The sequence below is a fragment of the Apis laboriosa genome, unplaced genomic scaffold (genome assembly GCF_014066325.1).
Source record: "Apis laboriosa isolate Shangri-la unplaced genomic scaffold, ASM1406632v1 scaffold71_cov137, whole genome shotgun sequence".
Taxonomy (NCBI): domain Eukaryota; kingdom Metazoa; phylum Arthropoda; class Insecta; order Hymenoptera; family Apidae; genus Apis; species Apis laboriosa.
In genome coordinates, this window is record NW_025224229.1 from 1 (window position 1) to 63315 (window position 63315).

A 63315-nucleotide genomic window follows, 5' to 3' on the forward strand; every position below is an offset into this window, starting at 1 on the left:
AAGAACACTGGAGGAACTCAAAACTTCCTTCGTCACTTCACCACAAGAAAACACACGATGCAGGATTCTAACGAAACGAGTGTTGTCATTTCATTACAAATTGTTAGAAGAAAAAGAGAGAATTAATTGCAAAGGAAATAGAGTGTATTCGGACGAAGATGGAAGAAGATTTTCTATTTCTATTCCTATTTCATCTGATGCATAAATTAAATCTAGAACACGTGTCATTTTTACCTCCTTAAACGCAATTGTTTTTTTATGCAAATAATCAACATACTAATATTTATGATTTTTTGCAATTCCACGATCAAACATTCGAATCTCGCGGTCGTGAACCAAAGCAAAAGCGCACAAAATATGCTTATGCATAAATGTCCAGCGCATTGAAAAATAAGTAAAGATTGTTGCAAATATATGATAATCTTTCTTATCATGGAATTAATATGAAACGGATATTCAGTATCTACTGGAAAAGGTGCTGGCAGGACTATAGATCCCATTATGTAAATAATTACAACACATATGTGATTGTTAACTTCCGTAAAATATGTTGCAATTCTCGATATATTTGCAGAATTTTCATATTGCTGTGCTTCTTTGATACAGGTTATCATTTCCTCGATTATACGCTATAATCAAAATTAAATTTAAAATTTCAAAAATTCTATGTTATATTGAATTCTACTAGTTGTTAGTTTTATATTCATTTCAAGAGATATTAAAATTAAAATTACTATACAAAAGTTATAAATTACAGGAGCTCGATTAATTTTATATTATCAACATGTTTTTACTTTATCGAATTTATATATTAAAATATATTTCTATTAGAAATTGTATTATATTTGAATCATAAGAAGATAGTCAAAATTAATAATGAAAAGATTATAAATTAAAAAAAAATTTGTCGCCGAAACGAAGTCTATTATATGTAAATTATACACTGTACATACACAAAATCTTTTACTAAAATTATAATTTTTAATAAAATTAAGATTAAGAAAATTTCTTTGTAAGATAATGTATGAAAGAAAAAAAAAACTCTATCTTAAATTATAAATAGATTATTAATTCAGCTACTCATAAAAGAAGGGTCTAAATGATTTCAAAATTCATATAATTTCACGATTTCAAATAATTTCATATAATTTTGAATGTCGTTATAAAATTGATTTTAAGAATTTTATTTTAATGTTTTAAATATAATAATAATTAATTTGTATTATATAAAAACTATTATATAAAAATTATATAAAAATTAAATATTTAATATTTTTTTCAATTTTTTTTTTAAACTAATAAATATAATTGAAATTTATTAACTTTATAATTATATATTATCGATTTCTTTGATAAATGCTTAAATATTAAATATCAGTTAATTTCTCCGCTATTCTATAAATGATTTTTTGAAACTAAAATTTCACAAATTTTATAAAATATTCAATGAATAGAATATTAGATTAGAAAAAAAAAATTATTATTAATCATGAAAATAATTTATCTTAAATATCAAATATATAAATGAAATTTTTTTTATGTATTTTATGTATTCTTCTTATATGTATAGAATTTATAATGAATAGATACAATTAAGAAATTAATTATTATTATAATAATAATTATATAATTATTAATAAATATTATAATATATTAAATAATATAATAATAATAATTATATAATTATATAATAAATTATTATAATAATAATTCAAAATATAAAAAACTTATTAATATCAATATTTTAGATTAAATATTAAATATTAAATATTAAATATTAAATTTTGTTTTATAAGATTGATAATATTAAAATAACGAAGAAAAAAAAGTAAAAATAATTATAAAGTAATCTATGTAAAAATATTTATTTTTTTATGTGAAATGCGGAAAAATAAATACAAACTTACTTGCAGAGAGTTGTATTTAACAAAGCATAATGTAACAATTTGAATAATCATTTGAGACAAACCTACTAATATAGCAAGAGATTGAAAGACAATGGCAATATCATCATAATGCAAATAGATAGAATATGACAACGGCAGAATCAGCATAAAAGCATTAATAATACTAATTATTTGTAAAATTCTGAAAACAAATACTTAAATTTTGGTACTATTGGCAGAAAGTGACCAACAAAAAGTTAAAGTAGTACACTGAACCAAATAATGTTTATAACTTTCTCAAATGTCACTTGTTTTAACATAATATATTATGGTAATGTATCAAAAAACTTTTTAATTTTTTGAATCGAATAATATTTGATAATATAGAATATACTAGAATGATATGTGAAAGCTTTCGATCACTTGGATTGTTGCATTGATTCAACTGAATATTTTCAAACGTTATCCGTATAAAATTGCCTTTTAAATGAGAGGAATTATATATAGCATTAACAACAATGTATCGGTTAGTGATTTCCTAGTAGTTTTCCTAAAAAATAGTTTTCTTGTTACTAGATAACTAAGTATAATATGTAATTATTAGTTGCATTATATATATATATATATATATTGATAGGTTGCAGTGTTAGAAGAATGAATAAGGTAGCTATTAAGCAACAAGAGTATATATTCACAAATATATAATCTTGTAAAACGTTCTCTAGTTAGATACCTACATATTTAGTCATTAGAAGAACTTCCATGATATTTATAAGGTGAAGTATATAAGATATTGATATGGAGAAAATTTTTTTTAAAAATATATATAAAATATATATAATATATATCATAAATATATTATAAAGTGATATTATAATAATATATGATATTATATGATATTACATGATATTATAAAATATCACCATGAGTGTTCACATCTGTAATATAAAAAATGTGCAATAAAAAAGAATAATTATAAAATTATAACATACAAAATATTTTATCAAAAATTATCATATTTCATTATTTGATGTGATCAATAAAAGATTTTTGAAATTGATTTTGATTGAAATTACGAATAAATAATTATTTATGTAATATTTATGATACCAAATTGATTTTAACCAGAAATTTGTATTTAAAATATATATCTATGTTATAAAATACAATGTTATAAAATATATCTACTATATACATATATAGTAGAGCAAACAAAGCACAGGAATAAAATTCTTTCTTACCATTCGTGTTTTCTAATAAAAAAAAGAAGTTGCTTCTAATGTAATATATGTAATATAATAATGTAATATAATAATAATATTTAACTTGTAGAAATTGTATGTATCTAATGTATCGCAAACGATTTAAAAATAATTATTTTCATTATGATATAATAACTTTCTATTAATAATTTATTTAATTTAATCTAACTTAATTTTTGTATTATAACAAATAATATTTCTTATTAGATAAAACTAATTTTAAGAGAAGAAAAAGAAAAAAAATTCAGATCAGATTTAAAATAAATTAAAAAAAATATTTCTTTAAGTATTTTTAATTTTCATATATAATTATTTTATAATTTTAATAAAAATAACTAATGAAATATAATAATTTATCTAATCTGATTATTATTAATAGATTACCTTTTGGATCCGATAATGGTGATTCTGATGATTTGTTGACAATTTAAATGTAAATACTTTAAATATATATTAAGTGATATAAAAATAAAAATAAAAAAAAAAGAATTTTTGAAATAGTTCGATAATAGGAAATGGAAACGGAATAAGTAAATAATTTTATAATTTCAAAAGATAGTGATTAAAAGATAGTGATTAAATCTTTCAATTTTTTTTAAATAATTTTGAAAATCGTTTTGCATAAACTTTAGAAAAGATTAATCGTATAGAAACAATCTAACATTTAAAAAGAAATAATATAATATAAACTCCTTTTTTAATGATCATAAATATTGATTATATAAAATTTATATAAAAAACATAATACTTTTTTATTTCATAATTATAAATCATTATAATTTCATGATTAACACTTCATGATTAGTATTTAAAAGAAATGAAATCAAACGAAAATCATATTCAATTTTTAGTTTCTAATTAAATTTAATATAATTAACTTTTCTTATTAACTCAAGGGGAAGAAAGACAAAAGGAGAAAAAAAAGGAAAACTGCAAAATGGATATTTGCAATGTAAAATATATTTTATCTAGAGTCTAAACAAAATGTGACTCTTGCCGCAATGACAGTGAATTGACACTATACAATTGCATCTATGATCAATTATTAGTGTCATCACTCGTGACTCCTGCCAAATCTCATATGACCATAATCTTCAAATTGTTCTCGTTTCCCAAATCTCAGATGACCATAATCGTCAAACTGCTGTCGTTTATTTAAATCTGTAAAATCATCTTCTTCGAGAAGGAGATTTTCCACGTTATATCTGAACAGAAAAATAATAATAATTAATCATATAGCCTTAAAATAAAGAAAAAAAGAAAAAAGAATATTATTGAAAAAAATATAATTTTAAAAATAATGGATGTGATCATTTTTATTACATGTTGAAATTTCAATTCAAACTACTGTTTTCAAGTAAAACAAATGATAATATTTACAATATTATGAATAACATGTATAATTTGAATAAAAATTATTAAATTAAATTATAACACATAAAAACAGCATAGTATTAATTATACTTGCTAAATATCTAATAATTTTTAACTTAAAAATTATATTATAAATTATAAATTATATTATAAATTATATATATAATATTTATCATTATCAAAAAAAATAAAGAAATATTTATAAATATATAAAATGAAAGTTTAACTTAAAACTATTTAACTATTCAAGACATTTTAATATTTCTAAATATAATTTTAATATTTCGATACAATGAATCGATCATGCATTATACTTACTCTCTTAATAAAGGGCGGTTACGGAATCTTCGACGTAAATTGGTAACGATTTCTGTTTCACATTTTGCAAAAAATAACCAAATGACTGCCATTACGCAAGTTAGGGCAAAAGTTAAATTCATATCTATAAAATAGACAAATATCTTTCTATTAATTGATTAAAATATTCGATGAAAATTATCATTAAGTAGTTGTCCATAATTAATTATTTGAATGATTAAATTTTTCAGAAAAGAAAGCTTACGAATAATTTTAAGAAACAATATGAAATACAAAAGACGCGGAAGTAACGTTTCATGTTATCATAAAAAAAAATATGTGGAAGAAGCTTATTCACCTGTATGATGAAGGATTGGAAATCGGCGGAAGAATGCACGGTCCACCGTCTCCACGTGGCTTTTTATACAGCAACTCCATCATCCCCGGGTATCCCAGGGGAAACGTTGAGCTCTTTGAATTTTAATTCACGTAGCTAAGGTCTGATAAACAATTTTCTTAACTGCGTAGACACCTTCTCTGTCGAACATTCAATATTCAAAGATGGTATCTGATGATTGGCATCTCGAATAACCGAATTACCATTTTACCATCTTGGCTTCTCTCACTGTAAGATAATGGAAGCCACTTTGTCTACGTACGAACCGTCTTAATTCAACAAATTCTGAATAACGTTGTAAGTTCCTCTTGCCAACTTGAATGAGTTTTCTTATAAACAGTTTTCTATTGAATTTTATCATCGTTCGATTAATCTATAGTATGAAATTGAAATATAAAATGATTGATATGAAAATATAATCTAAAATATAATATAATATAATTAATATCAAGTTTATATATGTATATGTAATATATATATATATATATATATATATAAATGAATACTATATTATATATACTATATATTATTGTATATTAATTTTTATGTTTTAATTTATGTTTTAATTTTACTTTAAAGAATTTTATTATAAAGAAAATCCATTTAATTTCGTTTATTCAGATAATTTTCATTTAAAAGATAATTAATATTTTATATGTGATGTATACATTATTTAATTAAATTGAAATTGAAGAAATAAATTGCAATTTTTCTATAGCAATCAATATATGATATTGATAATGTTATGTTATATCTAGATTTTATATATAAATAAAATATATATATATTTTTATTTTATTTATTATATTTATTATATTTTATATAAATATGATATTATTGAATTAATCGGCATTTTTTATCCATTTATCCAATAAGGGCCTGGTTAAAAAGAAATTTATCATAATTAATTTCGAATGAAAAAGAAAATATATTTTGTGACAAGTTGAATTATTTAAATTTACAGATTTTCAATGAAGTATATAATTGGAATATTCAAAACGAAAAAAATTAGAAAATTTCTTGTTATTTTTATAAAATTTTTTGATTAATAGAATAAATAGAATAAATAATAAATAGAAATAATAAATAGAATAGAATAAATAAATAGAAATAATAAATAGAAATAATAAATAGAATAAATAATAAATAAGAAAAAAGAAATTTTAAGATCTTTTGTTATAATTATATATTATTAAATATTATATTATATTATATAATATTTAATAGAATAAAATAATAAATAAAGAAAAGAAAATTTTAAAATCTTTTATTATTATTATATATTATTAGATATTATATTATATTATATAATATTTTGAATTCAGAAAAAGTTCAGAAGAATTCAGAGAAAGTTCAATTTCATTTGCACAATTAATGTATGTATTCATATTCTTATTTTTATTTTGTTGATTATTTTTTAAATAATCACATAATATACTATATTTAATAATATTATAAATATATTGCAAGTATAGGGAGAATAAAGAAATATCGATTAAGAGATAATATCAGTTTATTAAATATAAAATATATTTTTTTGTTCCTACTTATCGATGTTCACAAAATGAATAAGTGTTTATATTGATCTTAATAATTTTATGTTCAATTAAGTATAAACAATTCTTTTATACATTTAATATTTAATAAATTATTTTAAAATTATGTACGAATATAAATAAATTTCAGATTAAAATTCTTAATAATAATCGAATAATAATCATCTATTTATTTAAAAAAAAAATTATAGATTAATAATTATCATAAGCCATAAATTAGTTACAATAAAGAAAGTTTCATCAATTATAAATTATTATAATTTAATATTTGGTATATTAATATATTAATTCAATATATTATCATAATTCATGTAATATTGATATATTTATGGGACACGTTTTTATTTAAAAAAAAGTTGATTCAATAGATTAAAATAAACACAACTTTTAATGTCGATTAAAGTTTGAATTAAATGAAGTAAAATGGAAATAGAATAAGATAACTCCATCTTTGTCTTATTCCATTCAATACAAATTAAAATTATTAACTTAAATAATAATTAAATAAATAAATTTCAACTAATATTTTTATATATCAATTTTTACATTTCGAGAATCGATTATCTCAAACTGTTTTACTTATATATTAATATCTTGTACATTTTTCAATGTACAAGATGCAAATGCATATCTTATTTTTTTAAATGATTTATTTTTAAAAATCAAAACATTTTCATTCTTTTTAAAAATAAAAATATGCAATTAAAATTTTTGGACGAAAATATAGATACAGATAATATAGATACATCATACATATGTATACAAACATATTTATAGCTCATTTTATATAATGATAAAAATGATAAAAATGATAAAAATAAATACAATAATAATGTTGTAAGATTTTGATCTCCAGATAATATTATTAAAAATTATTAATTTAGGACTTCTGTGGTTTTTCATATTTTATTTTACATATTTGCTTTAGCAATATATGTTAGCATAATAAATTACTTAATAAGAAAAATTACATAATAAAATGATTGGTTGAAATATATGGATGAAATATTCATTACAATAATGAGCAATATAAAGTTATTCTTATATTTATATATGTTATATATTAATTACTATTTGATTTTTCATTTCATATATAATATAATTGAAGAAGAATGAAAATTAAAATCAAAATTTTTATATTCTTATTCTCTATCTTTTATATTTATTGTATTATATATATATACATATAATTACATACAATACATATAATTAATTAATTTTAATTCAATTTTCTTTACTCAATATTTATGTCATTAAAAATCTTATTTTTCATTCATTTTTATTATTGTATGTTTTGTTATTCACTTTTAAATAATATAATTTTATTTAGAAAATAAAATTTAAAATAATGTTAAGTTTACTGATATTTTTTAAATCAACGTAAATACTTTAAATATAAATATTATATACATATAACCTTAAACCTATTCAAAATTTTGTTATTACTTTATGCAATATTTTTATAGTTTTTGAATATATTATTTATATATATATATATATATTATTTATATTTACAACAATGCATAATATTTATTATCTATAAAACTATCTAACTAACTAAAATATTTATTATCTATAAACTATCAAAAATAATTTATATATTTACATCATTTTTTTAGAAAACTTTTAGAAAATGTTAATAATATATATGTAGTTTTATTAAAAAAGATTGTTTAAGAAATAACATATTTCATGTTAAAATTTATTTAAATCAATATAGATAATTAAATGTAAATATTATAATCTCAAAATTTATATTTTTATTATTCTAAATATTATTTATATATCAATTTTATTTATTACAATTATGATATTTTGCTAAACATATGTATATATAGCTATTAAAAATTATATATATTTAGATTTTTTTAGAATCGATATATCGAAATAAATACAATTCTTAATATTTATTATAATGTTAAAATAAGATTCGCTATACATATATATGGACTATCAATGTTACCAAGTTTAATATGCCATAATTTGTATCTAAAGTTGTCTGTAATGTATAACATTAATATATTCGTTGCATATCCATGTATCATCAAATCACTATTATGTGTCTTCCAATATGATTTAATATAATTATATGCATCATTATAAAAGTAGATATTAATTTGTTATGTATCTATGTATCATATCAATTTTACATATCAATGAGGATAAACATACATATCAGAATTTGATACGAAGATACGTAACGAGACGAATCGGCCATTTCATTGTTCCGTTGCTCATTTATTTCTGTTGTAAATACCGCATTGAAGTGTTTAGATTGTTAATATCTTTGTGATAAAGAAATTATTTCTATCGAATATTTTTTTTAATTTATAATAAAAATTTTAAATAATAATAAGAATGAATAAAGAAGAAACCCTTGTGTTCATAAAATTATATCGTAAAAAGAATATTCTTTGGGATCCAAAACATCCAAATCATTATAACAAGAAAGAAAAAGAAAATGCATGGAAAGAAATTTCAAAAGAAAGTAAAAAATCTGTAGATGAATGCAAGAAAAAGATAGAATATCTTTTGGCAGCTCTTAGAAGGGAGAAAATGAAAATAAATAAATCTATTGGATATCAAAGTTCTTGGTTTGCTTTTGATAGTATGAAATTTATATTGGAAAAAAGTAAATATATTCAACCATCTAATTTGGTAAGTAAAAATTAAATTTTATAATTTAAATAAATAATAATAATTTGTTTAATTTATATATTTTATTTTGAATAAAATTTATTTTAAATAAACTTACAATATAACATAATTAATAAATTTTTTAGCTATATTATAATAATTTTAATTAAATTTGAAAAAAAAATTAAATTAATATTTTAAATTTAACATCGAAAATTAATCATCGTTCGTGAGATTCGATTTTTTATTCTTAAAAACATGACTAACGCCATTTTGTTGTAAAAAATGAAATAAATAATTTTTTCATATTAACATGAAAAACAACAAATAACACAATAAAAACTTCATTTAATTGTCATTCTTATTTTTTGTTCAAAGAATTATAAAAATGATTTAATTTTGAGTGGTTTAGATTAGAAATTTAAAAAAAAAATTATAATTTTTTTTTTCTTTCATTTAAATAAATAGAAAGATATAAATAATTTTCATCCATAATTATAAATATTGTATTTACAGAAGAAATTTTTGTAATACTGAAAAAAACGTTTATAATTTATTATATTTTTTATTATCTTTTATGACATTGCAAAGTAAATATTTAAAAAATTCTATATAGTTTCAAAATCTTTAACTAATAATATTTTTTTTATATTTTTATATAAAACATATGTATTTTTTTATATAAAAAAATATTTATTAATTTATATTTTATCTGAATTAAAAATAAATTTCAAATTTTTTTTTATCTTAATTTTATAAGTTATAATAAGATTATTACATAATAACAATAATATTCTTTTTGAAGTAGGCCCAAGGTGATCAAGAATTTAATAAGTCAGGAACACTGAAACGTGAAGAATTCTCATCTTCAAAATTACAGAACAAGGATACCAATTCCAACCATTGCTCTCAACAAATCGCAATAAAAAGAAGAAAGTTACAATCATGCGTTCAGCAACAATGTTGCGTCAGAGATTGTGAATTATCAACAACCACAAAGAACGTGGTTGATGATGAATGTTTCCATTTTGGAAATTTGGTGGCTTCGAAATTGCGTATTTACAATAATCATGTACGTTGTTTCATTCAAAATGATATTTTGAATATATTTCTCAAAGCCAACAAAGGCTATTATAATAATCTTAACTTTTCACCTAATCATATACTAGAAGAGACAGTTACTGTCAATCCAAGTTATCCATCTACTTATACTCACTCTCCTGCAGCTTCCATATCATCTCATAATTCTTAATTTATCTCAACATAAATATAGTTACTTAAGTTATCTAAACAATTGGTAATAATTTTTGATAAAATAAAATTAAAAATGTAAATAATATTTTGATAAAATAAAAATATGTTAAATTCATAACTATGAGGTTTTATTCTTTGATAAAACATAAGCTCCAAATACTTGAATGCAATTTTTGATCATTTATTTAAAAATATTGAAATATAAATTTTCAATGGCTAGAAAATGCCATAAATGTTATATAAATGTTTTATTGCTTTTATTTCTTAAATAGAATTTTTTTTTAAAAAAATATTTTTTTCTTAAGTTTTCAAACTATTCATTTGTTTAATAATAGAATAATATAAAATTGTATTAATGACTTATTTCTATGATATTGAAACAATGACTATTTCTAAAATATTTGAATATGCTTGATAAATTAATTCATAATAATAAGTCAAAAATAAACGAGATTAAACAAATTACAATTATAGTTCATAATTGTATAGTTAATAACATAATTTATATTAATTATAAATTATTATATTCTTTTTTTAAAATTAAATTTATTAATTTATTATGTAACTTTTATTATATTATAGTAATAAAACTACAAAAGAAAAATATTAAATATAATTTTATTTACATATATATCATAATCAGTCTTAAAACAACTTCATTATCTACAAAATATATGCAATATATTTTGCAATATATTAAAATTTATGTGAATCATTGTCATGTCTTTTTTTGTTAAATGTTTTTAAATTATTTCATTTTACTTTTGTTAAAATTACTTAAATAGTTTCCTTATTAAAATTTCTTCTACGCCAAAGTAAAGTTAAAGTTAAATATGATGATGTAGATAAAAATTTGATAACTTATAATTAAAATCAAATATGTCAAGGCAATACTGTCAAACGCAAATGTAATTACTAAAAGATTACTAATCGATTTTCCATTAGTATCAATAGAAAATTTTATTTATTATAATTATATAAATTAAATTTGAATTAAAAATATTAAAAATATTGTTTTTTATTTCATTATTATTTTATTAATTAAATTATATTTTTAAATTTTTTAAAAAAATTTTTTAGAGAAAATTGCAAAGGAATATAATTAACGATGAAAATGTTTTAGATAAAATTATATAAAATTATTTATTGTAATCTATAAAATAATATTTTTTATTTCATCTTTTTTTTTCCTATTTCAAAATAAAAATAATACTAACAATAAGCAAACAATATAAAAAAAATTTAATTTAATTTAAAATTTCGTTTAAATTTTATTAACTTTAATTCTATTATTTATATGTATTTTGTAAAAATATCTTGTTTTTATTTCAATATTAAATAAATACAGAATATAATAAAATGTTGCATCATAATTCTTCAAGTAATTCTACGCCTTCGGATTAATGAAAATTAGTAAACAAAAGCTGTTAAAAAATTAACCTTGACTGAAAAATTCAAGGTCAAAATCACAATTAAAAGTCTTATTAAAAATATGCAACAATTGAAATTGCGAATTGAAAATTTTTATTGTTGTTAAAATTATTATAAAAAATATATATATAAAAAAATATTTTTACATCGTCCATTTCTCTTGCTTAAAATATAAACAAATGTGATTAAAAAAAAACTGGATTTGCTTCTCAAGTACTTGTTAATCCACCAACACTTATTATCTAACGTAAGTCGGTTTACGCGATAAGTTATATATTTTAGTTACAGTTTATATTTTTTCGCTTACGACAGAGATACCATGATCTAACAACACACCACGCAATCATCGAACCGATAAATCAAATTCAACGTAACTTCATGTAAATTTCATGGTCAAGGATTACGACAGTTCTCAAATGGCTTCGGTATTTGCGGTGCTTCCAAGTTATCCTATATAAATCACCGATGGTCTCTCTGAAAATTCAATTGTTCTCTATCATCCGACCTAAATTCATCATTTATATTATCATCGTAGTATACACGGTGTGTACATGAACCTATAGTTTTAATCATTCGTATGAAGAACAAAAAGCGTTTCACCAATCTTCCTATTATTCGACCCGTAATTATGACCGAGGATGTAACTGTAATGATCCAGAAAGGCCTATCCGAGTGGTGGAGTGAGGAAACCGAATATATCTTCCAACGAATCGAACGATGGGCCGCATACGCGAGAGGTTACAACCGTTTGAGGTCTCAGAGACTGTCGAGAGGTCGCATGACGATGCAAGGAGGACAGGAGCCGCGATGGAGCATTTCGTCGAATAAGCTAGTCATCGATGAATCCACGTGGAATCCTCGTTTCCATACCTTGAAAAAATCTCGACGAAAGTCACGACCCGAGGAGACCAAGATCAATTGTTGCGGAACCTTCAATTACCAATCAAACAGTAATCTCGACAGTTCCTGCTTGGAAACGTATAGGTATGATCATAGTATTTACTTCAAGACTATTGGCGACATAAAAAATGGAAAGAAGGAGATGAACGATGATACGAAGAACGAGGATGAAGATAGGATTTCTATTAGCAGTGAGGAGTTGGTTGAATGGGACGTTAGCACAGTATCGGATTTTATCGCCAATCAATTACTGGAAAGCAGGATCGATGATGATGATGATAATGAAAATGTCTTCAACCCGATGGCTAATTCTGATCAAAACGAGAATAGATTTGCCTCTGTTTGGTTTAACGTGGATTTATCTAAACTCGATCTAAATGAAGACGATGTTAGCATTGACAATGGACAAGATAACGAGAATAATTTGACCATTACCGAGATTGAGGAAGAATCGAATAATAATTATATACAGAGTGAAAAATCTCTGATGAATACGAATGCGAGGAATAAAAATAAATTAAACTGTCTGAACGAAGATAAAATTACGTATAACGGGGAAGAAAGGAAGGAAAAAAACGAGGAAGGAATGAAGAGATTCCACGAGATTCGAAGAACTAAAAGATTGTTAAGGACAGTTAAGCAAGTTCCGGTTGTAGGTGACAACAATGTGATTTGGCCGAGTGTTTTATTGAATTATACTAAAAACATCGACTCTTCCAATTCGCCGCATCATTACAAGAAATCACAGAAATAAATACAAATTTTAACAATATTATCATTACTTGATGCATTATATTAATTTTACAATTATATAAATGTTTCAATAATAGATTCATATAAAATTATGTTATATTTAATATCGTTTCAGCGAATGTATGTATTTCTTTTGTATTGAATACACAACATGTTTTTTTGTTAACCATAATTCCTACAAAAAATACATTATGGAAAATAGATTAAATTTATACATAATTTATATTGTCATATTTGTTTGAAATTATCAATGTATGCATTAGTATTTATTATATATGCATTTTTTTTTTATTAAATATTTTCTTTTAAGTATCATCAAGTATCATTTTATCGATTTTAAATGAATTAATCCAATACTTCTAAATTTTTTTCTTCTTTTATAATATAACAAATAAATGATGTGCAAACTTTTATATTCGTATAAAAGAAATTACAATTATATTATCCAAACTTTATTTTATAACAAAATACATTTTTCATGTAAACATTTTAAAATATGTAAATTTAAACCATTCTTATTTTGAGTTCGCATACTTGATAATTGAATAATTTGAATAATTGATGTTCAAATGTAAATTTTTAATAGAATAATTATTTTTAATATAATAGATAATAATGAAATAGATTTATAAAAATAGATTTTTCAAAATATAATTTACTGTTATAATATTTAATCAATTAATAATATGAAATTTTTGGTTAATTAATTGTATTAAATTATAAATACGTTGTATTAGATGATAAAATTAATTGTAACTTTTAATAGATAAATCATTTCTCCGAAGTGAAATATTTAGATAGATTTATTTTATTATTTTTTTGTTCATATATTGGAAAATTCTAAAAATTGGAAGAAACAAAAGAATATGTAAATGCTAGAATAGATGAAATACAATAGCAATAAAAAAATATTTTGCAATTATTTTAAGAATTGCCAAACAACTTTTTGTAAAAATAAACATAAAAGAAAAATATATAAATATTAATATAAATATTTATATAATATTTTATTAATTATATATTATTTTATTAATTTATATAAATATTTTACAAGAAAAATAAATAATATTTCTTTCGATGCATGATGTATACATAATAATATATAAATAATACAAATAATACAAATAATATATGTACGTATATTTTATTTCTGCAATGATATGAGATTCTTTGTTATCTAGTTGGATTCTCATTTTCGTCTTTATTATATTGCAAAATTATACTGCAAATATAAAATTTGTACAACTTCTTTTGAATTATATAGCTTAAAAGTAGATATTTAAAATATATCAGAAATTTTTTCAGAATTTTTTGCATAATGTAAACATACAAAAGATAAGATTCTAATGTATTATTTGTCATATTGTATGCCATTGATAGAACAGAATGCCATTTATATTTTAATATTAATATGATAAAATTCTAAAAATTTCTTAAATCGTATTTGTTGAATTGTTTTATATGAATTGTGAAAAAATAAAATAAAATAAAAATATATGAAATTCATTATAATTTGTTAAAAAGTTTACATTAGATCTTATTTATTATTCATATAATTATATATAATCGAGAAAAAATTCAATTAACCTTAATCTCTATTTCTTACATAATTAACCTCTGTTTCTCTGTTTCTTTGACAAAATTATTTGCGTCACGTAATGTTGCGCAATTCGATAATCTTTTCTTTGTTATGACAAATTTAAATAGACATATAACATTTTTATTTAAAAATGAATTATTTTTTTTTCTTTAAAAAAGTAAGCATATTATACCTAATAAATCTTTTTAATATCTTGTAGAATATTAATAGAATATTAATACAATAATAACATAATATAAAACAACACAAATGATTTATGAAAAATTTACAATTTTTTAATTATTGATACAAAAAAATTGTTGTTGTTTATATTTTTCTCTGATATGATTTTGTAAATAATTTTCAAATTTTTTTATATATCAAATCAAAATATTCAAACATTTTGAAATCGTAATTTTTTAAATATTAAAATATTAAAATATTAAAATATTCTTCATTATACAAAATTAAAAATTTAGTTAACATATAATTGAACGATTGTATTTGTACGAATAATTAAATAATTGGATTATAATTTTAAATTAATCAAATATAAGTTTTAATTAGATTATATATATTTATTATGACTTTCAAGATCAAACAAGGTCAGGAATAAATAAATGTTATATTTATAATATAATATGTTGTATTATATATTGATAAGACTGATAACAGTAGTAAAACTTTTCTCTTTGTCACTTTTTTTAAAAATGTTTTTGAAAAAAACACTAGTCTAATATATCCTATTATACATAATGTTTCTGAATGACACCAAAAGTTTAAATACATGAAAATTTTGTTAAATTTTGGAATTTAAGTTAAAAAGCGAACAAATAAACAAGATCTTTAAAATTAACATATTGTCACTTCTAATGAAAAATGGTTCTTACTGTTAATTAAAAATGTTTGCGTTTTCAAGGATAAGTATGTGAAACAAAATTGTATTAAAACCATCGTTTTATCGAAAAAGATATCAGTTATGAAAGATAATAGAGATTGTTATACGATCCTATTACATGATAATGCAATATAACTAGGAAGATCATGAATTTCAAAAATTATATTCTTATTATTATCTTCTTTATATATATTTAATAAATTTATAAGGAAAAGATTTTTACGAAATAAAAAAATCATATAAACAAAAAATGTTCAAAAAATTTTTAAATTTTAAAACTAACAGTTTCGATAAATTTAAAATAATAAAATTAATTAAAAAAATAATAATATAAAATTGTATCTATTTAAATACAATTGTATAGATATGTATAATATTTATGAAAGAAAAAATAAAAAAATAATATGACTTATAATTATATTAATGCTTATGTTTAATAAATTGTAGAATTATTAAAGATTTATTTTTATTATATCGTTATCTTTTCCTTATAAATCATAATATTTTATTGTCTTCTTGTTTATAATATATTTAAATGATTTTACGAAATATAGAATTTTTTCGAAGAGAATTAATTCGAAGTTATAACATAACATTTAAATACATTTTAAAAACCACAATATTTTATCTTATCTTCAAATAATTAACTTTCTATATTATTTATTAATTAATTGTTACTTATATATAGGATTGAATGCATAGTACAATTTAATAAAAGTAGTAAAATCATATAGATAATATTAATCGTACAATACAGTTAAAATAATATGCATTACACGTATATCTTGAAAACAAAAAAAGATATTTAACATGTTCAATGCGAAATCGATACGTATATGATAGGTGATTGAATGACAAAATCGATATGTATCGAGTGGTCATTCATTGTTTTCTCAATTTTTTAAGTATAAAATATTGAATTTATGACTATTTCAAAATTAAAGAAAAAAAGAAAAAAGTTTTGTTTGAGAATGGAATTAATATTTTGTCTTGAAAGTATTGAATTAAGTATTAAAAAAATTAAAATAGGAATTACAATTTATTAATTTCAGAAAAGTATATTTAATTTTTGTTTTAATTCTTTTATTTCTAACGTTCATATTCAAGAAATATATAGATTCAAATATCGACTGTATTACATTTAATTAGTACTATATATAAATACTATATATAAATACTATAATAATACTATATAAATACTATATATAATACTATATATAAATACTATAGCCAGTTTTCAGAAATTAATTCCAATTGCAGAAAATTCATAGTAATTGTATTAATTCTCTATTTGTATATTCATAATAGATTTCTCCATACTTGTATTGAAATCGATCTATTTTCGTTACATTCTGTTTTCCATTTTGCTTCATCTAATATTCAATTGCTTATAAATAAGCTTGCTTAACTGATATTTTTGTAGACCAGCATTTGTATTTATTTTGATATCTATAATTAACATTTCGAACTATATATATCATATCGTATACATCATATTAATATCCTATATGTATACAATAGATACATAAAAGGTTTAGTAAATTATATAACGAGATATTTCTTTAAAAAAAATAATATAATATTGCATAATTTTTAAGAAAAACAATTTTGAATATAATATATATGAATATAATATATATTTGAATATAATATAGCTATTGAATATTATTTGATTAATTTATATATATTTTATATGAAATAGTACATATCAAATTATTATTAAAAATTAGTTTATATTCGTTTAAAATATTATTATTTCATATATCATATGATATTTTCATATAGAAATCAATAAACATGAATGATAGTAATGAATCATAATAATATGAATCAATAGAATAAAAGATAGTAATGAATGAGTTTTATCTACTTTAAACGATTGCTCATTCATATTTTCAATAAACAATTTTGCAAAAATATAATAACAATAAACTACTATTTAAAATTATTTATCAAATTCTTTAAATAAAAATATTTATTTCTATTTCAGAAATCCTCCATTTATTTTCTTCAATTTTATTGTACCAATTTTTTATTGTGTCATTTTTTATATCAATTGAAATATTTCTACAATTAATCTGGAAGTCATATAGTTGATACAAAAGTCATTGACAGGACGAACAGATCCTACAACGCGCATGCACTGACTGGTGGGGAAAGCCACGCACGCAAACACATAAGTTCATGCAATTCCGCAGCAAATCGATCGACTTCTCTTACTCGTCCAAGGGTGTAGTGCGTAGTATTAGCCGAAAATTGAACCGTGACACTACATTCAATACCACAAGAGTAAGCAAGAAGTGTACGAGCAAAATGACGAAACGTTTGGAAACCGTGGCCACTATGGCTTGCATGAAGACTCTACTGATGCTCTTCAACTGCGTTTTCTGGGTAAGAGAAGGACGTTTCATTTGATGTAATCCACCTTTGACACGTAGATTCGAGAAAGCCTGTTATCTTGGAATACCTTGCACCCAACTGTTGCACAATACGTTATCATCTCGCTGACGTGTTGACGTGCTATTATCCGAATTATCCGTTTTTTTTTTTATTCAAATTCTTTTTTGTACTTATTATATTTATATTATATTTATATTTATTTATATTTATAAATGTTTACGTATAAATCGTTTTGACGAGATGACGCAATATTTTTATAATATATTTATATTATATTTTTTCAAGTTTTTGAGATCATTAAAATATATTGTGATCTTTTTTTCAAGCTTACTGACAAAAATTATTTATAGATATTTTTTTTTAAGAAATTCTGCAAAAAATTGAAATTTTAAATAAATATTCAAAATGAATATGTATTTTCAATTTAGAGACTGTAAATTTGTTGATAATTGGATGTAATATCATATATAAAAGAATGATATGAAATTTAATATTTTTAAATATTAACGATTAAGTAAAACCTTGCTATTCTACATAAATAAATTTTAAAAATCTTAACAATTGAAAATAATAAAATTTAAAAAATAACTTCTATCTTAATTTATTTGTGTTTATTTTTTAAAGTTTTATTTCTTCTTCAAAAATTTTTTTCGAAAATATTCCTTCATAATTTTTTACAACTTTAATATTTAAAAAAATTTAATTTATATTTTATTAATTTTTAATTGATTCAAATATTTATAATAACACGACATTATAAGAATCGAAATCTTTATTTTATATTTCAATTATACAAATAATTTAAGACATAATATATAAAATAAATTTTTTTTTAACACTTTAATATTAAAAACCATTCATTATTTTGCTTGATATAAATTAATTGATTTTTCTTGTTGTCAATGAATGAATAAATACTTTATTTATATGAAATTATTCATATGAAAAATCAAAATTTACGTATTGAAATAATTGCATGTCATGCATAATTGTATTAAATTAAATTTATTATATATTAATTAAATTAAATTTATTTATACATGTGTTAACTGTATACATGTGTTAATTGGTTAACTAATAATTCATTAAAAAATTTAAGTATATTTATTTTTTTTTTGATTATATATTTATTATGTAATATAATATTATATATATATATATATTTCGATAATTCTTAAGTTCAATAAATAAAAATTTTATCACAATTTTATAATTATAGATATGTTCTTATTTCTTTATAAATTTTTTTTTTCGCATAAAAAAACAAAAATATTTTCGAAATATTTTTCTTTTTATTATGTAAAAAATTAATAAATAAAAATATTATAAAATTTATTTTTTATTAAAATAGTTTTTAAAAATCAAATATAAATATTTATATTAATATTATATTATGCAATATAATATTATATTTCTATTTTAGATATCTTAAGTGCCTTAAATTTTTAAATATCAACTTTATATTATTAATTTCATTTTGTTATTTATATTATTTTCTCTATTTTTTTCTAATTTTCGTTTATTAATTTTTAATATTTATTATAATATAGTATTATAATTACATATATTATAATACAAATAAAATAAATATTAAAATATTGCTTTTTTTACAAATATTAAAAACATCAACGTGGGAAAATAAAAAAAATATTAATATTAATATAAATTCATATCTACCTTTAGTAATTTATTTACAAAAAATCTAACGAGACATATAATATTATCGAGAACCACCTATAGATGAAATATCAAGAGATTGTAATAAGATCATATTTCATGGTAAGATCAATTTTTTTCAATGTCACTAAATCATATTTCTGCTCTTGAAGGTGACACGTAATCGGAATATGGTTGTTTTTATAACATTGTATCATTGATCTGAATGTAAATAAATAAATTTGAAATATTTATTTTTTTTTAAGTTTATTCTGTGTTTTTTATATAAAGCAAAACTATTTTCTTTTCGAGATATATATATATATATATATATATATATATATATATATATATATTCTATCACTCTATTATATTATGATTAAATCAATTTGAAAATCTTCATTAATTTTTAAAATCTATTCTAAAATTGGATTTAAAAAAATATATATTATTATATATTGATTGATTCTATTATATAATTATATGAATCTACTTTATTCAGTTTGTAGGCCATTTTTAAAAATATTACTGTATACGAAAAAAGAATAATAAAGAAAAATATAATAAATGAAAAAATATTATAAAATTTGAATTTGCTGAATTTTTTAAAATTAATTTTCACTTATGCTTTAGAGAAAAATAATTTTAAAAAAGATATATTTAGAACAAAAGTAAAAAAAATAATTTTTAATAAAATTCACAATTATTTTACATATAACTTACTTACATATAACTTATTTACATATAACATAAAAAAATTCACATATCAGATTTGAAAGAACTTATAATTATTAGTTGATATCAAAAAAATTTTAATAATTTAATAATAATAATTTCATGAAAATGAAATAAGTTTTCATTGATTCATTCAACAATTTAAATTTTAGATTTTATTAAATTGTTGTTAAATTAAATTATAAAACAAGAACGTATTATTACAAACAGATATTTTTTTATTTGATATTGAAATATAATCCAATATTATTTTATTAAAAATAAGAATAACGTTTTAAAAAAAATATTTTTAAAGTTATATTTTTTTTATATTTCTATTTGTTTAAATTGAAAATTTAAATTGAAAGTTTTCACCTTACATTGGTAAGTTATTAATTACTTTGTTATCAGTATTCTTGCTATCAACTTCCTCTAAATATATACCTATATGAATGTTATCGTTGTAACCTCTTTTCCTCTGAAATCATTAAAAGTACAATATCTGTTCATGTTAAACTTAATCTTTTAATTTAATCAAGTAAAAAGACTACTTATTACATACAAAAGAAATATAATAAATTGAATTATAAAATAAATAATATTTATTATCAATATATGATATAAAATTAAAAATCGATATTAATTCCACATATGCATAAAAAATATATATACAATTATACAATTTAGAAATTATATAAATGTTTGTTAATTATGAATTTGTTTATCAACAATAATATATACATTATAAATAAAATAAATGCACAAAATTTAAATTCATATTTGATTAATTTTATGAGAATTTACGAACATATAATCTATAAAGTTTTATTTCTAATTTACAATTGAACTAATTAATATTAGTAAAATTTTATAAATCATATATTAAAAATTGCCAATATGTATTAATAAATTTTCTTCTGAATTTATAAAAATATTGATAATAAAATAAATAAAATTTTAGAAATAAATTAAAAAAATTCTCAATATTATGTTATTGATATAAAATTATAAAAAAACAATTTATATCTAATTAATAACTTATAACTCAATTTATTATATTGGAAAATTATTTAATTTTTATAGTTTATCAGAATTATTTTTGAATATATCTTTGAATAAAAATTATTTAATATAATAATAATCTTTGTTTATAATTTACATTAAATTATAATATTGTAATGATATTTCACTATAAAAAAATTTACATAAATATTCATATTATAGGTATTTGGCATATTGATGATGGTCATTGGTATTTGGGTGAGAATTCAACTTCGTGATTATATAGATGTAAGTGCAGAAAGCAGTAGAACAGCTCTATTGGCATTAGCTAGTTTGGGCGCTATCTTAACTTTGATAGCAACTTTTGCCTGTTGCTGTACAACTCGTGGCCATCCAGCTCTCTTATACTTGGTGAGTCAAATTGTATATTATTTGTTGACATTGATATTAATTTGATATAACAAAATCTGCACATTTTATTAATTATTAGAATTATTATATTAATTAGATATTATTAATTAGATAAGAATTTAATGAATTTTAATAGTTAATTATTTATTAATTATCAATTTATTATCAATTCTATGTTTGAAGTATTTGTTAAAAATATCTGTTTACAGTACGGTGCATTTTTAGCTGTTGTTGCATTATTGGAACTTGCAGCTGGTGCATCGATTTATGCTTATCGTACCAATTTAAATGAAAAATTTGATCAAGATCTCAATGAAACCATGTCTGTTTATGGATTAGATGAGAGAAAAAGCGCTAATATCGACACTATGCAATCCACTGTAAGAAATTAGTGAAAAAAATCAATTATTAATTAATTGTTAAAAATTTTTATATTTATAGAGATATTTCAAAAAATATTGGAACATTTGTAATTTGATGTTCCAATATTTTTAAGACATTCTATATACATACATATATATATATATATATATATATGTATTTTGAAATATGTAAATATTAACATAATATTAACATAAAAAATTCATATATATCTTAAATTAACTTAATATTTTTTTACTATTAAATCGATTACTATAATCGAAGTTTAAATGACAGATTCTATATATTATATTATACAATACGTATGCACATAAAGTTTCATTAGATAAATAAAATTAATATTAATAGTAATTATAATACAAAAACATAACAAATTAAATTATTATATAATATTAAACTATAATTAGATTTTCATTGTATAATATTCATTTTTTATTTTTAGCTACATTGCTGTGGTAATAGAGGTTACACCGATTGGTTAAATATGTCTCCGCCAAAAGAAATTTCGCTATCATGTTGTAAAGTACCAACGAATATATGTGACACTAATGACATAAACAATATTTATACACAGGTAAGATATAAAAAAAAATATATAAAAAATCTAAAGTAAAGAATTTAGATAATTATAATATCATAGAAATATTCGTATATTCCTAATATCGTAATTCGTAAATTTTTAAATCATATATTACGAATAAATTCATCCTCCCAAAAAATCTGATTATTGAAAGTTCGTGTGTATGTAAAATATAATAAATTATATGGAGCAATTTTTTATCGACATTTTTTAATTTCTTTAAGGAAATGATATCAATCCTTAAAAATTTTAATATTTTTCAATTTCATTTTTCATAATAGATTGATAGAGCATTAAAAATTAAATATTTTATAATTTATTAAAATTTTGTTTTATTTCGTATCACTACAAAATTATATTTAAAAAAACGAAAAAAGTACTAAAATATGAAGTAATTCATTATGCTCTATGTATTCACAAAATTTCATTAAAAATAAAAATTTGTTAAAATACTTATGTAATTGACTGTATATGTATGTGTATTATTGGTTGTATATTTATGCCAAAGTATTAAATTATCCAAAAATAATCCAAATTATCATTAGACTTTAATTAAACAATTCTAATTGTGCAGAGTAATATTATTGGCTTATCTAATTAATTTTTTTTTTACAATCGTTTTATCTAATGCTGTTATATTTTGTTCACCTAATTTAAATACTAACTATATATATATAGTTGTAACATACTGCAATCGTAATTTCATCGTAATAAAAAAATTAATCAATTATCAGAAATGCTAAAAACTTTTTTAACAATATTACATAATATACATTTTTTTTAACATATTTGCATTATATTTCATTATATACAAATTGTGCAATTTCTATAAATAAAATATTATTCGATAGAATATCAATAGAAATATGTTAGTGATTTTATGTGAAAACAGTAAAAACTACAGAAAATTAAAAAACAAATGTTTTTTTTTTAGTTATAAATTATTTATTTAAGTTTATAGAAGATATATTGTTTTTTGATAATCTATAATAATTGTTTTTAAATTTTCTCTGTTCATTGCAATTTATTTATTGATATTTTTTTCAATCATTAAGAAAACTTATTTTTATAAATATTTGTATTTTTAATAGTTAAAAGAACTAAGTTCTATGTAATGTTTTTAATTTTCGAATCTCTTCCTATTTATCTTAACCTAATCTGAAGTCGAAGTTTTTACACAAAAAGATACATTAGATTTCCCTTTTTATATTGAATATATAAAAATATTTTATTACAAAACTTATTATCTTGCACAATATTTATCATCATTTTAAAATTTATCTAACGCAATAAACTAGTAAGGTTTACATTTTAATTTTCAGGGCTGCTACACTCGTGTATTGCATTTCATAAATGGTAATATCGGTCTGGTTGCTGGAATAGCAGTTGGTGTAGCGTTCTTCCCACTTATAGGCGTCTTCCTAGCATGTTGCTTAGCCAGCAACATCAATAAAGTCAAGTACGAGCAGGTTGCTTAGAGTTTTCGTCGTTTGCAGAAAAACTCGCCGTAAGAAAAATCCTCACACTTGGAAGAACGGCGTTTTAAAACAACATCTCGATTATATTAATAATTTCGAAACATTGCACGATTGCGTACTAAAATTTCATAAAGAACGAGACTGTTAACTTATAGGTGCTGTTAACATATAGATCAGAATCATTATTTTTCTATTATGTTTAAAATTATATGATATAAATATTATAATGTTGTTAAAAAATGATTAAATTGTAATAGGCCAATTTTTTTTTCAAATAACTTTTTTCACATATATTTTGTGTCATATGTATTTATTATGTATGTATTGAAACTTTTCATTCAAAATGCATGTAAAGCACGTCTTTAATAACTTGAATGGAAAGTTAGCATGTGTTCTATCTATATAGAATATGTTAAATAATTATTTCTTTTTTCCTTTTGATTTTATTAAAAAAAAAAAAGAACAAAAAAATAAAATTAATAATTTTTTAAATAGTTCAATAATTTTATTATTGCATACAAACAGAAAAAATATTGATAATTTTAAACAATTTTTATATTTGTATAAATAAATATTTGTGAAAGTATAATTGTTTCTAATTGCAGAAAATAAAAATAGCAAATTTTAATAAAAAGTGCAATTGCATGAAAAAAAATTACAAATCAATAATATTAAATTATTTGGTTAAGATGCGAGTTTTTCAATATGTTTAATGAGCTTTTTTATCATTTTTACAAATTAAGTAAATAAAAATTGATAACGCATGTGATTTATTATTCTAGTGTTTCTTTATAAAATTAATTGCATGTAAAGTAAAGTATCACATTGAAACAAAATTAAAAAGAAAACAACTTTTTATTTAATTTACCAACAGCAAAACGCATAAAAAATATTTCAATGCATACTACTTTTTATACATAGATGATAAACTGAATAGATTTCTTTTAATGATTTGAATGTAATGATAAATATGAATGATATGAAATATGAATTGATGAATATTTTCAAATTAGTAATTGTAATATTTTAATTATATTAAAATAAATGACGAATTCAATAATCAATCATGATAGAATTTAAGATTATTTAAAATATAAAAATTAAGTAAATATTTTAGAAATATTTACAACGTTGGCCAATTCATTATTTTTTTATCATTTACGACCATATAATAAAAAAATCTTTTGAACCATAATTAAATGATATCAAGTGTATTACAATCGATGTAGTATATTTATATATAATAATATGTATGCTACATGCTATATGATATTTATATTATTATATTATAATATATAAATTATAAATATCAATTTAAGATAACAGTTTTGCCATTATATAAATAATAAGAAATTTATTCAGGTTATTGTTTTATACAAAATAGTAAAACTTTATTTTCTTCCATTTTTCATCAACTTTATCAATTATGAAAAAAATACTAGAAACAAATAGTATTAAAATCCTGCATTTATATATATATATATATATGTATTTTATAGCTATAATTTACATATTTTTTTATTATTATTAATGTTATTCTTTATTTTTCATATATTTGTTTAATTCATTCTAATTTTATTTCATATTATAAATATTATAAATATAGAATAAATGAAAAATAACATAAATAAATGTCACATGAAATTATAAATTGATGTTTTCAAATTTGTTAACTTCAGAAAATTGATAAAATGTGTTTTATAGCAATATAAAACTCAAAAATAGATTTGTTTCATAGACAATTCGTCAAAAAATTAATGATTTATTATATTATAAAGAAATTCATTTAATATAATAATAATTTTGATTCTAATAAAAATCTGTGTGCATATAAAGCATAATAAATTATAAAAAAATATATTTATTCTTATCAATAAGATTTATTTTTATCAATATATTTATTTTTATCAATATTTTTGAGAGAATGAAATCAATCTTCGAAGTTTCATTATTTTTTTCAATGTTTTAAATACAATTCTATTTATGAATTTCCTTACAACAAAGTTATACAATATTAAAAATTAAATATGAAAAATTTTTTGCTCTATTTTTACTTACTATTATATTTAAAAAAAAATACTGAAAGTTTAAGCATTGATTTTATCTTTCTTAAAATGATTAAAATATTCAAACAAAATTATTCCAAATACAAAGTTTCATAAAAAAAAAACAATTTTTTTTATTTCTTTAATTTTTTAAATATAACTTTGTATAATACAAAATAGAATAAAACTTTTCATGTAATAAATACTTAATTTTTAATGATGTATCATTTTATGTTAATTATATTCCCATATAAAATTGCATTACAAAATTTTAAAAAATGCTAAAATTTTAGGTATTCATTCCCTCAAAGATATTTTTTATAGATAAAAAACATTTTTTATGCTCATATATATGTATACAAACTTTTCTTAAAATTAAAATTATCAAGTTAAATAAATTAAAATACGATCAATGTCTTTTTTGAATCATTATACTATATAGTCAAATTATCAATATATCGTAAAACTTATACTATATATAATCATAGTATTTATAGATTTTGATAACAAAAAATTCAATTGATTCAGAGACAGTGATATATGAAAGAATCGAAGAAGGAATTTTAAATTTTATTTGATTAAAAAAAGAATGAAATTTATCTTAAATAGTGATTTTCTTTTTTAATTTAATATGTTACTATGTTCATATCTTCTAACAAAATCATTTCTTAATTTAATATTAATAATGTTGCTATTTATATATATATTTTTTTTAATGCAATTTTTTTTGTTTATAATAATTGTTAATTTATTTGTGGATATAATTTTTTAATTTTACTTTAAAAAAAAATAAAATTTAAAATTTTATTTTAAAATAAAATCAGTGATTTTTTTTCTATAATTTTATAACAATTTTTCAATTTTTCAACGATTTAAAATATAATCTATCGTTATTAATATTTATATTATTTATTAGGATTTAATATTTAATTTTTCATTTTTCTATTCTATTTTTTATCTAAAAAGAAAATCTGTGCAATTTCTTTAATATATGTATACACATATTATAGCATTTATTTTTTCAAATATTGCTAACTTATATCGCAAAATATATGTCATAATTTAATTGAATTTCTAACACATGAATTGCCATCAATCTTTCGTAATATCTCTTTTCAATTAAAATCTATTATTATATTTACATATATTATAAACATTATATATAATAAACATTTCATATATTTATACATTATATAATATATATACAATAATTTATATATAATATAATAATTTTTGATAATAACATATAAAATTAAATTATTTTTTAAAGTAAAATAAAATTCTCTTATATTAAAATTTTATTTCATTCAAATATTAATTATTAAATTTAAACATTTATCATTAATGCTTAATCGAAGATAAAATTCAATAATTAATTATATTATTGTATGATGTTTCTTTTTATTAATTACACATATATCATTGCATGTATGCTATCATTACAATAGCATCATATCATATACAATAGCAACAAATACAATTGTCAAAAATGTTAATTAATTGAATAATAATTTTATATGATACAATAATTTCCAACTAAATGTATTAATTATTATAAAAAAAATTAGATATGAAGATTAAATATATAGATAGAAAAAGGTGTTAAAATGAAAACATACAAATAGATAATAATTCGTGATAAATAAAATTGCAGGTTGCTATGGGGCAGCAGTCCAATTACAAATGGATGAACAGGATTCTACATTTGATTATTAAAATCATTTTAAACGGTTATTTTGTTTTATAGTAATATTAAGGATCCAAATATATATTTTCTTTGTTATTAGTAAATTGAAAGATTATTCGAATTGAATTATATCTTGAGATTATAGAAACTATAGAGACTATAGAAACTATAAAGATTATATTATAAAATGTTATTGATTTAAAATACATATTATATATTACAAGTTAAATAATAATAATTACATATTATACATATATATAAATTTTTATTGTTCTTATCTATTTTTTTTAATCTTTCGTATATTACATATATAACAGATTATAAATTTTTTATAATAATATTTTTGAAATTTAATAGATAATTAAAATTTTGAAAATTTTAAAATATTGTTTAAATAATATAAAAAAGTATACAATTAATGATAATTATATGTTTGATTAATTATTAAATTTGTATAAATAACGTTTTAAATTAATTATTGAAATAATTTGAAAATTATAATTTTACGATATTAGATTTTATTAATAAAAACTATTTCTTACATTCATTTTCAATATGAATAAAAAAATCAATAATTTTGTCATACCAACATTTAAATAATTTAAAACATTTTGTTGTTTTGTTATTAAAAAATTAACGACAAAATTAAAAAATAAAAATCAGTTAAAAAAATTAATCAGAATAATTTTTTAAAAACAATTGTTTATAACAATTCATATTGATTATTAATTTATGATAAAATATTTCCTACTGACGTTTTAATTTTTAACGACAATATAATTTAATGAAAAACGAAGAAAATTTAATTTCGATCTTTAATATGGTATTTATTCTTTCATTGAACAAGTATTTATATACTATTATTATAATACGTAATATAACATATATTATATATATATATAAGTTAAAGTAAACATATATTTTAAAAACAATTACAAAATTATGTATGGTATGTAAAGTTCGATTATAGAAAAATATTTTTTGAACGTTTTCTTTTTTTGAAAAAATGATAGAAATATAGATTTAAAAATCTATATATCAACAAAATACATTTTTTTTTTATTATGATATTTTTATAAACGTAGAAATACATTTTTTGTTACAGAGAATTATTTTTGAAAATTATGTTGCGCAACATTTATATTTATATAATATTATAGAAATTAATATCGTTGTATCTACACCTTATTAAATTAAAATGAATAAATATATATATATTAATTTTTTAATATATATTATATATTTCTCAGGAAAGATTAAAAATAATAAAAATATAATTTCTTCTTGAAAATTTAATATCTTATCTCATAAAATTTATTTTTTAACATTTTATAAATTTATTGCATAAATATTTTTAAATGCTATGTATTATATTTTTTCATTGTATAAAATAATAAGAAGACAAATTTTAATGTCACATTTTACGTATTTTGTCAATTTCAAAAAGGATAAATATATTTAATAGTCTATAAAATTGTTTATTATAGTTTTATCTATAATAAATTTATTATTCTTTAAATGAGAAATAAAATATTCATATAACATTATATTTGTTATATTTCATATAACATTATATATTTTATCACGAATATTCTGAATATGTAATTTAAAAATACTTTTTGATTATTTTTTTTTTCTCAAAATATTTTAATTTAACATATTAAGAAATTAATTCTAAGAAGATTAATTATAAGAAATAATCGAATAAAAATGGATGTCAATTCTATTTGTTAAATTATAGATAATTTTATTTTTCGCATTACTTTATAAAATTTAATAAATGAATTATTTGTATTAATATACACAATATATGTATACATTCTAATAATAAGATACATAAGAAATATAAAATATTTCATTCCTATTTTCTTCATATTCGCTTTATGCTAGTTCAAATTAATTAAAGCTAACTGTAATTTTAGAATTGTAATTACACATATATAAAATAATTATAAAATTATATATAAATTATTAAATTTCTAAAATAAAAGATATATTTAATTATATACATATTTAAGAAATGTATATATATAACATAAATATTATATTATTTTAAACGATATAATTGTATATCAAAGTTACATAAAGTTAAATTTAATTATTAAATTAAATTATTTAAACTTATAATATTAAAGTTATATAGCACATTAATATATTAACATATATAACATATATAACATATATAACGATATATTAACATCGTATTATTAATGTTTAATATTACATTGTTTTCATATAAATAATCTGTAAAATGTTGAATATTTTACATATATTACAAATATTTAAATAAATATTTAATGAAAGAAATGTTTTATTTGAAAATTTTCCTGTCTCTTTAATAATTTTTAAATTAGTTAAATCTTTGATTCTCAACATGTAAAAATAATTGCAAAAAAAAACTTAAAATTCAAAATTATTTTGTTGTTAATTATTAATCATATTCAAATATGTGTCTTTGAATATTATTTTTTTAATACCATTTAAATAGATGATTTAATAGATGAATAATAATAAGGATTACGAAATTCTACAATTGAAAAAAGAATGGAATATATATCGATAATTAAAATCTTATTTTTAATTTATAATATTTTTTAAATTCAGATTTGTAATTAATTAATAAAATTAATTAATAATAGCCATTATTTTAATTTTCAAAAAATTAAATATTTAACTAAATATTTATTTAAATTATATACAAAATAATTATATAATTATATAATTATATATAATTATATACAAAATAAATTATTGTATTTGGATTGGTGAATATTGAATTATACTTAATTAAAATAAATCTAAAATCCAAACATGAATTGAATTATTATATATATTGTTACATGAACATGAAAATTGTCTTTTCATATTTTATTTTATTTTACAATTATTTAGAATATATAATATACTTATATATAATATTTACAATATTTATTATGAAATATTTATAATTATACAGAATGGAATAAAGCATACACGTTTCAGAAATAATTTTGTTAAATCAATATTTTCAATATATTATTAACAATCGATCATCTTGTAATTTTTTATTCCATACTGTAATCATCAACAATGATCATCACTCGTAATAATACTTATATATAAATATAATAATTAATTAGATTATTATTATACAATTATTTACATAAATTATTCTTTAATTAGGTTTAGTTAGGTTTTAGTTAGGTTCAATTGTTTGAAATACAAAAATAAATCGAATTTCAAATGATTATAAGTTCTTATTTGAACTTTTCTTATATTCTATATTTGAAATAAATGGTTGCGATAATCTTATCACTGACGATTACTAGTCAATAGTTTGAGCTTAGTTGTCCTATATTTTAATATATAATATTTAATAAAATTTATATAAAGATACATAAAGATTCATAAAATAAATATAATATTAACAATTGAATTGAAAATAGATAAAATCGCTAGAGCATTAAATGTTTTGAAAAATCGAAAAATTTAAAAAAATATTTTAGGGATTGCAAGTTGAATCAATAAAATACAAAGTTAAATCAAAATAGTAGTTATCTTAATCGCAATATAATATTCTGATTATTAATTATAAGAAACATTTTTATTTTACCAAAAATATATATTATTTACATTAATCCTTTTAACTTGGCTTTTATAAGTTCAATTCAAATTTTTATTTCTTTTTCTTTAAGAAATAGAGAATACAAAAATGTATATTGATCAAATTGTAATGTAATTCGTATGATATTTATTTGATTTCTATCAATCAGTGATAGAAATATATAGTGAAATAAACTACAAAAATAAAAGATAGCACATATAATTCTTAAATATTGTTCCATAGAAATATTTATTGGAACATATGTGCTTCTCCAGAATTGAAAGGATTAAATCAAACATAAAAAAATATTATCGAAAAAATTAAAAAATTTATTATCAACTGTTACTAAAGCTTCGAGTTATTTTAAAAAAAATAAATAACAATTTCTTTTTATAAAAAAAAAACGAGACAAATTGATAAAGCTAAGTATCAGATATTCTATTGGAACAAGTTTCTTTGCGAAAAAGGAGAATTCTTTGCATAAATAATATATCTTGAATTTTTTTTTGGCATTCTATAGCTTCGAGTAGGGGAAATTGTTTTAATTGTACTGCCACAGATTTGCCAAATATATCAAATTCATTTTCTTCCGAACGTTCAGATATATTATTTTCTGGACATACAACTCTTTCGTTCATGTTAGGGATATCCATGCATTTTTGTTTCTCTTGTGCTGATTTAAAAAATGAATTATTTTTTTCACATTCCATTTCTTTTGAAACAATTGCCCCTTTTTTATTTATTTTCGCGTTAGTCGTTTGTGTTTGTAATTTTTTATCTTCTATTAAAGTCTCCATAATGTTATTATATACTAATGATGACGAATTTTCATTATTATCTAATACATCATCAGTAAAATTACTAAAATATGCCTAAAAGAAAAAACTATTTTATTTTCAAATTTCAATGATAATTATCAAAATAGAAAATATTCAAAATTTAAAAAAAATTTATAAATATATATTTATTAATGTAAAAAAATAATTTCTATAAATATACTTTCGATCATAAATAACTATAATATATATTATATAAATATAATATAATTAATAAGCTAAATACACTCTATTAGTGTAATATTCTAATTTATGAATTTATTTTTTCGCACTTTATAAATTTCTAAGAATTTAATTTTTTTTTCAATTTCTTCTTCAATTTTTAAATTATTCTAAATTATAAAATGTAATTACATAAATTAATTTCATAAAATTAAAAAAAAATTAAAATACTTGTACTATATTTTTTAACTATTGTAACTATTTCTTTAATATTTTTTTCTTGGTATCATGATATATAAATTATCCTATTTTTTTTTAATAATATTGTATGTCATTATTAGTCCTTAATAAATTAAAAAATATTTATATTAAAAAAATTAAATTATTGAAATATAATATTTTTTTATAAACAAAATTAGTATCATGTTATAATTATAATAATCATTTTTCCTAAAATTTATTATTAATGTAAATTCGGTAACTTATGAATATATTTACATTATCTATTTAATTATTAAAACTATTTGCGCTTTATAATTGATTAATTTATATGTATAATACATATAATATATATATAATAATCGTGGAATTTATATATGCAATGAATATTTTGATATATGAATTATTAGAAAATTTTGTACACACATAAAAAGCAAAACAATTGGCAGAGATAGATTAGATAGTGTCATTAGCGATATTACAAGTAACTATTGTTCTAGAAAAGCGCAAAAACTTCATAATGCATACGCAAAATATTTTTTAGAAGAAATTTATTAGCAAGATAAAATGAAAAATTTTAACATATTTTTTTTTTCTATATTATTTATATTTTATTCTCATTATGATTGTAATTTAATATTATATTTAAAATTTTTTAATACTACAGTACTTTTTATTAACTGCCTACCGTCTTTGAAATATTAGTTCGTAAAACCGATACAGAACGAAGAAATGGATCTACTTTTTTAAACCAAGATAGCTTTGGTTCATATATGTCTCCATTTCCATTTTTGCGAGACTTTATTATTTTATTCAATTCGCGGCGATAAATTGTTCTTATTGACCTGATTTTTTCCTTTATAGTAGTAATTGTTAAACCTTCAAAATTCATTTTTTGCATTATATCTTCTATTGCTATTTTCTTCAATTTACAATTTTTATACGTATCACTTTTATTATTCCATAAACATTCATGTTTCTTGTATAGCTCGATAAATTTATTCGTTTTATCCATTGTCCAATTGAATTTAGACATTTTGTAATCAAGACCCGCTTTCTTTTATCACTTGACTATCTTAATATTTATGATCTTATAATGCTTAGTACAATTATATTGAATACTGGAAACGATCAGAAGTCGTTTCAACTGATTGATATTGCGTATATACGAGCGACTTTGGAATCGATTGAGGTTAGTTTCTATTTATTACACACTATCTCTATTCGCACCGACTCAGTCGGCCGACCAAAAGTTGATTAACGCATAAACGCGGTTAATACAAATGCGATTTATTTTTAATTGAACAATTTTTAATTGAACAAAATATTACAATTATAATATTAATATTTACAATGATATCAATTGTAGTTGATAGTATAAAATTCTTAAAAAACAAAATTTTTCTGATAAAACAATTTCCCAATATATTTCTTAAGACATAATCTTTTTTTATAATAATTATATAACTTCTTTTCTATATATAATTCATGAATTTTTAATTTAAAGTAAATGTAATATTTTATTTTTAGAAATAGAATTAGAGTCAATAAAGATTAATGTAATGTTATAAAATTATAAAATACATATTGATTTTACAAGTAATATAATTATTCATAACATAATTAATACATGATCCTACAAATTTTCTTAAATATATATATATTCTTAATTCTGCATAATTAAAGCATACATTTTGTACATATTTTGAATTGGAATTTTTGTTAGTAGAAAATCCCATTTGCTAATATAATTCATATTTTATTCTTATATTTCTGTGATCATAAAATTATATGCAATTTCAGACATGATTTGAAATAATTTATTCAACATAAATTCAATTTTTCGTATTCATATTGCCAAATAATGATTGAATATAACATTGACAATTATGAAAATTTTTAAAAAATCATCATTAATATTAATAAATATACAAATTCAATATTTTCTTTTACAATATACATGCGAAAATATAATTTAGTCATTATGTTAAAATTCTCTACATTATAATAAAATTGTTAAATTTTTCCATTTGAACTGTATATTTTATTATATATTACTATTTGAACTGTATATTTTTCAATGCTTTTTTTGGTAATGTATTTAGTAATAAACTTTAGTTACAACCCTAAAAAATATACTTAATTCTGCATAATTAAAGCATATATTTATAAAATGTACAAATATATCGATAATATCTTTAATTTACTATGATAATAATATTTATAATGTATTTATAATGTTTTACTTTATGTACTTAATTAACACTTCACACATCTTGTGTAAAAGATTCTAAAAACAAAACAAAGATTCAAAAAATAAAGTTAAATATAACATTAAAACATTTTAAACTAAAACATTTTAAACATTTATTCTAAAAACTTTTTTCACATCTCTAAAAGTATTTTATTTATAAATATTATCTATCAAAAATTTGAAAGATTCTTTTAATATTATCTATATTCATACTAATGTCGTCATAATTTTCAAGGATTTATAAATCTTATATAAATCATCAAAGAAAATATAATAAAAATAATGAACAATGGCTAATAAATAAAATTATGTAACTATCAAGGATAAGAATTGATTATTTACAATAAGGAAAAAGTTTAGGAAATGCTGACGATTTATGATAATATTGCCAAAAATAGAATATTGAGAAATTTTGAAAAATTTTGAATCAAAGTAGAAAAAGCAAAAATGGAAAATAAAAAGAAGAACTATTAAATACATTTTTTATAAATCCTATTTATCAAAAAGCTAAATATTTGCTTGATTCTAAAATTTATAAAAATCAAATAAAAAATGATAGAAAAAGAATAAGATATAGAATAAGATAAGAATAAGATATTGAAAAATAGTTTCCTCAAGTAAACTACAATAGAATTAATGGAACCCAATAACAGATAATTAGATTTATCTAGTTTTTTAGTTTTATAGCTATATATTCTTTTCTTCTATTTATTTTCTTCAATTTGTGGCTAACTTAATTACTAAATTAATATTTAAAAAATAATTTATATCCAAGAAAAGTAATATTAAATTAAAAATATTGTTATGCAAGTTCATAGTTTTAAAAAAAGAAACATTTATCGATAAAAAAGAAACATTTTTCAACAATATTTTCAGTAACAAATATTCCTAGTAAGAGAAAAAAAATATGATGAAAAAGCCAGAAGAATTATCAAAATAATTATCCATTAATATAAATCCGAACAAACCGTGAGTGAAATATTTTTTTCTATTTTGTAATTAATATATTAAAATTTCAAATGTGAAGAATGCTTTATTGGAATTGGAAAATATACATTGGAAATCTTGTTCAACAGAAAAAAGAAAAAAAAAAAGAAAAAAGAAAAAGAAATAATAGAAAATGATATCCTCAATAAAGTATTTTTTAATTATTTATAAAAGTGTAATAAAAACTAATTCATGCATTCATATCTTTTTACAATGAATACTAATAACGAAAAATTATAGTTATATTAGAAATTATCGTAATACACTTATTTTTGTGATTGTAAATAGTAATCCATAAACAAGAATATACTTCTACAATCTAAGTGAAAAAAATATGTAGTAATTTATAAATGCAATATTACTATAGAAAAAACACGATTTTTCATCAATACAACACTAATGATTAAAATGAATTTAATATAAAATTTATTATTAATCTACAAATGAAAAATTACTTCAAATATCTCAATATTATTAATGTGGCCAGACAACACAACAATTACTAACTATTACTAAAAAACGAGTGATGCAATAGTAATGACTTCTTATTCTTTAGATCTAAAAAAAGATCTAAAAGATAAAAGGCCATTCGTTGCTGCCTTCTTCGTGATAGTTTGTCGAGTCTCTTCGATTTCCTTCTTTGAGCGCAATGCCTGCTGAAATTTAAATCTAGGCTCCAAATTCAATTTTTTTTGCAAACAAAAAAAAAAAAAATAAGAAAAAAGATTAAATCACTAAATGCACATGGAGAACTAATGATCGTGATAATCATTATTTACATGTACAAAATCTCGAGCGCAACGTTCGTTTTGAGATCTACTTCGCGATTACGACCACGAAATTCGAAAAATTGATAAGCGAAGCCAGGGAAAAATGACATTGTTCGTTCATCTCAGTTTTATCCTCGATTTTTCAAATTTTATTTCCTGTAACAAGTTGTCTCGCGAAAATATATTTCAATCAGAGACCATGATAATTTGCCCAGTTCTATCTTCTTATAACTAATAGACACACTAGAAGTATACTATCTATCTATACTCTAGCCTTACATTTAAAAAATAGCAAAATAGGCACACCAACATATTCATTCCACGATTCTCACGCATAACACTCGGATGCAAAAGTCTATACTAGGAAAAACATTTCAGAATGCGTCTAATATTCGAATTTGGCACATTACTTTCATACTCTAACGTATCATTTTTCTGAAATTGATTAATGATAGTCAGAGACCATTGCATAAAAGAAAAGAATATATATACATATATATAAAATATTATTATTATTATTTGAAAGTAAAATTAATTATTATTAATCTTGCATTATTATTTTTAATTCGCAATTTATAATGGATATAATATTTTTAATTATAAATTGTAATTAAATTAATAATTGTTAGTGGATTAATAGTTAAAACGCAATTACCATAGCCTAACTATACATATATAACGTGAAAAATCGCGCACGATATACTACGCATCATTAGTCGCTGAGAAATTTTTATAAACTTATGAACTAAAATCATCATACCCCTATTTCTCACCCAAGTAGCACCTGGGTACATGAGTGAGATTCTGACAATGGACACGGAAAGGATTAAATCTGAAAATCCTGATCTAAAAACATTAATATAAATTTGTATGACGGGCTAATGAACTTTGATTTTATGTAATAGTATTTTAATTATATCTTATTTTAATGATTTTACTTTATATTTTACTTTTTATAAACATAATAAATCGTTGAAATTTTAGTATCTTATAAAAAGAATCACTAATTAAAAGAACATTTATTTACTAAAAAATTAATTATAAATACAATTCAATGAAATAATTGATTCAAATCCTCAAGCGATTCTTTTATCAAAACACATTTCCAAAAATAATAAAAAAAAAGTATTAAAAATTTTAGTAGTAGCTTTGATTTAAAAATCTGTCTGTCACGAAGTCTCTTCTTGTATATAATATTTAATATATTTTCAGATGAGAAAAATAAAATTATTATTTTGAAAACTAAACAATTAAATTAAAATTTAAAATTTAAAAATTATTTATTATCGCATTATTTTTAAGTATTTTTATATTCATATTTAATTCATACATGAATATTCATATATTTATATATTTAGATGTTTAATATTTGCAAATATTTATATTAAAATACTCTAGAATTTTATGATTAAAATTTATTTATTATATTTATTAACTTGGAAGGTTATTAATATTTAAAGACGCAATATATAAGGAGACCAATTCTGATCTAACAAGTAAAATATACAAAAAATAAAAAATATTACCTCTCACGAATATAATAAATACCTATTACTGTATTCGTGCAAAATTTCACGTATACAATCTCGTGTTCGAGTCATTCGTGTCGATTTGGATTTTTCATTCTATGACATGAATGAGTAACTGGAAGAACCAAAATACATGCAACTAACCTTTAGATGCAAAGAATCTGCATTTCCATCAATGTTGTGATTTATGGAAGTCATCGTGAAGATCGCAAGATATCTTAACAATCATAACAAAAAGTGAAACATTATGATTTACAAATATGATAATAAAAATTGAAATTCTTAAATAAAAACTTGAAATTTAAAAATTGAAATTCTTTATTGGATAGTTCTAATTTACATAAGAAAAAAAGATAATTACTTTTCAATCATCTTATTTTTTTGAAAAAAACATTAAGTCTATATATATTCATGTTTAATTCATGCTATACCGTAAACAAATATAAATATGCCATAAAAAAATAAAAATAAAGAATTATAATGTATCTATTTATATTGTATAATCGAACAAATACTTTTAATTTTTTATTTTAATTTCGCATATGACTATTATAATTAAATTTATTTACAGTTATATTTAAAATATTATTATGGAATAAACAATGAATCTATTGATCGCATTATAATAATGCACACAATGAAAATAAAATTAGACTGAACAGAAAAATAAAAAAAGATTTGTTAAAAAAAATATCATTATTTTTAAAAAATTTATATTGTTAATCTTCACTTATCACTAGAATTAATAATATGTAACATATTAGAAATATTTCAAAATTTTTGTAAAGTATAAAACATTTATAAGAAATATAGCAAATCATAAATTACAATTTTTTAAATATTCAAAATCTTTTCTATTTTATTTTGATATTTTTAACAATCACTTTGTAATTACAAATTACATCAAAACTATAATGTATCATATTCTACATGTACTATATACCATTCAAAAAGAAAATACAAAAATATTTACGCTATCTTTTAAATCTTATTTTTCTTTTTTTATTTCTTTATTTTTAAATCGTAAATTGTCATCGTGATATCTATATTCAAAATTTCCCGCCTAAAATAATTTTAGCAATCACTTATTTGCAAAAAAAAAATTAAATCCTTTTTTTATGATCTTTTTTATGATAAATATATAAGATATACTATTATATATATATAAATTAAATTTATCGTATTAAAACAAAACAATAATTTCAAATCATATTTTAACTCATAATACAAGCTAGTACTAATTCTAATAATTAAGACGAATAAAAAAAAAATTAAATTATTCTTCAAAAAATTATATTATATAATTATATTATATTCAATAAAAATACATCAATGAAATAATAGTAATACAAAAGATAAAAGAATAATTATCAAAATAATTAAAAATATAATAAAGATAATATATAAAATAAAGATAAAAGAATAATTATAAAAATTACGAAATAGATAAATTATGCATCTAATGCAAAGCATCTAATCGAATTTCGACAATAGAATTGTTGATGTATCGAATTATAAATGGAAAGAGAGGATATGCTCAATATTTCGATAAATTGAATGTGACATGAATATAAATAGTCAATTTCTCGAAAAACTAAATTATAAGAAATATTTTAAACATAAAATCAAAATAAATATAAAAATAATTTTAATATACGTAATTGAACGTATAAATAAAACACATTTAAAAAAAATAAATATATGTAAAAAAATATATATATAGTATATGTACTTAATAATCTATTATTAATCTAATTATCTACTATTAACTACTATTATTAATTTAGCTATTTCCATCTCTATATATGAAAAGAAACAAAGGAAATTTATAAATTTTTATTAAAAGAAATAAAATCTTACCACGTTTGCCTGAAAATCATCGGATTATCTATTAATTATTATGGTGTCTGCAAAAATTATTATACTTTCAAATCTATCCTGCTTTCGAAGTTCTAAATGATAATCGATATATAAAAACATTCTATATAATAGTAAATAGATATGTACTTACACAAGATTTAATAATCTATAATTAGGCTTAATAACCGTAATATAACACTACCAATAAAAATTTTATGTAATATACACATATAGCTACAAAACAGAATCTATTACCACGCTTTTCAATTATAGATTGATGACATGCATTATGATGCATTATGATGCGCACTAATTCATTTTGTCACTAGTCTTTAGCAATTTTTTGATTGGTTGAAGTCTTATTTACTTCAATCGCGCAAAAATTAAAATATAATACATTTTATAGATTTCTATACATTGAAATTTAACAAAAATATCCCGATTATGAAATATTTATATATTTATGAATATTTATATATGGATATAAAAATATTATATACATAATATTAAATTTTATATAAATATAAAAATATAAGTATAAATTATTATATTTTAATGTAAAAATCATCCAAATTAGAAGGACTGAAATATAAGATTAAATATTTAAAATAAAAAAAAGTTTAAACTATATTAAATTAAATTGTTATTAAACTAATAAACTAAGTTAAATTAAAATATATTGAAACATAATGAAAAAATTTAAGACAAATTTTAACTTTTGTTGTTAAATTAAAAAAAAATGTTAAAAAATAAATAAATAGATAATAAAAAATAAATAAAAAAATTTATATTAAAGTATAGAATACTTTATATAAAAATTATATAAAATAGAATACAATAAATGTTTATAAGTGCATTTTTTATATTGGTCACAATTTATTGCTTACAACATATATAAATCATTTCAAAAAATTATTTATATACATCATTTATAATAAAAAAATAAAAAATTAAATTTTATTAATAATAGATTATTTTTTATGATCATCTAACAATGAGATTTTAATATTAAAAGTCATATTTTATCCGTTAACATCTATATTATATTCAAAGCAAAATAAAATTAAAATTTTTAATTATTCATTTGAAAGAACACTAATATTTCCAATCATTGCAAAAAATAAGAGGAAAAAAATAAAAAAACAAAAATAAAAAAATAAATAGGAGCAAAAGAAGAAATAAAAAGTCACAAAAAATAAATAAAAATATTAAGAAAATTTAAATCATTACAATTACAAAACAAAGTTCAAGCTTGCTTTAAAATTATAAATAAAAAAATAAAATAAAAAAATAAAATAAATGTATTTAGAAGTAAATTTTAATATGATTGGATATGATGCCTAATATGGAATCATGAAGAATGCTAAAGAAATGATATTTTTTTGAAATATTTATACTTAAAAAAAATTAATGAATATTTTAACGAAAAAAAATTTATAATAAAATTTATGTATAAAGCTTTAAATATTTAAATATCTCATTTCATCTATGAAATAAAATGAGATTTTTGATAATCATTAATTAATCAAGTCATTTAAATAAGAATAAAATATGAATTAGAATTCCAAGAAAAATTATGTTCAGAAACAGAATACGTGAATATAAAACAAATTTTGTTATTATAAAATTTCGAGAATTAATTACATCTAAATAGAAAATTATTCATAGAATTTCATTTCCTTATATTATTTTATATTTTCATGAATTTTAATTGATACGTATATTAAATACTTACAATATTTTTGATTTCATTCGATAGCATTAGAAAATTACTTCAAATCTTTAGACTCTTAGATTATACCATATCATATTAAATCTATTGATACTTTGTATTGATATGGATTCTATGCGTTTTGCGTTATCACATTTTCTTTCCTATTAGCTAATATTTCGTAAATATTACGTGTATATAAGTTGACTGTCTGAATACCTAACTTAATATAATATTCTTTATCTTTTTACAAAAGAACATTGTAATAGAAGTTTCTAATAGAACGTTTATTCCTTAATATTAATCACTTTACGTAATAACCTTCCTTTGCATGTTTCTAATATACTACCAGTATAACCAATAATTATTTCCATCGAGCTAGACTATGCAGAAATAGTCTGGAAAAAATCATTACCGATAAATTATACTTCATTTATGTTGATTTATTAAATTCCTTTTTCTATTGAAGCAATGCTCCATGAATAATGAATAATCTATGATCATGTAATGAATATTTAATTATCTTTCTTTCTTTTTCTCTTATCTCTATTATCTTTCAAAGAAGTATAACAATTCAAGCTAGCAACAATCTGCACACAATTTTATTCATCAGTGAAATTTTATTTCATTTTTTTCAACAATTTCTTAAAATTATGATAGAGCAAGTAATGTTAAAAAGAGTCATTTACATTACGTGGCTTAGTGTAGCTTTGTGCTTCTGTTGACCAATTTCTGCTAATAACAGTAGAAATCAAATCATTGCTTTTAGATTTTTACAAATCTTTACTATTATTAGCTCTTGTTTGGGAAGCTTGCCTATGTTTCATTTGATATATTTACACCAAGACGATATCGTCATTATCGCTAAGTCTATAAGCATAGTGGTAGTTTTTATTCAACTAATTGTTCAAACCACTATATGCGCGATCAAACATGACACTTTACAAGTAAGTTATTATACAATAATATACAAGATGATATAAAAAGATATATAATAACAGACATAAAGAAAAAAAGGAAAGAAAAAGAAGAAAATATTAGAATAAAATTGGTCTTATCGGATAATTAATTAATTTAAAAATTAAAATTGAATTATATGACATAATTAAATTATTATATATTTAAGAATATAAAATTTAAATTCTTATTTATTTCCTATTAATTATTGTATTTAAATTATGTATTATGTACAAATTTATTATTTGCAATAATCTTTTTTTTTTAAATAATATGGAAAATATTATTTATTTATAATTCATCTACTTTTAGAAAGTGTTAAATGGTTAATTAAATGATTAGTTAAAAAAGACTAATAAAATAAAGATTTTTCATTGCATTGATGTAACAATAATTGTTACAAAATATTAAAGTTTATATTATAAAAAATTAGAAATAAATTTATTATCGAAAGTTAATAGTGATTGCTGAATGTGATAAATTATATAAAATTTGTTTTATATTTTAATTAGTATTTCTTTTATTTTCTAAAAACCCATTAAAAAAATTTTAAAAATTTTAAAAATTCAAAAAATTAAATTAGTTAATGTTAACTTTACTTAATTTATTTTATTTATCATATAAGATGTGAACAATTATTTATTTCAAAATGTAAATTGTCTCTGATTATATTTTAATAATAATCGAATTCAATAACAATCCCTTTTTATCCGAATTTAGTTAGTTTTGCAATAAAATTACTACTACTAAAAAATTAAAATTACTACTAAAATTACTGATACTAAACTATACTATACTAACTACTATATTAAAAAATTAAAATTAAAAAATATATAAAAAATTAAAATTACTACTAAAATTACTGATACTAAACTATATTATACTAACTATTATATTAAAATTAAATAGTAATACTAAAATATTAAAAACTCTGCAATAAAATACAATGTTAGAAAAAAGTATGATGTTATTTATTAATTATCAAATTATCATATACATTCATTTTATAAAATAATTTTAAAACGTATAAATTATATATCTTTTTATATATTATTTGACTTTTGTACAATAATTTTTACAAATTAAAATATCTTAAAAAGAAATATAAAATGATAAATATATTTTTGAAAAATATAAATATATATATTTATAATCAATATATTTATAAATTACAATATATATATATATATATATATTGTTATATTAAAATATAAAAAATATATCAGAATAATAGATTTAATCTAGTATATTTTAGTAACTTTAATTTTAAATATGTACTTTAAATTTAAAATATGTTTCCTTAAAGAAAAATATAATATATTATATATTATCAATATATAATTTATATATTGTTTTATATTATATATTATTTCATCTTTATCAGTTTTAATTTAAAAATAATATTAATAAATGCTTTCATTTTTTCAAATTTACGATTAAATGTTAAAAAAAATTTTCACAAATAATATATTATTAAAAAAATAAGAATATATTATTATTATTTAAAAATTTATATTCGCAATATTAAAAAAGTAAATTTATATTATCGATTTATATTATCGATTATTTATATTATCGATTAATAGAATAAAAATTAATAGAAATTTAATGATTTATGGATGAAAATGATTATATTTATTATTATATATGTTTTATTATACATATTTTATTATAAATTATTTATCATAAATTAACAGCATATAATCGAAGAAATAATAACCTATATTAAAGAGGCAAAATAATACGAAAAGGAAATTATCCAGAAATATGTAGCAAAATGTTATATCCTTTATGGAAATGCTATAGTAATTTCATACTTAACTACGACGATATTTATATTAGGACCTATATTCTTACCTGTTTCCTTACCATTCTATACAGAATTTCCATTAAGCCTTAATAATACAGCAGTATATATTATAATATATTTCCATCAATGTTTCTTTGCTTATCAATGTTCTGCAACTGTATGCCTAAGCATATTTGGAGCGCTTTTATTGTGGTTCGTGGTCATTAGATTTGAATGTTTGATCGTGAAGATACAGAATATTTCAAACAAAGATATGATGGTCATTTGTATAAAAAAACAATTACAAATCAGGAGGTAAAGATAATCAACTTGTTGATTATTTCTTCTTCATTAATCTTAATAAACTTTACATATTATAATCTTAATAAACTTGAAATATATTGTTCGTTCCTTTTCAGCAACTTTTTTCTTTATGCATAACCAACTCTAATTTTTGAATTATTCGCAAAAAATTTTTGGTATTATATTATTGAATTCTGCTTATTATATGTGTATGTCTATACAAAATATCCTAAAAATGAAAATATAAATAATGAACAAATTATAATATTCAATACTATTCAATATTTACAAATTATAATATTCACACTATTCAATTCATATATTATTCTTGAACGCATATATAAATTAAATTCAATATAATAAAATTCAATATAATAAAATTCAATATAGTAAAATTCAATATAATAGTATTAATTTTTGTAAATAATTCGAAAACTGCCGATCGTCAATTGTGTATAAAAAAAAAAGTTGATTAAAACAATATTTTACGATATATTTTAAAGTCATTAAAATCAATGAGGAGAGAACTAATCAATAGGATTAACATTTTATAATGTATAGATTAAATTATTTTTATTTATATTCATTGTAAGCAATTTATTTTTTAGATACGCAAAATAGCCAATTGTCTCCAGCATATCATTTTTTACACTATAATAGCAACATCATTTAATATGACTTGCTGGTATTATATTAATAATGGTAAATTTTATGATATCTTATGTATGTAATATTTTTCATAATTCAGTCAATTTGTCAATTAATTTCTTTCTTATCGATTTCAATAAATTTAAAATATGTTAAAAGTATCATTTTTTTTATATAATCGATTAGACTTAATTTTCGATTTATTCACAAAAAACTTTTAATGATATATTGAATTCTACTTATAGATGTGCATTCGTGATAACATGTGATGCATTTATATATAATATATAATATATGTATATATATATATATATATATATATACATATATATATAATAGATACATATATAATACATACATAATACATATATAATTTGATTTTGAGATAATTTTAAGTAATATTTTTTGTTACTTTGTAAAAGTATATATTAGGACCTATATAACTAAAAAAATTTTGTTATGACTTTATTAATGAGTTATTAACAAAAAATTGAATTGATCAATCGCGGAAACCTAGTTGAGCAATGACAATAGTATTAACTACATATTACCGACTGAGCACGAATAAATTCAAGTAACATATATCAAAGAAAATGTGTTGAATATTATACTTTATTCATTATTCATGATATAATTCGATATATCAAAAAAAAAAAAAAAAATATTTGTTATATAACAATTATATATATTATATGTTTATGCTTAAAATCAGTTTATGTTTTATTAATCAACTTCTGGAATTTCTTGTATAAACATATAATAAATGCAAATCATGTAACAATGCTTATAGATTTTTATAAGAAATAGCAAAAGTTTTTGTGAATAATTAAAAAATTAAATTTGATGTAAAAAAAAAAATTGCTCAAAATGATTTCTTTCATAACATATTTTAAAGTCATTAATATCGATGGAAAAACTGATTTATCTTATAATGATATAATATAATAATATAATATAATTTGTAACCAAAATCCTCTATTAATTATAAAAATACAGTTTATCACATGTTTAATCACCTGTTTCACTGCACTCATAGAAGTTTATTTATATGCATGGCCAGCGCAATATATGGATGATATGGTAAAAATCGTTTACATGTACATTATTATTTATATAAAATATTTACAAAAATTTAGAAATTACATTTAGATTCAATGTAAATAATTGAATTCGATAATGAATCGAATACATTCATTATTCAGATCGGAATAGAAACATAAGTGGACTTGGATAAATTTAAACAGATTCGTATGAGTGTAAACAAGATAAGAATATACAAATATATAACTTGATATTTTTGAATAATCTAACGTTCCATGTTGCATTAATATAATTAATATGTGTTAATTATAAGTAACAGTTATTTTAATATTATTATCTTATTATTATCTTATAATTTCCAAAATTAATGCATTTAATTTCTCTCAATGCAATCCAAAAAATTGAACTATCTTGTTTATTAAATTATTTAAATTATTTAAGAATTTATATATCATACGTACCTATTTAACTTGATCCGAGCTCAAAGAAAATAAATTTTTAAAATAGATAAATAGAAATAAATATTTTAATTTTTTTCAATGATATAACATTTTATAAATAAAATTTTCTTTGAAATCTTCTTTGAACACATAAAAAGATAGTATTTTAAATATATGTATTTAAACAAATATTATTTTGAAATTAATATTTTATCGAAATTAATAATATTCTAAATAACAGTATTTTAATTATAAAATATATTTTTATATTTATATTAAGTTAACAAAGATAAGTGTATTTATTATATAAATATATATTTATTATATAAATATAGAGAGTGCATATATTCTTAAGACTATTAACTATCCTATCCTATTTGAAGAATCGATTTCTAAAAATCAAAACAAATATAAAAATTAACTTATTTATAAACAATATAAGTTTGCATTAAATAAAACGAAATTGAAACAGAATGAGACGGTTACGTAACAAAGACAGTTTCTCTATCTTTATTTTTTTCGTTTAATAAACTTAAATTGTTTATAATAAATAAATATGAATAAATAAATTATCTCATTATCAACATTTAAGATTTTTAAATTTCAAATAAAGTTATTTGTATCATTGAAAAAATGAAAATAATTAATTTCAAATAAAAATTTGATTTATTTGTATATTTTATATATTTTTATTCAATATATAATTTATATTCATTTACATGTACATATATATAATTAATTGAATCATATATATAATTAATTTTCCATAATTTCTAGAGTAAAAATGTTTCAATAAGTGCATATAATTTAAAATGGTATGAACAGACATCAGAAATGCAACAAAATATATTGATTATGCTGATATTTCAAAAACCAATATCTCTTCCATCAATTTTTTAGTGCCAAAACTTTCTCTGCGCTCTTATTGTGCGGTAAAATTATTTAATTCTTTAAACATTAATTATAAATTAATTAATTAAGAATAATATATAAATGATAAATTAATAATATTTCAGTATTTGTCCAATGCCTTCTCTATCTTCACAGCTTTACGAGTTATATTAAAAAATAATTCAATATAAACATATTTATTATTAAAATATTAATTTAATATATTATTTTAATTATATAATGGAGTGATTATAAAATATAAAATGATAATAGGAATAATGTTTATATTTTATATTTATAATATTTATAAAAATTTAAGCAAATATTAGTGTAAACTAGTAAAATAAGTTTGAATCATTTTATAAATAGAATTATAATTAAAATCAATGAATAAATCATAATTACAAAATTGTGTTAAAAAACATTATTTTAATTTAATTATAGATTGATTGATATGAAATCTTATATAATAAAAATATTAAATAAAATATTATAACGTATTAATGTTTATTACATATATATAAAAAATACAATAATCTAAATCAGATCAAATGTTATTGATACTTTATATGATACTTCACAAAAAATTTTATGATTTTGAATCTACAAAAACTAAAAAGATAAAAATAAATCATTTATAATTACTTTGCACAATGAAATGAAAAAAATATTATTTCTTTAATAAAAATAAAACCCCATGCCTATGTAAATAATGAAAATATATTATTTACTGTTTCATTTTTATTCTATACTTTCAATGATTTATAAATATGGAAATTTAATGTTTTATAAATTAGAATGTGATTTATAATCATGTTCATGATTTTGAATAATTTATTATCTATATTTTTCAAATTTTTTTTCTATAATATGTACATATTTTAAAATATAAAATATATTTTAACTTTTAAATTTTTAAATATGAAATATAAAAAATTTAAATAAAAAATATAGAAAATTTTAATTTTAATTTCTACTATTGTATTTAATTAAAAATTAAAATCACACAAAAGAAAAATATGATAATCAATATGAGAAATAATTGAATTATGTTAGCTACAATATTGAGATATAATAATTGCATTGAAATATGCATATAATAATTATTAATTAACTGAATAATTTCATTGAATTCTTGATTTATTATAACATTTTATTAAAAATAAATATTTCATAAACTCAAAAAGAAACATCTCTTAGGTAATTTCTAATAATTGACTGTATTTTAATATTGTTATTAATTTATTTTCTCTATATCATATTTAAAGTAAATTATGTTATTAATAATACATACATACATATACATATTTTTTATCATAAACATTACAAAATATTTTACTTGATCTCAAATTATATATGTAAATAATTTATTTTATATTAGATTTTTATTTATGAGATTACTTAAAAACATTTTTTTGTAGTACTTTTTTACTCAATAGAGGGCGATATTGATTCGTTCTTTCCGGTTCATCATGGCGGTAAGTGTGGAATTGTTGTTTTTAAAATAAATTTTATAATCTTTAAATACCAAAGACATCAAATATTAATAAATTATTTTTTATGTATTATAAAAAAATTACTATTATTTATTTATTATTGATTAATATCTTTTTCATTAATATATTAGAATTATAATTTAATATATGACAGTTGATTGAGGTTTGTGATCAGCATGTATAACAAATATAACCTAGATTTATTTAATGATGTTTATAATTTTATAGTTTTAAATTAATTGTTTATATATAATAGTTTAAGAAAATAGTATGGGAAGTTAAATTAATTTATTATTAGAATAAAATGTTTTGAATATTTTTTTATTTTTATATATAATAGGAATGTATAATTTTGTTGAAATCGTATTAAAGTAATTTTCTTACAGGATTCAAAGAAATCTTCAGAAAAAAAAGTTGAAAAAAGAATCGAGAAAAAAGTGAGAAAAGAGCCTAAGGATGCATCAAAGAATATTATGCGTGAAGTACGCATTCGTAAACTTTGTTTGAATATTTGTGTGGGTGAATCTGGTGATAGACTAACCCGTGCTGCAAAGGTACTTATAAATATTACTTATATTTTCTTTATATATTATGTTATACACATTTTTGTTAATATATTACATTTGTGTTAAATTCATAATTACATTCATAACTTTCTTCTTTTATGCCACTTTAACTATTATATAAATATATAAACATTTTTTTTATATTTTCGTTTATAATAAGAATTGATTTTAAAAAATTAATTTTCTTTTTTATGGAATTATATTTTTATAAATAAAAATATAAATAATAAATATATATATATAATATTTAACAATATTAATATATAACAATAATTTATAACAATATATATAACAATAATATATAACTATATTATAAATATATATTATTCATTATTTCAATTATATTATTTATTTTATTTTTATAGGTATTAGAACAATTAACTGGACAACAACCTGTATTTTCCAAAGCAAGATATACTGTTCGATCTTTTGGAATTCGTCGTAATGAAAAAATTGCAGTACATTGCACAGTACGAGGTGCTAAAGCAGAAGAAATTCTTGAACGTGGATTGAAAGTAATTCTATTACTTAAATTAAATGTTTCATAATATTTTCCGTTTGATATTTTTTTTTTTTTTTTTTAAAGGTACGAGAATATGAATTACGAAAAGAAAATTTTTCTGGTACCGGAAACTTTGGTTTTGGTATTCAAGAACATATTGACTTAGGAATTAAATATGATCCTAGCATTGGTATTTATGGTTTGGACTTCTATGTTGTTCTCGGACGCCCAGGTTAGTTTATTTTCATTTTATATTCTATGAAAAATCAATTTATTAAATATATAAATATATGCACATTTGGCATAATAGTTACTACTATATTCAGTCGTATCTATATTTATAAAATATGTGCTAAAATACAGGCTTCATATTTGCAACTCATGCCCACTTTATTATACTGGGTGTGTTACTTAATTGAAGCTACAATTTATATTTATATTTATATTATAAAAAATATATTATATTATATTATAATTATATTTATAATAAAAAATGAATTGAATAGAAATCTTAATTAATAGAATGATAACTTAAGAAATTTTGAAGACGATAAATAATTAACATTAATGATGTATGATAATTTATTAATTTACACAGCTTAATTTATTAATTTACTATGCTTTATATATTTCATTGTAAAAAATAATATAATTATAATAATTGAATTATAATAATTCAAAAAATAATAAAATAATAAATAAATAACTATTAATTAATAAAAATTATTTTGTGTGTAATTTATTATTTTTTTTTTTTTGTTAAGGTTTCAATGTAGCTCACAGAAGAAGAAAAACTGGAAAAGTCGGTTTTCAACATAGACTTACCAAAGAAGATGCAATGAAGTGGTTTCAACAGAAATATGATGGTATTATTATAGCTGGAAAGAAATAATTACATAATTTGTATTTTACATTTCTTTCATAAAACTTTTAAAAATAAAATACCTGTTTAAAAAATTTTTATTAATATTTTTGTCACATTATTATTATTCCATTTACTATATAAGAAGTATATTTATTATTATAATAATTTTTTAATATTAATTTATTTTTTAATATTAATATTAATTTTTTAATATTTAATTTTATTTCATCATTTTATTTTATAACAATATTAAAACTTAAAAATTTTATAAATTATATATAGTTTTTCAAAATTGATTTCTTATGAAATATTTTGAAAATTATCTTCAATAATAATATTTATGATAAAGCAAATCATACATATATTTACTATAGAATTTTAACAGATTTTATTAATAACCACTATATCATATCACTATTATATTAAAATATATAAATAAGTCATGCATAAGAAAATAATATAGGAATATTTTATATTCCAATTATTAATATTATTAAAAATTAATATATTGGTTTTAATTAACGTTTAAAGTTAGATAATTATTACATCATTTATAAAAAACAGTAAATAATACAATACATGAAAATACAGAAGACCATCGTATATAATATAATTCTATTATTTATTATATATGGTATTTATTTATGTTATTTTCTTTGCAAAAGATTATGAGTAGATAAATTAATAAGAAAATTTTATTTAATATCACGATTTAACTGTTTAGATTTCATTCTCAAGAGATCGCGATATATTTGAAAGATATAAATATTACTTTTAAGATAATTTTAAAACTGCTATCTTCTAAGGAAATGTAATTTTAAATAATGAGAAAAGAATTTATAATTATAGTTTTATATCTCTTATAATAAAAGTATTCTTTAGAAATGTGAACTAATTATATAGTTTTCTTTTTTTAATTTCAAAATCCATTATTATTAATTCTTTATGATAATGATATGCATAAAATATTTTTAATTGAAATTTTAAGCAAAATGTTCACATTTCTATGAACATATTTTACATTTATTTTTTGAAATAGAAATGAAAATTTGATATTAATTATTATATTTTGTTTTTATTACTATAAAAATGTCTACAAAATAAAATTAATAAGGGTATTGGAAAAATACAATATTAATTAATTTTTTATATAAATAGTTTATTTAAAATATTTTTAACTCAAATAATATCTACATAAATGTACATATGTATATATATAAATAATGTATATAAATTTTAGTTTATTGAAATATACTAAAACTGAAATTGTTTTTTTGAATAATGATATTTTTAAAAAATATAAATACATTTTACTACATGAAAATAAATTTATTTTCCAGTACCCTTATAATAGTATTCTAGTATTATCAAAATATAATTAATAAAACTTGAAGCATAATTATTTTTTTCAAACTGTATTATCTAATTAATATTAGAACAGTTATTAATAACATACATACATATAACAAAGCATATATTTTTTTTTTTCATAATCTATTTTATATTTAATAATTTTTTGATATTTATATGTATCTTTGGTTTTAATCTAATATGTATATAGTATCATGGTATTAATATTTAATATCGATTTTAGCAATCAAAACAAACACAAAAACTGATATATAAAAATTGAAAATTATTTATTAAGTTATAAACTGAAATTTTGATTGGATAAAGCGAGATATTAATATGATCGAGATAGCTATCTCTGTTTTATTTCATCTACGGTATACTTAAAATATTTATAATTTAATAAATAAGATTTAATTGTTTTTATATTTATTTAGATCTCTAAAATCGATTTTCCAAAGATATCTGATTAAATGAATATTAAAATTTTGAATATATAAATTATTTTAAAACATGTGAAATAGAGTCATAACAGGTATATAAGAAATGTGCTCCTTTTAATTTTTATATGACATCCATAAATAATTACATTATAATACTCTCTCATATCTATCTAACTTGATATAATCAAGCAGATAAAAAGGCAAAATATTTCCCTCAGTCTCCAAATTGTTTCATTATCTAGACGCCATATCTGGACTAATATTATGAATATATACTATATTTTATTTAATAACAGCTAAATATATATATATATTATATAATTTATGTATAATATAATATAATATTATATAAATTTATATAATCTATAATATTATATAATCTATATATTCAAAAATTAAAATATTTAATATCTTGCATAACTTACAATTAATTAAATATAAAATATATCATATTAAATTATACATATATTTTATGAAAGAAAAAAAATATTTCATATTTTACTATGAAATTAATAAATTTTTTTCTTTTTTTTTTATGAACAAGTAAATGTATTTAATCTTTTGCATTGAGATAAATAAAATGCTTTTCATATAGTTATATATTTTGTAATTGCTTACATTAAATATACAAATTATAGTTGTTGCAATGCATTTTATGAAATATGCTTAATATATCAAAAAATAAATTATATTAAACATGGCATAATTTGTACAATATATTACATAATGTACAATGTGAAATATAAGAATATTTCAATATTTTATATAATAAGAATTATAACTGTTATAATTATTATGCAATATATTAATTGATATATATTGCCAACTAATAATTTCAAGTACAATACAAAGGATTAAATCATTTACTTTATTTCATTTACTTATACATTGTATGTAAACATATATACATATGTCATTTTTTATTTTTGATATATACTTTTTAAATCAAGTAAATAAAAATTAATAAAATTATATAAAAGAATAATTTTCGATCAACGTATTCTAAATAATTTACACAATATATCTTTAAAATTTTTCAATAAATTTATATTTCAAATTAGAAAAACTTATAATAAATTCAAAGTTTACTTGTTTTTTTTTAGAGAATATGTACTTGTACTTTTTAGAGAATATAAATAATTTTGTAAATTATATATAAAGTATTTTAAATTATAAAATTGTAATTGTAAATATGATAAATTAATAAATTAAAATATTTTAATTACGTCATATTTCTTAAGTAATATGTTAACTAAAGAGATATCTAGAAATTTTAAAAATATTTGCAAAAAACAAGCAAAAATTTAATTAATTTTAATAATTTATTATTCTAAATCATTTCACTTTCATTCTTTTTTTTTTTCATTCTATTTTTCTCATTTGTTTGTTTCATTTTTAATTCTTTTTTGTACTTTAAAATTTAATTTATCAGAACTGATGATATTGAAATGCGTTAACAATATAAATACGTAAAAAATTAAAAATTATTTAATAAATTATTAATAAAAAAAAAATGAAAAATAAATTCAATGTATAGATGTAATATTGAATTTCAAATGTATTTTTGATTTTAATTAATTATTATGAATATTAAATATTATTATTCAAGTATAAATATAATAAACAATATTAAAATTGAATACTTTGACATTATAAAATTTTTTAAATCTGCATTCCTAAAAAAAAAGATGATAAAAACAATAGAAAAATATAATATACAATTCCTTAAAGATGTGTAATACAATAGGATTTGATTATCCGAATTATATAATTAATTATAAAAATTAATTACATCGGATAATTAAATTTTAATACTTATATATGATTGCTATGATTGCATTTGATATGAAGAATGAAAACTTATTATATATATACTTTAATTTTATTTTTTTTTCAAATTAAAATTAGACTTATCTATACAAATTAAATTAAAAAAAATATATATATATAATATAGTAAATAATATAGATAAGTATTTACATTTCCTTTTGGCGCTTGATATTATTCGGATAAAAAATGGTGAGGAAATCAAAGTTTTATTATACTTTTTCTTGCAAATTAATATTTGTAATTTAACATTATGTAACATTGAATTTTAATTTCAAATATCAAGCGATTCATAATTAATATTTTTATCGTAATATAATTATATTAAAAATTTAAAAAATGAAAATTATCATTTGAAATTATTTTATACTTACTTAATGTAAAACAGCTTTTTCTTTTTCAAATTTTTCTTTTTTTAAACATATTTAATAATATTAAACTGTTTTTGTAAGTTACTTAAAGCTATACATTTTAATGCTTACAATATTTTTGTTTATAAAATCTTTTTAACTAAAAATCAAAATAATTTAAAAATAAATTCATATATATGTATACATATATATATATGATATAATAATGGCTTGCTATTTATTGGTTTTCTTTGCTTTGTTAATTATTATATATGACAAAATTTAAGTCTAAGCAATAGTTATTGAAACATATTATATATCGTATTTAATATTTAATAATTGTTTTATGAAAGTTTAATTTGTAAATATTGTACAAAATCAGCAGTTTATTAAAAATTATATACTTACATGCCCATAAGCTATATATAAGCTATTATTTGATTTAACAAATATATAATAAATATATTATATAAATTATAATATTTTATATGTTTCTACATTGATAAAATAATAATTTTATTTTTATTAAAATATGATAATTTTATGATTATATTTATTTAAATAAATTAAATAAATAATTAGAGATAATAAATATTGAATTTTTTATAAAAATTTGAAAAAATAATCTTTATATTCACACGAAGTTAATTGTTAAGAAAAAAAAATTTTAATAGAAAAATAAGCGATTCTAATATTATATTATATATATTATAATTATATATATTATTATATGTTAATTAAATGTTATATGTTTATTAAATGTTATTAAAAGATCAATGCAATGAATAAGAAGTATAAGTTAAAAAATAAATCATAAATTAAAAATCAAAATAAATCAAAATTTAAAAAAAGTGAATCAAACTTATTAAATAATATTTAAATTCAGATATTAATTTTTATATTATTAAAAATATATAACTTTTAATTATAAATCAATTTACATCTGATAAAAATGAGATATAAAAAATAAAATGAATAATATATTCGTGATATTATTAGAATGATTTATATTATTGATTTTATATATTATATTATTGAAATATTATTGATATTTATATTTGTATAATATTTATCTAAATATTTATAAGCGAAAAAATGGATAAATGAAATTATTTAAATAAAATAACGAATGAAATAAAATGTAGAAAAAATTTTAAATAGATTTAAGTATAGATATAAAGTAATAAATGTTATAAATATAATAATTATAAATTTCAACATATTTTATATATCAAAGAAATATATTAAATAATTATCCAAAAATAATGAAGTATTACCATAAGATAATAATATTAAGATATAAAAAAAGGTAAACAAGAATATTATATAATAATAAAAGATATTTAAAAAAAATTTTATAAAAATTTATAGTTTTTATTTATATAAAAAAAATTATATAAACTATTATATAGTTTTCCATTATTGTTTTTCATTATCCATATATATTTTCCATAGTTTTCCATTAATTATAACTATAGTTAATATTATTAAAATATTAATTAAATTCTTTTTACATGTTTTTTCATAAATATAATTTTTAATAACTGGTGATTTTTATATGATTTTTTTAGAAATATATACGTTTACAAAAGATATTTTTAATTTTTATATATTGCATAGAAATGTATTAATTTATTCATATACGAAATATTTTAAACATAATTCTATAATAAAAATAAATATGCAAAAATTTTGTAAGTATTAAATTGTTCAACTTTTAATAATAATCACTGTATATCTCTACATAATGTATAATATATACTCTATTAAATATATATGTGTATTAAATAAAATTGCAAAATCATAACTAATATAAAAAATTTTTTTCCTCTTTTAAGTTATTTTTTTTTTTATATAGCAAAAAATATTTTGATAGCATCAATATAAGAAATTTATAATAATGAATTATGAATGAAATTTATAAATGAATTAATAAGCTATCTTATGCAAAATGAATAAAATTAGCAAACACAATTGTATATAATGATTTTGTTATTGAATTATTTGTTAATGTTAATTTGAAGAAAAAAAATAATAAAAAAAATTATTAAAATAGATAAATATATAATGTGAATATTGTACACATATATGATGTCATAGTTATAAAAATATATATAGCAATGCTATATGCTGCCATGTTAATAGTATAAGTTAATAGTATAAAGAATTTATAATTGTATAATTATATATTATACAATATTAATATTGATTTTAAATAAAAAATTCAATTCAAATACTATAATTTGTAAATAAAGTATTTTTAAATAGCATTGAATAAAAAAAATACAATAAATTGTCTGAAGATTTTAGATTTGCATTGAAATTCAATAATGAAGAAGTTTTAAATATTACTTTCTTGTTGATCGATATATTTTATCAATATTGTGCTTTTCAATTTCTGAGAATCCTAAAATGCTTTCAATTGCATTCAAATGCCCATGATGATTTTCTTTATCCGTTAAGAAATAGTAAATCGCCGATTTTAGGAACTGCAATGTGATCTCTGGATCAAGGGCACCTTGATTATTACGTGCTTCTAGTATACGTCGGTACATTGCCTGTTAAACAGATTATATTTGCTAATCATTTTGGAAATAATTTCTATAAATTAAATTAATAACTGTGTATATTTTTAATTTTATACATTCCTTGGCAGTGTACTATATATATATATATATATATATATATATATTACATATTAGATCCAAACATAGTTTATTATTAAATCAATTAAAAATAAACATTTTAATACATTTATACAATTAAATACATTCATTTTGAGAATATTATTAACTCATTTTTCAGGATCTAACATGATAATAATGATATGATTTGTATGCAATGGTGCAAGCATATGATGCTTAAGCACGTGCAAACTTACATTAACTGAAGGATAATAAGAGGCTGTTTCTTTCAAGTGCACAAAATAGTTTTCTTCGAACCTAATAATACTGCATAATAACACAAACCAACTACATTTGTGCTTAAGTTGGCATGCAATTGTGACAAAGCATTATAATAAATACATTCTCTCATAAACTCTCATAATATAATTTATAAATAAAGACACGTGAAATCAATTCTTACCACTATCATAATTTTTATTTTCAAAATTAATAATAATTAAATTAAATATATTTAAATATTAATTAATACAAAATTAAATTTTTAAAAAATTAATTAATAATTATTATAAAAATACAAGAATAATTTTTACTAACTGATATAATATAATTCATGAAAAAAAATATTTAATATTATATAACAGACATACTAATTAAAAATAATACAATTATTTCTTTGGATACTACTTTATTAAAAAGTAAATAAATAAATAAAGTATAAATATTTGTTGTAATAATAATATATATGTATAAGTAATTTGTACAAACTATTCATCATTATATTTATATATTTATTTTATATTTATTTTCATGCTTGAAAAAATAGAATATATATACAAATTTATAAAAACTTAGTTTAATAATAATAAAATAAATTATTTATAAAAGTTAATTTAAATATAATATGTACATAAATAATCATATATAAAAAAAATTTTATAAGAATATTTGTTAAGAAATAATAGTTACAAATAAATAATAGTAAGTTTAACAATTTTTATTTAAAATTTACAAAATTAGCTAATATATTTTTATTATTTAAAGGGAAAAATGCAGATATTTCATTAAAAAAATAATTATTTAAATTATAAAAGTCCACTATTTTGCAAAAAAAGGAATCTCAACAAGGCAGAAATAAGAAAAAAATATTTGTTTGTGCATTTGTATGTGAACAAATACAACGTTGATGCTTAAAACAGTGGATGAGAATTGCGTCACGTGGCGATTCAGCAGAAATACAGACCTTACGTGTGCCAAGGACCCAGAGAGAAACAGCCTCCTGAGCACTTAATAAACTTTGGCTACGATCGGCTGAAATGTGAGGTTCAGGCGAGTAGCTTGTGTCCTGGAGTGTGAGCGGCGACCAAAAAAAGTGGCACATTATTAGTACAAGAGATTTGTGAATAACAAAGATGCACAGAAAGTGATGCATGAACAACAGTGATTCCTAAATTATATCTTATTTATTCTTATATATTTGAATTTTTATGTTTTATTGTTATAGAGATATAATCTACATTTCCTTAAGAAGAAATTATGAAAAAGTTAATAGAAATCTAAAATAATAAACAGTAAATAATATAAGAAATAAAATTAAATAATACAATATATAGAATTTTATTTGAAAGTAAAAATCATCAATAACTAAATAACTGAATGATTAAAAAGATAAAGAAATTGAAAAAAATTATATTATAAGAAGATAACATCTATAAACAATATATAAAACATTATTAATTAAATGAAATAATTCAAAAACGTTTTAAATTTAAAAACAGAATTACAAATCTTTAGAATTACAAATAGTATTAGATTAGATTATTAAATATTAGATTATTAAATATAATATTAGATTATTAAATATTTATTTTAAAAATAATTAAATACATTGTTTTTATATTAATGATACTTTTTAGTATTATTATACAAGTTATATGATAAATTTTATTATATAAAATAAAAATCATGCCATCTTATAGCGATGAAGATAAATATAAAGCTTCAATTATAAATGAAGTCAAGCATAAAGAATTTTTTTCCTTCATTTTTAATGTGCACTGTGTATAATATTACTATCATAATATTAACAATGTATAAAAGAAAATATAACGATTAAAATAAAAATATTTACCTTGATATTTTCTAATTCTGCTTGTGTAATTGTTAATTGTTGAAGTAATTCTGCAACAGTAACTTTTGGTGGTGTTTGATGCGCCTGTTCAAGTATCTATAATTTTATTTATAAAAAATAGATAAATATATAAATCTTAATTTTTAATTATGTATTTCAATTATGTATTCAAGAAATATTAAATATTATATAAGTTTAAAAAAATAAAATAAAATAAAAAAATTGGTAATATTTATATAAATAATGATAATATATATTATATAATATACCTGATCAGCTTGTTCTATACGTGCTGCTTCTTGACCTTTGGCATACATTTTCAGGTACATTTGTTTATTTCTTTCTTCTTGCTCATTTAATAGAGCCTTTTGTTCTGAGAGTTCTGTTTTTACAATTTCTAATTCCGCTTCTAATTCACGAGCTCGTGCTTCCGCAGTATCAACAGAAGGCCTCACTTCACAATAACGTGTATTTACTTCAGCTAATTGATTTAATAAACTTTCCACCTGAAATATAAAATAATTCATTGTATAAATTTATATATTGTATTACTAATAATTTTATTCTATATATATTTAATCAATTAAAAATTTACAGTTATAACTATTGTTTTATTATTTTCATTTAAAAAAAAAAAGCGAAAATATTTTTTGTTTTATCAAAAACAAAATCTTATATGTAAAAATTTTCTTGTATATATATAATTTTCTTTTCTTTTGATTTATTGTTGTATTTGATTAAAGAATCACATTTTTTTAAGTTATATCATCCTTCTTAAAATACTTTGCATGTGATAAATATTTAATATATATATATATTTTTTCTGAGATATCACCTTATCATTGTGTTTTTGCTTGAGATCTTGAAGTTCATCAACATGTCTACGATGCATTTCCTCAATTCTATTCTCATATAGATTCACCAATTTGCGCCTCTCTTCATCTCTTTCCGGTGTTTCTGTAGTTGATCTTATAAATGTATCGGAAGCATTACTTTCATCAACTTTATTAGGAGTCGTAGTGATATGAGTACTTTCTGGTTGCACTTCTGGTATAAATATAGAATCTTTCGAATGGACGGATCCGTCTTCGAAGTGACCCGAGTCCGCAAGAGAGGAGGGAAGATCAGAGGGAGCACGTTTTTCTGGAGTTTCTGGACTTGTGATCTTTCGTAGCGCATTTTCATCTGGTAAATCTTTGCTTGGGGATTCTGGAGAAAAAGGATTATTTTCTCGTACGGTAAGGGCATCGCTACTATCCGTTCTTTCATCTGGACTATTTAGAGAAGCTTTATATAATCTTAGCTCTACTACTTCCTTCGTTAATCGAAATATTTCCTGATCCTTCTCTTCAATCTCCTTTCGCGCTTCCTTTAATAAAGCCTAAACAACATAATTTTTATAATGATTAATGAGTAATGTTTTATACGAGTATTATTAATATATTATTATTATTAATATATACAAATAATATATAATAGTATATATAAATAAATAAATATTTATTTTTTATTATATATTATATATTATATTATTCTTTTTGTTAAAAATTTCATCATATTAAATTTTCTTATTCTTCTTTCTATTTCTTATTCTTCTTTCTATTTTAATTATCTTATAATTAATCTCATTATTAGTTGTTAGATTAATTAAAGATATAAGCCCATATTAAGTATCATGATATAATATAGCAATTTTTTAAAACATTTGCAATAAATAATATATCATTGCGCAAAAATTTATATTGTTGATTATCAAGTTAATGAATTCTAGCAATTGGAATTTAAATGAGTTCAATTTGATTTAAAATCCTTATTTAAATTAATCAAATGTTACTTGAATTCTTATTAAGTTGAATGTTTATTAAGTTCGAGTATTTAATATGAATCAGTAAATATCTAAAATAGCACTGATCTATAATAATAAAAGAAATTTTGAATATATTGTTAAATTATGTTATCATTATATATCACTTTCATTATCATATTTTTTTTCGCTTTCAATATTTTACAAACAACATACATATATTTACTTTTATTATCTTTCAATAATACATTTATTAATTTCATCATTTTAAATTGATAAAATTCAAATTATATGACTTCAAGTTCCTTGAATTCAAGTAATTTGAACGAAGCTTTACGAAGTTATCTCTTTACATATATTCTTCTATTGTTAATTAGTTTGGGCCAGTGTACACTCAAGACTTAAGATACCATTGCAAATGGATTAATTACTGCAATATACACAAAATATAAGATAATGTCATAAATGATAAAAAACAATATTAATTATTACCTGAAATTTCCTAACTTGTCTAGCTGCTCTTTGGGTAGGTGTAAGATATTGTTCATTGTCACCAGTATGATTTGAACAATGAACAACGTATCTTCGTGATCTACCAGACCATGTGGTACCGTTGAGAGCAAACGTAGCATGATCACAGGCGCTTGCGGCACTGCAGGCACTTCCGTAACTTTTCACGCTTTCTGCATCGCTATCGTCGGCAATTCCAGTGCCTGATCCTCCAGAGGCCGCGTGTCCAGGCCGCGGCCTCGCCGGCGTCAATGAAAGACTCTAAAATAATGAGAAAAAAAAAAAAAAA

The 63315-nt window shown here is 19.0% G+C and overlaps 7 protein-coding genes and 2 pseudogenes across 8 annotated transcripts in view; 5 read left to right on the forward strand and 4 right to left on the reverse strand.

Annotated features, from left to right (window-relative positions):
* Positions 1-18: 18 nt before the first annotated feature.
* Positions 19-2206, reverse strand: LOC122719271 (annotated as a pseudogene).
* A 1996-nt stretch (positions 2207-4202) lies between these two features.
* On the reverse strand, positions 4203-5577 carry LOC122719285. The gene is made up of 4 exons (XM_043944962.1): positions 5420-5577; positions 5178-5236; positions 4841-4964; positions 4203-4353 (listed from the first exon to the last, which is right to left on the reverse strand). Exons 1-4 carry the CDS (start codon positions 5575-5577, stop codon positions 4203-4205), a joined length of 492 nt encoding a protein of 163 aa, XP_043800897.1.
* Positions 5578-9130: 3553 nt separating this feature from the next.
* LOC122719298 lies at positions 9131-10661 on the forward strand. The gene is made up of 2 exons (XM_043944998.1): positions 9131-9430; positions 10218-10661. Exons 1-2 carry the CDS (start codon positions 9131-9133, stop codon positions 10659-10661), a joined length of 744 nt encoding a protein of 247 aa, XP_043800933.1.
* A 1962-nt stretch (positions 10662-12623) lies between these two features.
* On the forward strand, positions 12624-13901 carry LOC122719294 (nuclease SbcCD subunit C-like). Its single transcript, XM_043944994.1, has one exon. It carries the CDS (start codon positions 12672-12674, stop codon positions 13746-13748), a length of 1077 nt encoding a protein of 358 aa, XP_043800929.1. The 5' UTR covers positions 12624-12671; the 3' UTR covers positions 13749-13901.
* Positions 13902-18368: 4467 nt separating this feature from the next.
* Positions 18369-25312, forward strand: LOC122719296 (tetraspanin-7-like). The gene is made up of 5 exons (XM_043944996.1): positions 18369-18615; positions 22219-22407; positions 22617-22787; positions 23231-23362; positions 24691-25312. Exons 1-5 carry the CDS (start codon positions 18409-18411, stop codon positions 24844-24846), a joined length of 855 nt encoding a protein of 284 aa, XP_043800931.1. The 5' UTR covers positions 18369-18408; the 3' UTR covers positions 24847-25312.
* Positions 25313-32522: 7210 nt separating this feature from the next.
* Positions 32523-34520, reverse strand: LOC122719297. Its single transcript, XM_043944997.1, has 2 exons — positions 34067-34520; positions 32523-33033 (listed from the first exon to the last, which is right to left on the reverse strand). The coding sequence occupies exons 1-2, from the start codon at positions 34412-34414 to the stop codon at positions 32584-32586; spliced, it is 798 nt and encodes a 265-aa protein (XP_043800932.1). The 5' UTR covers positions 34415-34520; the 3' UTR covers positions 32523-32583.
* Positions 34521-43142: 8622 nt separating this feature from the next.
* LOC122719295 lies at positions 43143-48749 on the forward strand (annotated as a pseudogene).
* Positions 48750-50422: 1673 nt separating this feature from the next.
* LOC122719299 (60S ribosomal protein L11) lies at positions 50423-52080 on the forward strand. The gene is made up of 4 exons (XM_043944999.1): positions 50423-50608; positions 50986-51135; positions 51207-51354; positions 51887-52080. Exons 1-4 carry the CDS (start codon positions 50528-50530, stop codon positions 52012-52014), a joined length of 507 nt encoding a protein of 168 aa, XP_043800934.1. The 5' UTR covers positions 50423-50527; the 3' UTR covers positions 52015-52080.
* A 6155-nt stretch (positions 52081-58235) lies between these two features.
* Positions 58236-63315, reverse strand: part of LOC122719293 — a 24718-nt gene continuing 19638 nt past the window's right edge. The window contains exons 3-8 of one of the 2 annotated variants that reach the window (XM_043944992.1): positions 63009-63287; positions 61548-62093; positions 60982-61218; positions 60713-60808; positions 59825-59926; positions 58236-58515 (exon numbers count right to left, since the gene is read on the reverse strand). In XM_043944992.1, the coding sequence (XP_043800927.1) occupies positions 58306-58515; positions 59825-59926; positions 60713-60808; positions 60982-61218; positions 61548-62093; positions 63009-63287 (1470 nt within the window). In that variant the 3' untranslated portion in view covers positions 58236-58305. The remainder of the gene's footprint in view (positions 58516-59824; positions 59927-60712; positions 60809-60981; positions 61219-61547; positions 62094-63008; positions 63288-63315) is intronic. The other variant, XM_043944993.1, reaches the window with a different exon arrangement.

What these genes read in the sequence shown, in the direction of transcription:
- LOC122719285 (XM_043944962.1), bottom strand. Translation starts at nt 5,577, where the DNA reads ATGATAAAATTCAATAGAAAACTGTTTATAAGAAAACTCATTCAAGTT. An exon ending in GAAGCCAAGATGGTAAAATG is followed by an intron (nt 5,237 to 5,419) that starts GTAATTCGGTTA and finishes CTGTATAAAAAG; the next exon opens with CCACGTGGAGACGGTGGACC. An exon ending in TCCAATCCTTCATCATACAG is followed by an intron (nt 4,965 to 5,177) that starts GTGAATAAGCTT and finishes TCTATTTTATAG; the next exon opens with ATATGAATTTAACTTTTGCC.
- LOC122719298 (XM_043944998.1), top strand. Translation starts at nt 9,131, where the DNA reads ATGAATAAAGAAGAAACCCTTGTGTTCATAAAATTATATCGTAAAAAG. An exon ending in ATATTCAACCATCTAATTTG is followed by an intron (nt 9,431 to 10,217) that starts GTAAGTAAAAAT and finishes TTTTTGAAGTAG; the next exon opens with GCCCAAGGTGATCAAGAATT.
- LOC122719294 (XM_043944994.1), top strand. Translation starts at nt 12,672, where the DNA reads ATGAAGAACAAAAAGCGTTTCACCAATCTTCCTATTATTCGACCCGTA.
- LOC122719296 (XM_043944996.1), top strand. Translation starts at nt 18,409, where the DNA reads ATGCAATTCCGCAGCAAATCGATCGACTTCTCTTACTCGTCCAAGGGT. An exon ending in TCGACACTATGCAATCCACT is followed by an intron (nt 22,788 to 23,230) that starts GTAAGAAATTAG and finishes TTTTATTTTTAG; the next exon opens with CTACATTGCTGTGGTAATAG. An exon ending in TAAACAATATTTATACACAG is followed by an intron (nt 23,363 to 24,690) that starts GTAAGATATAAA and finishes TTTAATTTTCAG; the next exon opens with GGCTGCTACACTCGTGTATT.
- LOC122719297 (XM_043944997.1), bottom strand. Translation starts at nt 34,414, where the DNA reads ATGTCTAAATTCAATTGGACAATGGATAAAACGAATAAATTTATCGAG. An exon ending in GAACTAATATTTCAAAGACG is followed by an intron (nt 33,034 to 34,066) that starts GTAGGCAGTTAA and finishes TTTTTCTTTTAG; the next exon opens with GCATATTTTAGTAATTTTAC.
- LOC122719299 (XM_043944999.1), top strand. Translation starts at nt 50,528, where the DNA reads ATGCGTGAAGTACGCATTCGTAAACTTTGTTTGAATATTTGTGTGGGT. An exon ending in GACTAACCCGTGCTGCAAAG is followed by an intron (nt 50,609 to 50,985) that starts GTACTTATAAAT and finishes TTATTTTTATAG; the next exon opens with GTATTAGAACAATTAACTGG. An exon ending in TGTTGTTCTCGGACGCCCAG is followed by an intron (nt 51,355 to 51,886) that starts GTTAGTTTATTT and finishes TTTTTTGTTAAG; the next exon opens with GTTTCAATGTAGCTCACAGA.